Below are 71,574 nucleotides of genomic sequence, written 5' to 3' on the forward strand. Positions count from 1 at the left end.
GAATATAGCCCAAGAACCAGAAGAAGAGGAGGAGGAGGAAAAGGAGGGGGCTCTTTCCTTCCATACTGTTTCTTCAATGGAAAAGCCCCTTCTGTTTCCCTTAAGTGGCTCCTTTGATTTGGCATGCATTTTAATTACGTTCTTACAGGCCCTTGACCTGTATTTTGCTTTCCTTCCAATGTATTTGAATAGCTCGTGTTGATGGTGGGTTTTAGGCTGTGCTGCCGCTTTAATTCTGTGCTTTATGGTCTCTGGTTGCTTAATTAGTTTCCACAAGTTTTATGTTTATTGCTTTCCCGGTTTTTTTTTTAATCATTGCATTTATTTGTTTTTTGCAGAAACTGCTGCGAGTGATTTTTATCCAAAAGGCCGGTCTGTAAATATTTGAAACAGTTAAAGGGGATGGGGAATCAGTTTATCCAAAGCAATCCGGCGTCTCTGATGCAGCTTTTTTTGGTGCCCTTGATAAAACATTCTTTGAACATGCTTTCCAGATATTTTTTCCTTCAAGGCATTGCTGATTTGAAGAAACAGCCCATCTGTTCGAGATGTCATGCACTTCCTCAGCTCTTTCAATCTGAATTTAACAACATACATTCCACTTCACACTTGGATGTAGATGGGGAATAATTAGAAAACTCCCTAAAATGCCCACCCCCAGTCCTGGTTTTTCTAAGGCCCCTTCCGCACATGCAGAATAATGCACTTTCAATCCACTTTCACAACTGTTTGCAAGTGGATTTTGCTATTCCGCACAGTAGATTGGTTTTAATTGTATTCATGATGGGGTGCTGTGTGGTTTCCGGGCTGTATGGCAGTGTTCTAGTGTAACCCCCATGCTCAGAATGGGTTGACCCAGAAAGAGGTGGAGCAGGAGGCTGTAGAGCTCATGTAGTTTGGAGGAGACAAGGCTACCAGACTCGGACCTTGATTTGTATAAGCCCTTAACACCTTGTTAAGGTAACTGCAATGTTGTTGGGAACTAGTAGGAAGGTAGTTGTTTGTTTTCTATGTTGTAAATATTGGAGTTTATTGTTTCAGGGTTTTTTATGTCTGTAATGGGTGAGAGTTCTCCCGGAAACCTTCATCATGTTGAATCCTGTTCATTGGAGTCTTCAGGAGCCAGCCCACGTGCAAAGAAGAATTGGACTTGGCAGTATCAGTAGACTGTCAATATAAGGACTTGAAAATGCAACCTGAACAGGACCTTGAAGTGTGATGTTAAATTTTGATGTTATATGTTAAGAAAGTAAACCATTTTGTTTTTAAAATTTGTTGTTGCAAACTCATTCCAAGTTCTGCCCCACAGAACCCACAGATAGAGGTTACACTAGCAGAATTCTCTCCTGACGTTTCGGCTGCATCTGTGGCTGGCATCTTCAGAGGATCTGATAGTGTTTTTGATGCTTTAAATGTTATATTATTGATTGTATTGTATGGATTTTATTGTAAGCCGCCTTGAGTCCTCCAGAAAAAGGCAGGGTATAAATGTAATAAACAAACAAATAATAAAATCCAGCTGCAAAGTGCATTGAAAGTGCATTATTCTGCATGTGCAGAAGGAACCTAAGCTCCCAGTGAGCAGGTTGATTTCTCCTCCATTCCCCACTTTGCTTTATCCGGCCCAGTAAGCCATGTTCACATTTTACAGGAAACACATATATATCCTGCATGCAGGTGCATACATCTGCTTGTGAGAAAGAGGCGATGCATATTTACTTGACAACTGAAAGCTGTACCAAGATATATTTGGTGTTTATAGCATGTTGCAAGTGTTGAATGTAACATAAGAATTACACAATGAACATATATAAAAAAGTAAAATGTACACTCTCTATGTGGATTGTATGTGGCATAGTGGCTAAGAGCAGTGGCTAAGAGCAGGTGCACTCTGATCTGGAGGAACCGGGTTTGATTCCCAGCTCTGCCGCTTGAGCTGTGGAGGCTTATCTGGGGAATTCAGATTAGCCTGTGCACTCCCACACACGCCAGCTGGGTGACCTTGGGCTAGCCACAGCTCTACAGAGCTCTCTCAGCCCCACCCACCTCACAGGGTGTTTGTTGTGAGGGGGGAAGGGCAAGGAGATTGTCAGCCCCTCTGAATCTCCTACAGGAGAGAAGGGGGGGATATAAATCCAAACTCCTCCTGCTGCTGCTGCTGCTGCTGCTGCTGCTGCTGCTGCTGCTGCTGCTGCTGCTGCTGCTGCTGCTGCTGCTGCTGCTGCTGCTGCTGCTGCTGCTGCTGCTGCTCCTCCTCCTCCTCCTCCTCCTCCTCCTCCTCCTCCTCCTCCTCCTCCTCCTCCTCCTCCTCCTCCTCCTCCTCCTCCTCCTCTTCTTCTTCTTCTTCTTCTTCTTCTTCTTCTTCTTCTTCTTCTTCTTCTTCTTCTTCTTCTTCTTCTTCTTCTTCTTCTTCTTCTTCTTCTTCTTCTTCTTCTTCTTCTTCTTCTTCTTCTTCTTCTTCTTCTTCTTCTTCTTCTTCTTCTTCTTCTTCTTCTTCTTCTTCTTCTGATGTGTGGTCACCTCCAGGGAATGCCAGGAGAGCTGGAATTTCAACTGATCAGTACCCTTGGAGAAAAGGATACTCCTTGGAGAGAAAGACTGATTTGGAGAGTAGACTTTATGCCGTTAGATCCTGCCGAGGTCCCTTGCCTTTGCATAAGCTGTTACCTGCAGGCTCTGCCCTGAAAACTCTGGGAAGTTCCCAGCCTGGAAGTTCCCAGGAACCACATTCCTGGAGCATATTTAGTCCGTAAACATCATTTCCCTTTGCTTTTAAGTAATACATTGTTTTGCCGTCTTGGGGAGTCTTCCAAGCAAGGAGCGAGGCTGTTCTTCTCTGGGTGGCCCTATTGTGCTGCTTCACCATCTACACTATGGCCAGCTAGTTACTGTTTTTAAATTACAAATGGGAGGCCCTCAAAGACAGGAGTGGAGCATCTGATTTCCCCCTGTATCCACTTCCACCACTATTTTCTCTTTCTCTTTCCTGCAGAGGCGTAGCTCCAAGGGGACTGGGGGGGGAGAGACCCTGTGAAGGTGTGGTGGGGATGTTCCAGGGGTGTTCTGGGGGCAGGACGGGGGTGGGACGGGGGCAGAGGACGCACCAGTGTATCGGGCACTTTCCCCCCTTGCTACACCTCTACTTTCCTGAAGTCACCCATAGCCTCTTTCTTTTTCCTGCTTCCTTCTCTTTACCTCACCAGCCAACCTACCTTCACCTGCTTTCCTGTCTTCAGCTTTTTCTTCTTCTTTCCCCCAGGAACCTTACGCTGGGAAAAGTCTGGCCAAGTTGCACAGACAGCTCACAGGCCAAACCCAGCTATGCAGTGACTGCCACTGGGCTAAGTTGCCACAACTGACAATGCATGGAATCAGTAAGTAACACAACTCAGTAAGTAACACAACTCAGAGCTGGCAACCCTCAGGGAACATGGCAGGGGAGGGGTTGGGCCTCTTTCTAGGGCCATTTTGGCATCCAAAAGGGGGGTTGCTCCCCCCTTTACAGAAACTGGTTGATTCCAGCTGTGAAAGCCTTTGACAATACATTCAAGCTTTTTTTGTCTGCCATTTCTCACGGGTGGAGATTTTGTACCTATGCATGCCCACTTCCCTTGTTTGTTCTGAAAAACACTTCATTTAGATCTGTCAGTCAACACATTTGTCAGAAACAGAGAGAGGCTTTGGAAAGAATAATCTCCTACCTTCTCAGTCTCCTCCTCCTCCTCCTCTCCCTCCTCCCCTCAAAATATAGTAATAATTGGAACACTGACCCAGCAAGTCAATGTGCATGGAAGAAGGACTCATTCCAAGTAATTAGCAATCCATCATTTCCCTCCCCTCAATTTTATATTGACCTTGAGACAAATGCATCCCAGGTAGATCAACTTACTGTTAATCTTGAATAATGCCTAGACTGTCTCCATCAAGGTTGGCCTATGAGAAGATGAAGATGAATGCGGAGCTGCCTTATGCTGAAATGGCCCCTTGCCAAGATGGTTTCCTGGGAGTAAGCCCCATTGAGTAGACTTCAGTAGGACTCACACACATCAACACATGGAGCTGCCTTATATTTCGGGTTGATGTCTCTGGGATGGGAAATGCCTGGAGATATCATGGAGCCTGAGGAGGGTGGGGTTTGGGGAGGGAGGGACTTCAATGGAGCATAGCACCATAAAGTCCATCTTCCAAAGTGGTCATCTTCTCCACAGGTCTGTCGCCTGGAGCTAAGTTATAACTTTGTGAGATCTCTAGTCACCACCTCGAGGTTAAAAACGCTAGTCACACTGAATCTGACCATTGGCTCATCAAGGTCAGTACTGTCCACTCCACTTGGCAGCAAATCTTCAGGGTTTCAAGTAAGGATCTTTCACATCATCTACTGTCTGGTCCTTTTAACTGGAGATTCCAGGAAATTGAAACTGGGACTTTAATGCCAAGCAGATGTTGTTCACTAAACCACCACCCCTCCCTAAGGCTCTATTTAGGATTGCATTGCCATTCTGGCAAGCTCAGTATTGTCTGCTCTGATTGGCAGCAGCTCTCCATAGTCCTAGGTCCCGATCTTTTACATCACCTCCTACCTTATCATTTTAGCTTGGAATTAAACCTAGGACCTTCTACATGGAAAGCATATACTCAACCACTGAGTCACGGCCCCTCAGCATTTGAAAAAGTCTAGCCCAGTGGTTCTCAACCTTTCTAATGCCATGACCCTCATGTTGTGGTGACCCCCAACCCTAACATTTACCCAGTTTACAGATGGAGAATACTGATGCAGAGAGTCTTAGGTGACCCCTGTGAGAGAATTCAAAATTCTTATTAATTAGGTTGCAAACCTGACTGGATCGTGCTAAAATTATCGGACCTGAGCAAGTGGGATTCCGTAAGGCTAAATCAACCTTGGATCACTGCTTAGTACTTTCCCATTTGACAAATAAATATACTACTCCAAAGGCTTCCAAGTTATTTACTGCCTTTATTGACTTAAAAGGAGCCTTTGATTCTGTAACAAGAAATCTTTGGGGGGATAAGATGAGGCTATTGAATGTTGACCCCAGACTTCTGTTCCTGATAAGACAATTGTACGTCAATACTGCTTGTCAAATTAGATGCTCTAATGAAGGTCATTAAGCAGGGTTGCATATTGACCCCTACTTTATTTAATTTATTTTTGAATGATCTACCTCATGCTCTAGCGTTGGTGAATGGTCATAGACCTAAGCTACGTTCTACCCATGTTCCCTTACTCTTGCATGCAGATGATGCTGTGTTATTGTCTTTGTCCAGCATTGGCCTTAAATGCTTAATACACTGCTTTGCCAACTATTGTGAAGTGAATAGATTGGAAATTAGCTAAGTTAAATCTAAAATTCTCATCTTTGCCAAGAAGTGGAAGCCCATGTCTTGGCAGATTAAGGGCCACAAAATCGAACAGGTCAAATACTTTCGATACCTTGGTATTTGCTTTAAATATAATTTGTCATGGCTCTCACAGTGACAAGCAGTAATTACTTCTGCACATACTAACATTATAGCAATATATCACTTTTTCTATAGCAAGGGTAACCAATACATTCCCACTGCACTGAAGGTTTTTGAAGCAAGGATTGGTTCCCTGTTATTGTATGGCTCCCCCATCTGGATTTCGGCAATAAATAAATCACTTAATATATTATATTCCAGGTTTCTTTGGAAACGAATGGGTTCCCTAGATGTGTGCCTTACACTGTTCTGTACGTAGAGATGGGCGAAACTACTCTTGAAACTTTGGCATGGATGAAGGCTATAAAAGTTTGGCTTCATATACACTTTCAAGCAGGTTCTAATAGCTATATCTCCTCTGTTATCAGATCACTTTGTTTCAGAGTGGTATACTCTGGTTCTCAGCAGGATTAAAGCAACTGGCTTGCCTTTGGAATCCCTTCTCATGCTTACAAACGTGGAAGCCTGCAGGTTAGTCAAGAACAGACTCTTAGATCTTGACTTTCATAACTTGATCCTTGCAGCTAAGACAACTTGTTCCCCTACCACATTATTAATTCCATGTGAGCATGGAGTTATGGCAGCATACCTTCACATCTTGATTAACCCCACCCAGAGGAGAGCCTTGGCTACCGCACAATTTAATGTGTTACCATCAGCCCTTTTGGGTGGGAGATACAAAAATGTGGAATGTTCTAAAAGAGTTTGTTCTTGTGATTTGGTTACTGGTTACTGGTTACTGTCGAACCAGTACTTCTCAAACCAGTACTGTCAAATTGGTTGCTGTCAAAACACTGAATAGTTCTGATGCGCTTTTTTGTGAGAATGTTGCAAATTTCATTCTTGAGATCAGTAATTTCTAATCGTGTTTTTTTCTCACTTGTAATTTTCCTTTCTTGCAGACATCTGTTTTGTAATTTTTTTTGCTTTTGTATACCAATAAAGGCTGTTGTTGTTGTTGGTCTCATAGAGAAGTCTTTGGAGATAACAGAGACAAGGAGTACAGGAGAATCTGTTTTTGCTGCCTCTTGATCAGCCCTCCAATTTCCTGTGCTGTTGAAGCAAATCTTCCTTTTAGACTTTCTGGCACCCACAAGGTTGAAAGGTCTGTGGAAAAGTTAAATTAGTGGCACAGGATGTTAAGAGCTTGCATATCTAATCTGAAGGAACCGGGTTTGATTCCCCGCTCTGCCGCTTGAGCTGTGGAGGCCTATCTTGGGAATTCAGATTGGCCTATGCACTCCCACAAACGCCAGCTGGGTGACCTTGGGCTAGTCACAGCTTCTCGGAGCTCTCTCAGCCCCACCTACCTCACAGGGTGTTTGTTGTGAGGGGGGAAGGGCAAGGAGATTGTAAGCCCCTTTGAGTCTCCTGCAGGAGAGGGATATAAATCTAACTCCTCCTCCTCCTCCTCCTCCTCCTCCTCCTCCTCCTCCTCTTCTTCTTCTTCTTCTTCTTCTTCTTCTTCTTCTTCTTCTTCTTCTTCTTCTTCTTCTTCTTCTTCTTCTTCTTCTTCTTCTTCTTCTTCTTCTTCTTCTTCCTTTTTTAGGGGCACTGTTGAGGTGTGAGTGTGTGTGGGGGAGACTATCCTATGGGGGTGGGGAACTGGCTGTAATGGCAGCCTCAAAGCACAACCATGAAGACGGGGCAATATCTGGTGTGAAAATAAGGGCTTAGGCCTGCGAGCCCCTACTATCCTGCATCCAAAATAGGAGTGTTAATTCGGTAAAGCCGAATCACCTGAAAAACCTGAAAAAACCACACAGCCTTTGGGGAGGTTTTGTTAAACTGAAAAAAACAGCATATTCGGCAGAGCCCAATGGCCCTGGTGCTGAAAAATCTGTACATGATTTGGCTTTTTTAGTTCGAGTTCAACCCCACCCCCTTCCCCACCCTTGCTGCCGTTTCCCAGGTTCACTCAGTAAATTTTGGGTTCAGATTTTTTAAGAAAAAAAAATCAGTTAAAAAGCTGAGTAAGGCTGATAGGTATCAGCTTTATTCAGCTTTACTGAAAATTTCCAGAAACCTGAACCCAAAATTTACTGAGTGAAAAAAAAATGTGCTCACCCCTAATCCAGAGCTGAGAATGAATAAGATGAGCTAGACAGAGCCCTGAAACCAAATCTGGCCAGAGTTACCATCCTATACTAAAAAATTTTAGGCCAGCCAAGCCTAAGAAACATGGACTGTATATACAGTGATACAAGGCAATGAGCTAATTAGTATATGCAATTAGTTTGAGTATAAATTCAATAGATAATTCATAAACCGTTCATAAAGATTATTCATAAAGATATATTGTGCTTATATGACAAGTAATATTCAACTGGATATAAAGGTAAGAACAAAACATATAATGAGGGCACATAGGCAACTTAAGAAACGCAATGGGACTGTACTTAGTAATAAATTCTCAAAGGCATTGTATAGGATGTCATAAACATTGTCCATAAGGCACAAAACCTGCAACACTCCTATTGCGTTCCAATCAATTGAAAGAGTCAGTATCACCAATATTCAATGAGTAAAGAATATTATAACGAATTGTGGTAGTAGACAGCAGCTCCAGCAAGTGGATGAAGACACCACAGCGACAGCAGCCACATTCGCAGAACGCGTTGCGCGCTAGTCCACGTTTTCAACAGAAATTTCTTCAGTGCGTTCAGGTAAATCTAGTAGAAATAGAGATTGAATTATCTTATTGTGTGTTTAGCTAAGTCAAGCAGCATACAGCTTCAACATTCAGTTACCATCCTCCAGGTGCAATCTGGAGATCTCCTTGGAATTGCAACTGATCACCAGATTGCTAATTTTTTATTTGAAAGATTTATACCATTTTTCTTGCAAAAAAATGGCTGCTTTAGAAGATTGATCGGATGGTCTTAGACCCTATTGAGGTACCTTCCCTCTGTAAACCCTGCCCTCCCAGGCCTTATTCTCAAATCTCCAGTACCTCAGAAGCTGAAGCTGGCAACCCTAATTCTGCCCCATAATCACATATGATTTTGCCGTGTATCTTTCCTATGTTTTTAAGCCTCTCCATACAAAATGAGAAACGCCCTGCTTGTGGATAGCTAGCTCATCAAGGGAAGACCTCAACATTTTCCTAAAGTGCTAATTTTGTTAAAGTGAAAGCCGTTCTTCCTTACATCAGGGAGCATTCAGACATGCAAACCCACTGCCTTCATTCTCATACTGTACACTTCTGATAGACCCTTTTCTGTAGATTTGGTCAAGTTGGACTCTATTACTTCAGGATACAAAGATCACAAGATTCCCCTTAAAAATACTATCCTCCCACCGATTAGAAATCTAATACTGCAAGGATAATGCCAGATTACCACACCTGGCTGAATGTCAGTATCACTCCATCCTGAAGCTATCACACTTGCAACACAACAAGAATTTTCACTTCCAGCCAAAAGACCTACAATGAACTGCTGAAACAGCAGGCTGAGGTGACCGGCCTTGGGTTTCTCAACCAGTACCTTTGACACTCTGTTCTTTATCCTGCTATCTCCTCCCTGCTGAGGGAAAAGATAAGTAACGAGGCTGTAAGGGCAAAGTATCTCAAAGGATTGGCCTTGGTGCAGTGATAGCTTTCACTTCATATACAATTATATATCTTTGTCCCGCCCTTCACCCGAAGGTCTTAAGGCAGGGTACAACTAACAAAATAAGACCTAAAAAATGCCTAAAAGCAATTATAAACTGTACACAATAAAACCTTTTTTAAATGCCCAAAAGCTTATTAGAATTCCTAAAAGCCTATTAAAATTATTATCATGACATGAAATCAGGGTTGCCACCCTCCAGGTGGGGCTTGGAGATCTCCCAGAATTACAATAGACCCCCCCCCCCCCCCAGACTACAGAGATTAGTTCCCTGGAGAAAATGGCTGTTTGGAGGGGAACTCTTTGGAGCAGCAGCGGCGTGGGAGGTTAAGAGCTCGTGTATCTAAACTGGAGCAACCGGGTTTGATTCCCCCCTCTGCCGCCTAAGCTGTGGAAGCTTATCTAGGGAATTCAGATTAGCCTGTACACTCCCACATACGCCAGCTGGGTGACCTTGGGCTAGTTACAGCTTCTTGGAGCTCTCTCAGCCCCACCCACCTCACAGGGTGTTTGTTGTGAGGGGGGAAGGGCAAGGAGATTGTCAGCCCCTTTGAGTCTCCTGCAGGAGAGAAAGGGGGGATATAAATCCAAACTCTTCTTCTTCTTCTTTGGCATTGTACCTAATCTCACTGAGGCTCCAGTCCACAAATCTCCAGGAATTTCCTGATCTGGCTTTGACAACCTTAACTGAAATATACATCACCATGGGGATTTACAACAGTCAATGTCCTCCCATTTGTGCTGGATAACCCAACAGCCGCTTGGAAACTCCTCGGCGCTTGACTGTTCATTTGGTTGCTTCTTTTAGCAGGTTGCTTCAAACATTTAATTACATTTGTTTGATTTCCTATTTGAAAATTTATTTCAAATGTATTGGATTTAGGCCCAAACTTGGCATGCACTTGGAGGTCCATTTTCAGAGAGGTCCAGTGATTCTTTAAAACTTAATTTTCAGTATACTGGCTTTGGCTACTTCTACTTTAGGCCGCTCGCCTATGTTATCTATGTCAGAGAGAATAATAGGAAGAAGAGTTTGGATTTATACCCGGCTTTTCTCTCCTGAAAGGAGACTCAAGGCGGCTTACAGACTCCTTTCCCTTCCTCTCCCCACAACAGACACCTTGTGAGGTAGGTGGGGCTGAGAGAGTCCTGAGAGAACTGTGACTAGCCCAAGGTCACCCAGCAGGCTTCCTGCAGAGAAGCGGGGAAACCAATCCATCAGAGTATGATCAGAGATTCCAGCTGTTGTTTATTGCCATTTATTGTCATGGGGTTTCAAAGAAGTGATTAGACAAAAAAGGGGTCCCTGTACGTTTCCCATGCTCCAAATAGGGCTCTGGAGATCTCCCTGAATTACATCAGCACTCCGGACAACAGAGAGCATTTTATCCCCTGGATAAAATGACTACTTTGGAGGGCGGATTCTATGGCATCATACTTCAAATCCCATCCTCCTCATGTTCCACCCCACAAATCCCATCCTCCTCAGGTTCCACCCTCCAAATCCCCAGTACTTTCCCAATGCAGACCAGGCAATCCTACGTCCCTACCTTAAGTCAGTGATGGCGAACCTATGGCACAGGTGCCAGAGGTGGCACTCAGAGCCCTCTCTGTGGGCACGCGCAAACAGAGTGCCCCCTCCGCACATCTAGGCTGGCCTGGGCTGCTGGCCTTGATTATTAGCATTAAACCTAAGACCTAGTTTTGAGGAAGCAGTGTAGGTAACCCTGTTAAGCGCTGTTAAACTAAAGCGCAATCCTTTACCTGGAAGTAAGCTTAGTTGCTGGCAATGGGGCTTGCTTCTGAGTAAACCCTCCTAGGGTCGTGATTCACCCGTTGGAACAGTTGCACGGTTGCTTCAAAGCAAAGCCACCGACTACCACCAAGCTTACTCCTGAGTAATGCATGCCTTGGAGCCAACCGTTTTTTCTAAACAAAAACCTCAGTATTCAGGTTAAATTACCGTGTTGGCACTTTGCGATAAAGAAGTGGGTTTTGGGTTGCAATTTGGGCACTTGGTCTCGAAAAGGTTTGCCATCACTGCCTTAAGTCATATGTGTACAGTGATAAAGACAGGTGAACGAGAGGAACAGGTGAGTAATAAAACCTACAAATCGAGAAATATATGGTATATGGAATTGGAAAGAAAAGTGATATTGAAATGATATAGAACACCAAAACAACTAGCATATATTATTAAAGGACTCAGCCCTAAATGCTGGCATTGTGGAGATCAGGAGGCGTATTATAGCTATATGTGGACGGAATGTATAGAAGTGAAAAAACTTTGGACAGCTGTAATGTTATAGATCGAGAAACTGGTGAAGATTAATATTGGGATAAATAATGATTTAATGTTCATGGGTGTAATGGAGGATAGAAGGGTGGATAAAAAATATATAGCTATATGTATAAAATAATGATCAAAGCAGCACATGCAACAATAGCTTTAGGCTGGAAAGAAAAGAAAAAATGGACAATCCAGAAATGGTTGGAATACATCTGGGAACAAGTGACACTGGACATTTTTGACATAATAACAAAGAATCAACTGTGGCAAGATAAACAGAGTGAAATCTTGAAGATATGGACTATATACGAGGACGGGATGAAAGAAGCTGGAGTCAATGAGGAGAAATGGGAGAAAAGATTACAAAGAATGAACTTACTGCTGTTTGTTTGACAAAACTATGAAAAATATAGGGGGGAGGGGGGAAAAGGGGGGAAATGTATTGTTTGAAAACAAATGAAGAAAAGCATCAATATAAAATGTAATATTCAAATGAAACAATAAAAAATTATATTAAAAAAAAAACCTACAAATTTATTTATTTATTTATTTATTTTATTAAACTTATAGGCCGCCTATCCCCAAAGGGCTCAATCCGGAGCATAATTTGCAGCTATATCACTGAGCTACACTACAGCGGCAGGATTTGGGACCACGTTTCAGAAGCAAACTCTCTCACACTCTCCTTCTTTTGAAATAGGTGTCCCGAGGGCCTCATAACGCCTCCCACAGACCAATAAAACCATTAGGAACAGGCGTCTGCCACAGCAGGGAAAAAACACACCTTTGTCTGAAGAGCTGACTCTGTAGAGTGTTACTGCCTGCAACAGAGGACATCTGCTACTGCAAGCCAGCAGAAAAGTTCAGGGTGAGAAAAGAACAGAAGATCTTTCACTTTTAGCTACCTTGGCTAAATGTTCCCCTGTTCAGAGGTGGGATCCAGCAGGTTCTCACAGGTTCCCGAGAGTAGGTTGCTAATTATTTGTGTGTGCCGAGAGGGGGTTACTAATTGGTGATTTTGCCACGTGATTTTTGCCTTCGTTACGCCCCTCCTCTCAGCAGTCACGCGCAGAACTTGAAGCAGTCTAGCAGGAGGTGCCCCGGCGTGCGTGGCAGCCTGCGCCTGCGTGCATTCGTTTCCTGCCCAAGGACCGGGGCAGTGGCTGCGTCCTTGCCACAGCCCCGCCCAGGAATGCCCTGCCCTCGGAATCCCCGGCCACGCCCCCAGCCCCATTGGCGCTACGCCACAGTTTGAATCCCACCACCATGGGAACCTGTTACTAAAATTTTTGGATCCCACCACTGCCCCTGTTCCTTCAGTTTCTCTCACTATTTAGGGCAACATTTGTGCATTTGCAAAGGAACCGTTTCAGAGAATCGTTTGTTGACCAGTAACAAGGCAGGAAGGGCTCTGTGAACCAATGTCACGCAGTAACCAGAGTGCTAGGAGAGCGAAGGTCAAAAATGCCAGCTCCATTATTATACACCAGTACAACTGTCGAGAATGGACAACAAAAAACATGACAAATGTAGGAAATGTAGGAAAAAGAAAGGTTCTTATATACATATGTGGTGGAGTTGCAAATGTATAAAAAAATATTGGAAGAAAATAGTAACACAAATGCAAAGGATATTAAAAACAAAAATACAATTAAAACCAGAAATATTTTTGTTGGGAATGACTAAGGATAAAAAAATATTAAGGAATGATGTTCTTTTCCTTTATATGTTAACCGTGGCTAGAATTGAAATTGCAAAGTGTTGGAAAAAGAAAGAAACTCCATATGTAAGAAAATAGGAAGAAAAGATGCAAGAAATAATGGATTTGGATTTATTAACCTGGAGATTAAAAGACAATGAAGAAAAGTTTGAGGAAATTTGGAAGCCGTTCAAACAATATTATAAGTTATAACATATATATTTGATTTAGATATTAGAATGTTAATTGCTATAGGACGGGAGTAACTATAACTCCTGGGAAAAAGGTTTCCCGCAAAGAGATTCCATGTTTTATATTTAAAGGAGAACGGAAAGAAATAAGTAGAAAATACTAAAATGCAATCAAAGGCCTTCTGTATATTATTTATTCAATTGAGGAGAAATATAGAAATATTAAAAAAATAAAAAATAAACATGGAAGGAGGGAAATAGGTTTAGATCTATAGAAATTATGTAATTATTTTTCTTTTGGAATAGGAATCAACTTTGAAGAAATTATGTTTGGTAACGTTTGTTGAACTGTGTGAAATTTATATGTTGTTTTTAAAATTGTAAATTGAAACTCTTAATAAACTATTAAAAATAAAAAAAAATGCCAGCTCCAGGGGAGAAAAGGAAGGATCAAATTATGCTCTGAACCCCTCGAGGGAAGTGCGGGAGATATGGACCCCCTGTCCGTTTCAAAATCTATTATCTTTGCACCACCAGCTACCCACGCTGGTTTCCAATCTCCGTTCCCTTGAAGATGGCCTTGTGTGGCCACAGATAAATCCAAAGTCATCTGGGACAAAGAAATCCAGCCCCCGAATTGCTGACATTCATCAAAGGATGACCCCTTAGCCAGAGCTTCCAGAAAAAGGACAATGAGCCGGGGCTATTAGAATATAAATGATGGGTGGCCCAATGAGAGCTTCTAATTAAGATCACTCTTCTTCATGACGACATATCGCAGAAAGCACTTAATCACGGGCTTGTCCTCCTGTAAGCAAATGTAGGCAGATCTTGATACTGCTATCTGCGCCGAACAGCCTTTCACATGGGATGCCGCCTATTAAAATCCAATTAGAACCCGCCCCCCCTTCCATTTGTAATCTTTGATAAATGCTTTTGATTAGTTATACTGATTACTAAATTAATCTGTGTCACCAGGTGGGGGAGGGAGGGAGGGAATCCTTGTTATGATCTGAAGACTAGAGGATCCATCTGTATGTTATTTTAGAAATCAATTGGGACAGAGACTGGTCGACCGTTGGAGAGATGGAGAGGACCAAACAGCTGAGCAAAGCTCCGGAGATATGATCACCTGGAGGTTTTTTTAAATTATTATTATTATTATTATTTAATTTTGTTTGATATCACAGCTGCCAGTTCTTTAGCTGGTTGCTGGCTTTTCGTTACAATCCAAGCCTCACCCAGAGGCCTAGGAAGTTGTAATGTATCGGCATAGTATTCGTGTGGATCCCAGCAGGGCTGCCTTCTGAATATGACAGATGTTAATTTTGTCAATTGGAAGATATTTCAAGCGCTGCCCCAGTATTTTCAGAATGGCGCCCAGGGTGCCGATTACCATCGAGATGACTATGACTGGTCTGTGCCATAGTTGCCAAATCTCGTTTTTCAATTCATGGAATTTAGCGACCTTCTCACGTTCTTGTTCAAAGACCCTGCTGTAACCAGGTATTGCTATATCAATGATGGTCACTTTCTTGTCTTCGATCACTGTGATGTCCGGTATATTATGTGCCAACACTTTGCCCATTTGGATTTGAAAGTACACAAGATCTTGACCTTCTCATTTTCCATTACATTCTCTGGACAATGTTCCCACCAGGTTTTAGCTGTCCTAATGTTGTAATTTTTGCATAAATTACCATGGATCATTTTGGCCACTGAGTTGTGCCTCTGTTTGTACTCAGTCTGGGCAATCTTTTTGCAGCAGCTGAGGACACGATCTACAGTTTTGTCCGCTTCCTTGCACAGTCTGTGCTTTGCATCATCTGAGGATTTTTCGATTCTGGCTTTGATCTTATTTGTTCTAATGACCTGCTCTTGAGCAGCTAAGATCAGTGATTCACTTTCCTTTTTCAGAGCTCCACTGGTTAACCACAGCCAGGTGTTTTCAATGTCCACCTTGTCCTTGATCTTCTCCAGAAATTCAATTATACTCCCATCCCTGACCGGAGCCGGGTTTAGCTCCAGACCATGTGTTATCCCACCTCGCAGCATCTTTTCTGATTGATTCCTTTGATAGTTAGTGCTGAGGCTGGACAGGAGACTATTTTAATACTTGAGAGAAAATATCTATATGCATCCTGGGCAAAACTCTAGACTCAGCATGGTATGGAGATCTAGATGGATACCAAATGTTCATTCCTTCTGTTTTCATACAACAACCATCATTTAGTTCCAAGCCTCACCTGGTCAAACCAATAGACAGCCATTTTAATAGGTTTGGGATTACCTGCCTGCCTGCCTGCCTATTTATCACCATCAAGTCACAGTTGATGTATGGCAGTGATGGTGAACCTTTTTGAGACCGAGTGCCCAAATTGCAACCCAAACCCCACTTATTTATCGCAAAGTGCCAACCCGGCAATTTAACCTGAATGCTGAGGTTTTAGCATTCCGGTTGGCTCCTTCTTTCTCTTCCTCTGCCACACCCATTTGAGCAGGGGCCAACCTGCTCTAGCCTCCAGCAAGTCCTGCGTGCACCACTCTGTGCCTCTCTAGCATCTCTGCCTCCTCTCTGCCCCCCCACCCCAGGCAGCAGCCACCCAGAGCACAGGCACCAGGCCCACCAGCCGAGTCCTCCCTGCTCACCGCGGTGTGTACACATTGTGCTCAGTGGCCCAGGCCAGCCTTGATGTGTGTGTGTGTGTGGGGGGTGATTTTCCACTCCCCGCATGATGAACTCTGTGTGCGCGTGCCCACAGAGAGGGCTCTGAGTGCCGCCTCTGGCACCCGTGCCATAGGTTCGCCATCACTAACGTATGGCAACCCATTCGGGTTTTCAAGGCAAGAGACATTCATAGGTGGTTTGCCATTGCCTGCCTCCACCTAGTAATCCTTGTATTCGATCGTGGTCTCCCATGATCCAAATAGTACCTGGGAAATATGTACCTGGGAAATAGTACCTGGATCCAAATATGTACCTGGGAAAAATTCAGTGCAATTCAGTGCAAAAAAGCAGAAAGTGCTACGCAAACAAAAACTTACGGGTTCAGTACACGCGTGGTCTCCCATGATCCAAATAGTAGCCAGGGCTGACCCTGCGTAGCCTCTGAGATTGAACAAGGCTAGCCTGTGCTATCCAGGTCAGTGTGGGATTAATTATAGATGATACAGAATGGGTATTTTTATTTTAATCTAGATTTTGCAGCTATAAAGTTTAGGATGATTTCCTTATTTAGTTTATTTTCTCTCCAGCCATCCCAGAACCCAAGGAGGATAACGGCAGAGGAAAGTTCTGTTAAGTCACAGCTTAAGTCATGGTGATACCACAGGGTTTTTAAGGCAGGAGACAAACAGAGGTGGTTTGTCAATGCTTGCCTCTGCACGAGAACTGTGGACTGGACTTCCTTGGATTAACCAAAACTCTAGGCCCTTTTCTGATTGATTCCTTTGATAGTTGAATTAACCAAAGTTAACCCTGCTTAGTTTCTGATGAGATTGGGCTAGCCTGGGCCATCTAGATCAGGGTAAAAACAATTTAATAGAGCCAACATTAAAAACAACACGTTAACAGGGAAAATTATAGCAGACACCCTAGCTTGAAAGGGATTCTCCCTTTGGGCTCAGGCGTCCCCTTAAAACTCTTTGGGAAAACTCTGTTTTTCAGTCTCACCAGCAAACTGGGAAGATAGGAACCCCCCCCCCCCTTTTCTGGGAGGCTGCACTAGTTACAGTTTTGGCAGAGGGCTTGATTCTCTGCATTCCATTGCCAGTTTGGGGCATTTATTTGTGCGAGCCATATGGATATCATGTATAATGCTGGTTTATTGATGCAGAAATAGCATTGAAAAATATATACCTGGGAAAAATTCAGTGCAAGAAAGCAGAAAGTGCTACGCAAACAAAAACTTACAGGTTCAGTACACGCAAGAGAGGTGCAAAATAGAAACGGGGATTTTGCTAACAAAACAGGAGAGACGAGGAATTTGAGATCATCCCAAATAAAATGTTACTTTTATGGCATTTGGCTTCTTTCATGCTGCCAAACACAGAACGTGCTTGCCTAGTCTGGAAACTGTTTAGAATGGACACTATGTAATATGAATAAGCAATGCAAAAAAGCTGATATTGTAACCTCACAAGCATTTTGGATCTACCGTGTTTCCCCAAAAATAAGACAGTGTCTTATATTAATTTTTGCTCCCAAAGATGCGCTATGTCTTATTTTCAGGGGATGTCTTATATTTCTGTATTCTGTTCGTCAGGCATGCTTCCAAACAAAAACTTTACTACGTCTTACTTTTGGGGGATGCCTTATATTTCGCACTTCAGCAAAACCTCTACTACGTCTTATTTTCCGGGGATGTCTTATATTCGGGGAAACAGGGTAATTTTTAATCCAGCCAATATTGTTTCCGCTTGGCCAAAGTTGTATCCCAGAATTCCTCACGAAGCCATATTCAGCCCAAGCCCTGACAGGCAAGCTGACACATACACAGGACGAGGTAACAAAGAATAAAGGGTCCTTGTGACTTGCAGAAAGGATAGCTCTTCCCTGAAGAAATATATCAAGAACCCATATGGGTCCCCCACAAGCGTCCCTGAGAATACCGGGTGTGTGCCTTAAGGAGAATGATTTATTTTGTTCAGAGATCCATACTTTCAACCCTAAAGATCCTAATGTACCTGTTTCTACTGCATTGTATTTCTATTTTTGTATGCTTATATTCTGTAAGAAAATGACAATATGAAGCTTGTGATATTACTTGCCTGTTAGCCTTTATGAAGACAGTTTGTAGTTTGTTAAACTGAAGTAGATTTTCTGTTTCTCTGAATACTGGTAAGCTATTCTGTCTCCCGCACACCCCAATGCTGCTATAAGGCACACCTATAAGGAGCAGCAGTGGCATAGGAGGTTAAGAGCTCGTGTATCTAATCTGGAGGAACCAGGTTTGATTCTCCGCTCTGCCGCCTGAGCTGTGGAGGCTTATCTGGGGAATTCAGATTAGCCTGTACACTCCCACACATGCCAGCTGGGTGACCTTGGGCTAGTCACAGCTTCTCGGAGCTCTCTCAGCCCCACCCACCTCACAGGGTGTTTGTTGTGAGGGGGGAAGGGCAAGGAGATTGTCAGCCCCTTTGAGTCTCCTGCAGGAGAGAAAGGGGGGATATAAATCCAAACTCCTCCTCCTCCTCGTCATCCAATTGGGGTGGGGAGGGGAGCACTGCAGTGGCCAGAGGCAGCATGGGAAAAGGGCAACACTGCACCAACTCCTGTGCTTTGGGTGGCACAGAAGGGAGGGAAATTTAAAATCCCTCCCCCTGCCCAAATTGTCCCATTGTTGTTAGTGGCTTATGCTGCACTTTTGTGTAGCATATGTCCAAAGGGCTGGGGGCTGCCCCAAGAATGCTCCAGCTCACCGCCCCCCCTCCCATGCCAGCATCCAACTGGACACCAGCATTGCTCAGCAGTAGTCCTGACTTCGTCACCATGGATGGAAGGGGCAGCCCACCACCAACCTCTGTCCCCTCTGCTAGTGGGGGTACACTCCCACACACGCCAGCTGGGTGACCTTGGGCTAGTCACAATTCTTCAGAGCTCACTCAGCCCCATTTACCTCACAGGGTGTTTGTTGTGAGGGGGGAAGCGAAAGGAGTTTGTAAGCCCCTTTGAGTCTCCTTACAGGAGAGAAAAGGGGGGAATATAAATCCAATTCTTCTTCATCATCATCTTAATAAAATATAATAATAAAAGATAAAAGATCATACAAATGTCTTATTTAGTTTCTCATAGCTGAAAAGAGAAAAAAATGCACTCACATCCCCAAAATTATTTTTGTATTGCCAAGAGTTAGAGGCAGAGGGATTTCTCTGTCATGATAAACCTTAGAGAGCTTTGTGGCCGACCAGCATTTCATAGGCAAAGCCCTGAAAGACTGCAAAGATTCCACTTAGCACCCATTAGTAGCCAGGCTGTGGCATTTTCAACCAATTGCAGTTTCCAAATTGCCTTTAAGGGCATACCCATGTGAAGTGCCTTGTGGTAACCCTAGCATGGATCCATGGGGCCAGGACAGCTGAAACTAGATAGGGGCCACCTTGCAAGTTAAATTGTTCTTTCAGCCCTGCCAGTTCCTACCATCACAGGCCCTGCATGGTGTAGTCACAGAACATTTATGCACTTGTAGTGTCTTTCACATTGAGCATTAATTCCCCATTGGGTTGGATTCTCAGATAGGCACATCTTTTCCACTGTCCGGAACTCCCCGTGTCTCAGATCAGAGAATCTCCATCGTTCCTGAAATCTCTGAAAGTGCGACTTTTCCTCTCCCTGCGAAGGAAGGGAATCAACATGTGTTTCGTTTTTTGGGGGTTTTCTTGCTGCTCTGGGCTTTTCCCACCCACCCACACAGCAGCAGTTCCTCCTGCTCTTCTGAGCACCGTTTCAGAAGGATCAAAAGGGCTGTTTTGTTTTGTTGTTGCTTAAAAAAATCATTATTGTTTCAATAATAGACCCTTGAAATTGACCTAAAACTTACATGGTCTAGCAAATTAAAGCTAGATCAAAGATAGCACCCCCTTCCAAAAAGGCAGCAGGTGGCAGGAGGTTGCCCAGATAGAACAAGAAAGGGGTGTGTGCAAAATGGGGTCACTTGGCAGCAGGGGAATCCCGTTTAAACAAAACACCCACTGTGAAGCAAATAGCCATGAGGTAAGCACTGAATGCATAAATAGCCACAGATTCCACAGACTTTCTAAAATTTGCACTTGTACTCCAAACATAGCATTTTGGCACTGCGCTCTACAATAGTCCTTGCTATGACCCTGGGCAGACATTTCCGCTACGGAAAGGACTCTATATTGAAGTGGCGGCTTTGAAGTTGCTGCTCAGTTTTCTCCTTCCCTGAAATGTCAAGGAGATCCAAAACTGCTTTGCATTGAAAGAACAAACCTTGCCTGATGCCCTCATCATAAGACATCAGACAAGAATATCACCTAAGAGCAGAGACAGGAATGCCGCCAATTCTCATTAAGATCATGGAAACCACTTTGGAAGTTGATAACTAGAACTATAATTTCTTGTTATGCTACCAAACCACACACATCAAGACACACATTTTCCTGAGGGAGGGCTGCCAGACCAATGGCTGCCTGCCTCCGTGCCAGTACATCACTTCTAGGTACAATCTGGATGTGACAATGGGTAGCTCTAGGAATTGCTAGAAGCTCTATGGTTTTGCTGGGCTGGACCTGGAAGTGACATGTCCTTGATGACAACACTCCCCACGTCCCCCACACCGACCCTTCAGCTGGCAATGTATTTGGATGTTTGCCGATCAGTCAAAATACTGATTGCAGTCTCCTTGGGCTGGGACATTTTATCCTTTAGAACATAAAAATCTGCTTCATACTGAGCCAGATAAGCTTTCTAGGTACTCTGATAGACAGGGGCTCTCTCAATATTTGCTAGATGCTACCCAACGTCCTTTAACTGGAGCGATCAAAATCTCCTGCTATTTTTGATCATCAATCTTCAGGACCTAAACAAGACTTTTAAATACAGGACATTTTGGAGTACATTCATTCACAGTGTTGCCATAAGTTGGAAGCAACTTGGCCACGTTTAACACACACACTCAAAACCTTTGATTAACCAGTGCGTTTGTAATGTTTCCATTATCACTGGACGCCATTTTGGATTTCAAGTGTCTGTCCGCACACAATCAGGAGAGCTCCCAGCTAGCTGTTAGAGAAAGAGATGCCAGCAGTCAGGGCAGACAGAAACCTTTAGAAATGGTAGTGATAAAGCGACACGGCTCTTTCATGTTGTGTCTTACCTTGTTGAGATAGTGGACTTCCCAGTTCTGGTTTTGAGCAAACTGATTGCACGAGCATGCTGGCTCAAGCACCAGATGTGGCAACTTCACAAGCTGAAGAAATGTTTGTGAAGTCAACATGAAGATGTGTTAAATTGCAATAAGGAACTTTGGCAAGGCAAGAAGCGCATCAATTGGGGAGAGACGGTTGCCCAAAATTGCTATTTTGGTTTGTTTTCTCTCCTGTTTTCAGCCAGGAGTGCTCCTGGCACAGACCTCTGACTTATGCTACCCACAAGGGAATCTGATGTTGTGGCACACCCATTTCTTTTAATAGAAAGGGATAAGGGTGGTGCAAATCTGTTTGGCCCAATAGAGGACTTTCGAATGACCGGAGTTCTGGATTTAGGCCCCTTCTGCACATACAGAATAATGCACTTTCAATCCCCTTTCAATGTACTTTGAAGCTGGATTTTACTGTGCAGAATAGCAAACAATTGTGAAAGTGGATTGAAAGTGGATTATTCTGCGTGTGTGGAAGGGGCCTTTGTTGCCTCTACGCATCACCCTCAGGAACGCCTCCAGCTGTCCTGGCATCCACATTTAGACCAGCACAGCTCTGGTCCTATTCCTTGGCTCCATTCACAGCTAAAAGGGAGACTGCCACCAAGAAATCAGGAAGAGGCTGCGAAGGGAAGCCAAGAAAAAGCCATAAAAGATTTGTAAGGGAAAGTATGTTGGTGACCAACCTCAAGATAATTCATATCATAGTCCTCCCCATTACAATGTATGGGTAGGATAGTTGGGCAATAAGGAAAGCTGAAAAGAAGAACGTCCATTCCGTTGAAATGTGATGCTGAAGGAAAGTTTCATGAATACTGAGGATCACCAAAAAAGGCAAATAAGTGGGTTTTAGATCAAATCATGCCCAAACTCTCCCTAAAGCTAAAATGACTAAAGGGAAGCTACCATAATTTCAGGGGCATAACGAGGCAGCCCTGGGCAAACTGTAGCCCTGGGCAAAACCTAAGTTGGATGCCCCCCCCCCAATGGGCGGCCACTCCACCACGACCAATTTTTTTTTGCACCGGGACATTGGTGCCTACAGGGGCTGTTTTTAGACATATCAGCACCAAAATTTTAGCATATCATCAGGAGACTGTCCTTATGCTACTCCCCAAGTTTGGTGAGCTTTGGTTCAAGGAGTCCAAAGTTATGGACTCCCAAAGGGGGTGCCCCATCCCCCATTGTTTCCAATGGGAGCTAATAGGAGACGGGGGCTACAGTTTTGAGGATCCATAACTTTGGCCCCCCTGAACCAAACTACACCAAACCTGGGGGGTATCATCAGGGAAGTCTCCTGATGAGACCCTGAAAGTTTTGAGACTATGCCTTCAGAAATGTCCCCCCCACCCCAAGCCTGCAACCCCCATGGACAGCAATACAGAAAACTCAATGCAGAACAAAGATTCTTGGGCAAAAATCTGGGATGTTCCTGCAGGGGGCGCATTTTTGGATGTATCGGCACCACAATTTCAGGGTATCATCTGGAAACTGTCCTGATGGGACCCCCCCCCCAAGTTTGGTGCAGTTTGGTTTAGGGGGTCCAAAGTTATGGACCCTCAAAGGGGGTGCCCCATCTTTGCTAAGGAGATGGGGGCTACCCTTTTGAGGGTCCATAACTTTGGACCCCCTGAACCAAACTGCACCAAACTTTGGGGGTGCCATCATGACAGTCTCCAGATGATACCCTGAAATTTTGGTGTTGATACGTCCAAGAATGCCCTCCCTGCAAGAACATCCCGAAATTTGCCCAAGAATCTTTGTCTGCATTGAGTTTTCTGCATTGCTGTCAATGGGGGTTGCAGGCTGGGGGGGGCACATTTTTGAAGGCACAGTCTCAAAACTTTCAGGGTCTCATAAGGAGGCTGCCCTAATGATTCCCCCCAAGTTTGGTGCAGTTTGGTTCGGGGGGGGGGCAAAGTTATGGACCCTCAAAACTGTAGCCCCCATCTCCTATTAGCTCCCATTGGAAACAATGGGGGATAGGGGCACCCCTTTTGGGAGTCCATAACTTTGGACTCCCTGAGCCAAACCTCACCAAACTTGGGGGGTAGCATAAGGACAGTCTCCTGATGATATGCTGAAATTTTGGTGCTGCTAGCCTAAAAACTACGCCCCCTGAAGGCCAACAATGGAAAACCACTAAAAATATCCAAAAACGAACCCAGCATTTTGATGCCCCCCACAAGGTCATGCCCTGGGCAGATGCCCACCTTGCCCAATGGGCATTACGCCAGTGCATAATTTGTTCACACTATGACAAGATGAGACTCAATAGAGAAGACAATGATGTTAGGAAAAGTTTAAAGAAGCAGGGAAAGAGGAAGTCCCAACATGGAGTGACTCAAATCAAAGAAGCCACTGTCCTCCGTTTGCAAAACCCAAATAAGACAGGTTCTGGTGGGTTTTCCGAGCTGTGTGGCCATGGTCTGGTGGATCTTGTTCCTAACATTTCGCCTGCATCTGTGGCTGGCATCTTCAGAGGTGTATCACGGAGAAATGTCTGTTTCACACTGTTTCTAAGTGAGAAGGGAAAGTTTAGTGTGGTATATTGTCCATGTCCCAGGGTGGGGAACCAATCATTAAGTGTTTGGGTGGGACTTGCTATGCAAATGTGTGGTTGAGTGCATTGTATTGCGGGTGGGGTTATCAGTCCATTTTTTAAGTACTGGGAGCCAGGAAAGACACTGTCGGCTTAACCGTCCTGATAAATCTGCAGTTGCAGAACATGTGTTAAACAAAACTGGACATCATATTTTATTTGAGATCACTGAAATTCTGGACAATTCAGAAGCTTACTATGTCAAACTGCACAGGGAGGCCACTGAAATTCACAAACACCTGGACAACTTCAATAAGAAAGAAGAGACGTTAAAATTAGCAAAACCTGGCTCCCAGTACTTTAAAAATGGACTGATAGCCCCACCCACAATGCAATGCACTCAACCACACCTTTGCATAACAAGTTCCACCCAAACACTTAATGATTGGTTCCACACCCTGGACATGGACAATATACCACACTAAACTTTCCCTTTTCACTTAGACAGTGTGAAACAGACTTTTCTCTGTGATACACCTCTGAAGATGCCAGCCACAGATGCAGGCGAAACGTTAGGAACAAAATCCACCAGACTACGGCCACACAGCCCGGAAAACCCACCGGAACCAGTTGAATCCGGCCGTGAAAGCCTTCGACAATACACCAAATAAGACAGATAACAACAGGACATTTGGGAAATCATTCACAGAGTCGTCTCAAGCAATTTGATGGCCTTTAACACGCACTCATCCACTGTAGTGAGTCAGTTTAGAAGAGTGTAAATCAATTTAGGATTGCACTATGTTTGCACAGTAAAATAATTTTAGGCTTGAGAAGAAAGAATTGCATATACGTCAACTCGCTGCCCCCCACAACTGGAATAAACACGTTGCCACACAGCTTCCTAATTTCTAGGAATTTTAACTCTCTCATTCATTTGCTAAATTGCCACAACAAACAGTTTGGTCCTTACCATAGAGGCGCAAGGTTTACACTTGCAATGTGCTTGTGTAACCCCCATGCTCAGAATGGGTTGACACAGTAAGGGGTGGAGACTCAAAGCAGCAGAAGGCTGCAGAGCTAGTTTGGAGGAGACAAGGCTACCAGACTCGGACCTTGGTTGTATAAGCCCTTAACACCTTGTTAAGGTAAACTGCAATATTGTTGGGAACTACTGGGAAGGTAGTTGTTTATTTTTGCTATGTTGTAAATGTTGGAGTTTATTGTTTCAGGGCTTCTTTTTGTGGCTTGTAATGGGTGAGAGTTCTCCTGGAAACCTTCATCATGTTGAATCCTGTTCATCAAGCCCTTGGAGTCTTCAGGAGCCAATCCACTTTCAAAGAAGAATTGGACTTAGCAATATCAGAAGACTGTAACTAGAAGGACTTGAAACGAAACCGGAACAGGACCTTGAAGTGTGATGTTAAATGTTGATGTTTGATGTTATATGTTAAGAAAGTAAACCATTTTGTTTTTAAAATTTGTTGTTGCAAACTCATTCCAGGTTCTGCCCCACAGAACCCACAAGCTGAGGTTACACTTGCTTTAAGCATGGGCAGTGGTTTCTAAAGCACAAATTTAACTTCATTCCTATTAGTATTCCCACTGTGGGCAATGACTCCATGTTCAGGAATAAAGTAAGTAAAGTTTGGGGGATCAAATCCCTGGGGATCCGTTTATTTAACTCCGGGGCTGCACAGAACTGAGGCTGCCTTCACTATTTCCCATTAAAACCAGGAGGACTTTTCGCTGCTGCTGAGACTTCAGAAATTAGACTCTGGAGGGCAACTATCTCACCAATTGCTTGTCTATTTTCATTTATACTAGATCAGTTTCTAACTACTGAGCAGGCAGTGTGCATTTGTACTTCTAGAAGAAAGCAGAGACAGGACGGAAGATCTTTAATTGTTTGGAAGAAAAGTCTCGGCGTGAATGTCGCTGGTTGCATTTGCATTCAGCCAAGCTTGCATATTAGATGCAGAATGGGGTACCCTGGGACTCTCTACTGACAGTCTATCACATTTATAGTCTTTGGATTTGGGAGCTGGCGAGGAAGCAACTGTTTTGGGCCTAGAAGAGCCTCATGGTACACAGCGGTAAGCTCCAATTCTGCTCATGCCATGAGTTCAATCCCGACGTAAGTCGGTTTCAGTTAGCTGTGTCATGCCCCTAATTCTCTCACTATTTTCTATGTTTAGGTCTCAGTTATACCCTTAGGTAGAATGGGCTTAATTGTTTTTGTATAGAATTCCTTGGGAGGCAACTTTAGTTAGACCAGGGGTCAGCAACCTGTCACACCCAAAGAGCCACTTGGACCCGTTTTCCACTGAAAAGAAAACACATGGAGCTGCAAATACTTTTTGACATTTAAAATGAAGATAATACTGTATATATTGGGTTTTTTTTTACCTTTACGCTACTCTAGAGGGACATAATAGCACCACTCTATTCTGCATTGATCAGACCCCACCTGAAATACTGTGTCCAGGAGCAGCAGTGGCGTAGGAGGTTAAGAGCTCGTGTATCTAATCTGGAGGAACCGGGTTTGATTCCCCGCTCTGCAGCCTGAGCTGTGGAGGCTTATCTGGGGAATTCAGATTAGCCTGGGCACTCCCACACACGCCAGCTGGGTGACCTTGGGCTAGTCACAGCTTCTTGGAGCTCTCTCAGCCCCACCCACCTCACAGGGTGTTTGTTGTGAGGGGGGAAGGGCAAAGAGATTGTAAGCCCCTTTGAGTCTCCTGCAGGAGAGAAAGGGGGGATATAAATCCAAATTCTTCTTCTTCTCTAGTATCTGAGCATACAGGAATTTACCTTGGCAATACTTCTAACCAGCTTATGCCGGTTCTCCTGAAAAGCAAGAAGTCCAAAGAACTTCTCACATACAGCAACCATTAATTGCTCTTCTTCTTCTTCTTCTTCTTCTTCTTCTTCTTCTTCTTCTTCTTCTTCTTCTTCTTCTTCTTCTTCTTCTTCTTCTTCTTCTTCTTCTTCTTCTTCTTCTTCTTCTTCTTCTTCTTCTTCTTCTTCTTCTTCTTCTTCTTCTTCTTCTTCTTCTTCTTCTTCTTTTTTTTTTTCTTGGCACCACAGTTCAAGAAGGATATTGACAAGCTGGAACAGGTCCAGAGGAGGTCGACCAAAATGGTAAAAGGTCTGGATTCCATGCCCTTTGAGAAGCAGCTTAGGGAGCTGGGTACATTCAGTCTGGAGAAGAGAAGGTTAAGGGGTGACAGGATATCCATGTTCAAATATCTGAAGAGATGTCATGTTGAATAGAGAGCTTGCTTGTTTTCTGCTGCTCCAGAGGCTAGGACCAGGAGTTATGTGTTCAAAGAAAAGAGATTCCACCTAAATATTAGGAAGAACTTCTTGAAGGTAAAGGCTGTTCGACAGTGAAAGGCATTGCCTCCGAGGGTGGTGGAATCTCTTTCTTTGGAGGTTTTTAAACAGAGGCTATTCCCTCATTGGTCAAGGGTTCGTTGTTGGGACATTTGATTCCTTAGTGCTTTATTGTTTAGGATACGATGAGCTACAAGCTGGATGGATCCACACAGTTCACACTCCAGTTCATTGTGTGTGATTAGCCCAGAGTGGCCTAGTCACAATCTCATTGATGTAAGGAAAACATATAATATATTGTAGATACATATCTAATGTATAAATTATAATATCAAAGGCCTCTACATCCACACAGCCCTGTGTCTACCCCTGATTTTTATCTGTATGCCCTTGTGGGTGTGCGTCTGATGTTTGCAGTCCCATTTTTCTACTTCCTACATAAAATGTCAGGTTCGTCTGTTGAACTCCGCCACCTGCGTTTTCCCCGAAAAGCTACCAGGCATCAGAAGCAAAATTAACTCTGCACAGTCTCAGAGATCACCGTTCCGTTTCCTTTTTTTACAAATTCCCTTTATAAAGTAAATACATGTTGCCATGGTTACATTTTTTAAAAGCAGGTAAATAAATAAATACAAAGCTGCCTTGGAATGGGACCCCAAGCGGCCTGAGGTCAAGATTTTGTCCCGCTGCAGCTGCAGTTGCCATGTCTTGCTTCTCGGTCTCTTCGTAACCCCCTGGTTGGGAACTGAATGTGGGACAAGCAAAAAGCATTCACTCTCCAAAATGCAGAGCTCCCCCGGCCCCTGCCACTTTTTTGAGCACACACGTGCCTTTTAAATTCTGATTCAACCACAACCACAAAATACCTGCCACAGGAGGAGGAACCCACCAAAAATATCAGACAGCAAGATTATGTGTAACTCTAATAGTAACTCTTCAACATTTCAGGCAGAGGCGCCATTTAACATAATGCCATTCAATCTGCACAGCCAATCAGAAGCCTTGTTGGCGGACACCATGAAAGGTGTTGGCAGGCACCTGGTGAACCTGGCTTTTGCTATCCCCTTCATTCAGAAATAATCCCTCCTCCCGTTTTCCCAAAGAATGTGAGAAAGAACTGCTTCTTTGTGAGAAAGAACTGCCTTTGTGAGAAAGAAAGAATGTGAGAAAGAACTGCTCAGAACTGCTGAGGCATCCCAAGGTCTGCGACAGAGATAAAGTCCCCTGGCCTACTGACCTCACAGCGCAACAAAAACATCCTGTTTCCCATGGGAAGAGAAGGTGTCAGGGGTAAGCCTAGTTATCTATAAAGTGTGTGAAGCTATAAAGAAGAGATAAAAGAAAGAATGCCCCTTTACAGTAGTGATAACATATAGCAGGCTGGTTACATAAATCATGTACTGATTACGCATCTCAATCAATCAGATAACAATCACCGCCAATATATTTTGTGGGGTGTTGTGTGGTTTCTGGGCTGTATGGCTGTGTTCTAGCAGCATTTTCTCCTGATGTTTTGCCTGCATCTGTAGCTGGCATCTTCAGAGGATCCCCTGAAGATGCCAGCCACAGATGCAGGTGAAACATCAGGAAAAAATGCTGCTAGAACACAGCCATACAGCCTGGAAACCACACAACACCCCAGTGATTCTGGCCGTGAAAGCCTTCGACAATATTTTGTAACAACTACACGGAGCTAGGACTGCATCTCAATCAACTAGGTACAATCCTGGACACACGATGCTCACCGGCGGCACGTTGGGGACCCTGTCCCGCTGAGTTATAGGGCTGCCTATTGATTCCTTCTAAAAGAGCCAGTGTGGTATAGTGGTTAAGAATAGTGGACTCCACTCTGGTGAACTGGTTTGTTTCCCCCCTCCTCCACATGAAGCCTGCTGGGCAAAGGTGGGATCCAGCAGGTTCTCACCAGTTCCCGAGAGTGGGTTACTAATTATTTGTGTGTGCCGAGGTGGGGGGTGGGGGGGGGGGGTTACTAACTGGGTCTGCTTTTCTGTTAGAAATTCCATTAGGTCCAAAAATCATAAAAGTCCTGTTGTTTCCTATGTGGCTGGTTAGCGAAGGTAGAAAACGGGATAATTCTCCCCGTTGGGCTGTTTTTAAAACATGTTTTAGAAATATGGTAAAGTTCCTTGTTTAAGGAAAGTATCCTTCTTTTGATTTCTAGAAACAAAATTAAGTATTTGAAAGTATTAAGTATTTGACAGGCAGTCAATTAGAGGAGAAGTAGTTGTTTCTGTTGGCAGTAGATGATAGGACTTGCTATAATGAATTTAAATTATGGACAGAAATATATCAGATGGAAATTAGGAATTTTTTTTTACAGTAAGAGTTTTTTACAGTAACAGAGAAATTATTAATGCCCCGCCCCCAGAATGCCTGACCACGCCCCATAGTGCCCCGTCCAGCCACATTGATGCTACGCCACAGTTTGAATCCCAGCACTTTGGGAACCTGTTACTAAAATTTTTGGATCCCGCCACTGCTGCTGGGCGACCTTGGGCCAGTCCCAGCTCTCTCGGGACTTTCTCAGCCCCTCCTGCCTGTTGTGGGGAGGGGAAGGGAAAGATCCACCAGATCCACAACATCCACCAGACCACGGCCACGCAGCCCGGAAAACCCTCCAGAGCCAACCGGAAGGGAAAGAGTTTGCAAACCACTTCGGGACTCCTTAAAGGTAGAGAAAAGCAGTGTATAAAAACCAACCCCTTTCCTTCTGCCAAAAGCACTCTGCCTATGCCCCGGGGGGGGGGGGGGGCACTTTCAAAAGCAGGAGTGGCTCAGCCAGTCCAATCCGTGGGATTCCCACGCTGCCTTCTCTCACGCAGGCGCAACCTCAAAACCAGAGGCCTCTGCGGGTTGCGAGAAAGCCAACCCGAGAAAGTGGAGCAAAAGCAAACTCTCCGTGTCGCAAGAGGCTGGGGGGTGTAACAAGCTGGACGGCAGCCAAGCGGGAGGGCAGGACTAAAGCCGGGGCTGGCCGGGGCGCTGCGAGAGAGAGAGTGGGAGAGAAGCTGTTTGCAGAACCAAAAGAGGTGGGGCGCAGGGGGAGGGCAGAGGCTCAGTTGCTGTGGGCCGAGCCAGGAAGCTTAAAGAGAGAGGAGGGGGAAAGAGAGCCGAGCCTGGGAACATTTTCATCTCCCACCCCGCGTGCACGGAGCAGCAAAAGCAGCGAGCAAAAGGTGTGTTGGCTTTCATGCCTTGCAGGAGCACGAGATGGGCACGTGCAAAATTGCACGCTCGGGGGACCCTTGCATGCATCTTTTGCATGGTCCGTGCAAACGGCACGGGGGAGAAGGGTTAGGGCCCGAGTCGCGCTGCGATGGGAACGGGGTTACCCAGGAGATTGAGAGAGAAGGCTTTGCGGGGAAAACCTGTTGCGCATCGACCGGTTGAACGTGCTGGACCGCTTCCCGTGTTCCCCCCCTCCCCTCCCCTCCCCTCCCCTCCCCGCGCCGCTGAAGACTGGAGAAAAAGTTATTGGAGGCGGGTTGCGCAGCCATTAAGCAAAGTTGGGATAGGTTGCAGAGGGGTACCAAGCTGGAACTGTAATCTTAAAAGACACCAAGGAGTAAAGTTGAGTGCTGTGGGAGTTACTCATGAGAAGGCCCATTCAGACTTGTACTGCAGTGCTAATGAACGCCGCTGTAGTTCTTACCCGGGTAAAAACACGTGCCTGCTTGTAGCAATGGAGCTTTTCAGGGTGTCCCCCCCCCCCCCCGCTTTCTGGGTTTTGTTTTTTTGGAGGGGAGGAGCGGAAAGGTGTTTGGAATATGCTGCTACAGGAGGTGGTGATGTCCACTAACCTGGATAGCTTTAAAAAGGGCTTGGACAGATTTATGGAGGAGAAGTCGATCTATGGCTACCAATCTTGATCTGAGATTGCAAATGCCTTAAGAGACCAGGTGCTCAGCAGTAGCAGCAGGCCATTGCTTTCACCTCTTGCACGTGAGCTCCCAAAGGCACCTGGTGGGCCACTGCGAGTAGCAGAGTGCTGGACTAGATGGACTCTGGTCTGATCCAGCAGGCTAGTTCTTATGTTCTTATGATCCTTTGCGACTACATGAAGCCTCGTGAAGTGGTACAGCCCTAACTCAGGTTTACCGTTTATGCAGGACTGCAGCAGGAGCTAAGTTGCAGCGGGCAGTGGGTGGAAGTCATTGGAATGACAGACTGTAAAAGTTTCACACTGGATACTAACCCTGATCTGGGAGGGGGGATTAACTCTTCCAGAGCAATTTCCCAATTTAAAGCCCCCCTCCCCCACTTGCATTTTGCCCCATTGCAAACTCTGAGCTGCCTATGCTTTTTCTATGGTCAAATAATAGTGCATGGGTGGCTGCGGGGAAGGGGTTAAAGTCCAGTTCCCCTGTGCTGTGTCCTAGTATGATTTCCTCTTCTCTGTGCATCTCCCGTTAGCCCTTTTGGAAACGGCCTGTCACAGATCTGCCTCATTTCCTGTCAAATCTGAAACCGGAGCAGTCCTTGTGTGGTATTCCCAAGCACCGCTTGTCAGTTTCAGCCCCAAAACACCGGCCTACTTTGCAGGGTTGTTGTTCAGGCTTTCTGAGCAAATGCAAGCAAGCTGCTTTGGGCACAAAATAAAAGCACAGCCTCGTACTTGCGGGTTACTAGATCTCGGTGGCTGGTTCAGGACAATTGTGTCGAGTAAAATTAATACTGGGTCAGACCTGGCTGTTGGAAAGGGGAAAAACAACAACAGAGTTCTGCTTGTTTAGAGTATAGAAGGCCTGGAACTGTCCAGCCATTTTGAATGGGGCTGAGCCTGGTGGGGCATTTACCTTTCCTGTTTTGCAAGGTGCGTTTGGCTGCTCCATTTTGTCGTTTGCTTTGAAATAAAAGTGGTTTGGGGGGGCGGGGGCGGGGGCGGGGAGGAAGCTGGGTTACCGCCAAATCTGAAACTGAGCTGTTTCTTCTCTTTAAACTTTCTGTAGGCCAGCATAGCAGTGTTTCAATGCAAATACATCGAATTTACCTGTGATTGATAAAAAATGTAATTCACGCCTCTGCATGGAGGCGAGTGATGGACTTACTAAGTGCCTGGCACTGCTCTTTCCAACTCAAATCCCCTCGAACAATGAATGAAGCTAATTTGTGCATGAGTTTGCTTTGGGAACAGGGGAAGGCAAGACAGAGAAACTCCACTTTGACTCCAGTAGGACTGAGAGAATTGCATTTATTTCTGTGAGCCTGCTTCAAATCCAGCAGATAATTCATCTTCTTCTCTCTCCCTCCCCCATACCTGGCTCCTTCTGGACGGGCACTCCCTAGTAGTTGCATGTTCAGGCTGACAGGTAATTTCGTAGGGAGGTGGGTTCTGTGAGCCAATAAACTGGTGCCAATAAACAAAACCCTCACAAGTTGTTGCAATTGAGGATAGCTGAGAAATTCAGAGCATGGGAAGAGTTTGGCTAGATCAGGCCAAATATTCATTGAGTTTATTGTTATTTTTCCCTGGCCTATACCTTAGCCAGAGACTTTTCAGCTTTGACCCCAGCCTGGTGGAATGCTTTATCTAATGAGACCAGGCCTACAGTTGAGGATACCATCAGGGCATATCCATTTTAGCCAGCCTCCCTTTCCCTTTCTTCCCCTTCCCCTCCCACTTTTTCTTCCCCTTCCCTTTTTCTTTTCTTTCCCCTTTCCCTTCCCCTTTTTCTCCCCCTTTCCATTCTCCCCTGTCTTCCCCATTTTCTTTCCTTTCCCCTTCCCTTTTTCTTCCCCTTCCCTTTTTCTTTCCTTTCCCTTTTATTGTCCCCTTCCCCTTTTTCTTTCCCCTTCCCCTTTTTCTTCCCCTTTCCCCTTCCCCTTTTTCTTTCCCTTTATCTTCCCCTTTATCTTCCCTTTTTTCTTTTCTTTCCCCTTTTTCTTCCCCTTCCCTTTTTCTTTCCTTTCCCTTTTTCTTTCCTTTACCTTTTATTGTCCCCTTCCCCTTTTTCTTTCCCCTTCCCCTTTTTCTTCCCCTTTCCCCTTCCCCTTTTTCTTTCCCTTTATCTTCCCCTTTATCTTCCCTTTTTTCTTTCCTTTCCCCTTCCCCTTTTTCTTCCCCTTCCCTTTTTCTTTCCTTTCCCTTTTATTGTCCCCTTCCCCTTTTCTTTCTCCTTCCCCTTTTTCTTCCCCTTCCCCTTTTTCTTTCCCTTTTTCTTCCCTTTTTCTTTCCTTTCCCCTTCCCCTTTTTCTTTCCCTTTTCCCCTCTCCCCTCTCCCTTTTTCTTTCCCCTTCCCCTTCCCCTTCCCCTTGTTCTTTTTCTTTTAATTTAGTTGATTTGAAGAACAAATTATTTCTCCTGAACTGACTAGCCTGTTCTTTGCTGTGGTTGTTTTTGGACACCGTGAACGATTACATTTGTATTGCATTTTATATATTGTAAATTCATGTCGGAAACGGCTCTGAGACAGTCGCAACAGGGAGAGCGGTATAAAAATTAAATAAATAAATAAAAGGAAGAGCTACAAGTTGGCCGGGGGTGGGTGGAGACCTCCTGCTATTACAATTGAACTCCAGGCAACAGAGATCAGTACTCCTGGAGAAAATGGCCACGTTGGGATGTGGTTTCTGTGACTTCATACCCCACTGAAGCCCCGCCTTTATCCAAGCCCTTCCTTCCCCAGGCTACCCCACCCCCAAATCTCCAGGAATTTCCCAGTCTGGAAATGGCAAACCTATGCGGAGGGCAGAGCCCCTTTCGGCTTTCTCCCTGCCCTATCAGCTGGGGCACAAAAGGATGCTTCCTCAGAACACAGTGGAGTGTGCTAGAGCAGTGGTGGCGAACCTATGGCACGGGTGCCAGAGGTGGCACTCAGAGCCCTTTCTGTGGGCACGCGCAAACAGAGTCTCCCCCCCCCCCCCCACACATTTAGGCTGGCCTGGGCCGCTGGGCTGGATTATTAGCATTAAACCTAAGACCTAGTTTTGGGGAAGCAGTGTAGGTAACCCTAAATAAGTGCTGTTAAACCCCACTGATTTTCATGCAAAGAACTAAGGCGCGATCCTTTACCTGGGAGTAAGCTTGGTTGCTGGCAATGGGGCTTGCTTCTGAGTAAAACCTCCTAGGGTCGTGATTCACCCGTTGGAAGAGTTGCACGGTTGCTTCAAAGCAGAGCCACCAACTACCGCAAAGCTTATTCCCAAGTAACGCACGCCTCAAGAGCCAACCGTTTTTTTCTAAACGAAAACCTCAGTATTCAGGTTAAATTGCCAATGTTGGCACTTTGCGATAAATAAGTGGGTTTTGGGTTGCAATTTGGGCACTCGGTCTGGAAAAGGTTCGCCATCACTGTGCTAGAGTATATCCTTGGCATACCAAAAGTGCCTGGTTCTGTCCCCAGCCTTTTGTGTTGGAAAATCTTACATAGTAGGATTTGAGCCTTTGGAAAGTCCTCACCAATTAGAGCAGAGGACCCTGACCCGAGCCTGCTTCAAAATATAAATAACATGAAACAGAAGGTGGAGAAGTTCCGTCCACTTTGCTGAAACAGGAGCCGATTGCGGCGTGGCTCACAAATTGTTATTATCGGCAGTCAGAATGCAGCTGAAGGAAAAGCTCCAAAACGTTCATGTTGCCCAATGATCTGGCCTGATAGAAAAGCAGGTTTGTGGTTTATCTATTCATTGAGTCACTGGGCTTTTGTACACGTGGGGCCTCCTTCTTGTTGAGCGTGCCTACCTTCTGTGATTTGGTGTAATCCCTTTTGAAAGCCAGCTGAGCCAATAGACGCCTGATAGTGATCTAGCGATGGGTACAACGGCAGATGCAGGGTTGGCTGGGCCCAACACAGAGGAGGTATATCTATAGACTTTTGGATGACCTGGGCAGAAAATTCCAAATGGGGACCATGCTTTGTAAAACACACTCTCCATTTACTACTTTGCGTAGCCCAGTCTGGCCCAATTCAGAAGCTAAAGAGAGTGGACCTTGGTTAGTACTTTGATGGGAGACCACCAAGGAAATCTAGGGTTTTTTCTCTCTTTCTCACAATACTAGAACCAGGGGGCATTCATTGAAAGTGCTGGGGGGAAGAATTAGGACTAATAAAAGGAAACACTTCTTCATGCAACGTGTGATTGGTGTTTGGAATATGCTGCCGCAGGAGGTGGTGATGGCCACTAACCTGGATAGCTTTAAAAGGGGCTTGGACAGATTTATGGAGGAGAAGTTGATCTATGGCTACCAATCTTGATCCTCCTTGATCTCAGATTGCAAATGCCTTAGCAGACCAGGTGCTTGGGAGCAGCAGCAGAAGGCCATTGCTTTCACCTCCTGCATGTGAGCTCCCAAAGGCACCTGGTGGGCCACTGCGAGTAGCAGAGAGCTGGACTAGATGGACTCTGGTCTGATCCAGCTGGCTTGTTCTTATGTTCTTATGTTCTTAGCGTTGCTACGCAGAGGCAGGCAGTCACAAATCACCTTTGAACATCTCTTGCCTTTAAAGCCCCATGAAAGGTCACCATCAGCTGAATGTGTCTTGATGGCACTTTTTACCTCCAGTGACACCCTAAACCAGTGATGGCGAACCTTTTAGAGACCAGGGGCGGAGCAAGGGGAAGCTGCATCCGGAACACGCATGCGCCCTGTGCCCCTGCCATGCCACCGTCCTGCCCTGGAATGCCCCCGGAATGCCCTTGCTATAGCCCTATGGGCGTGCGCCCAGTGCGTTGCGCACTCCTCGCCCCCTTGGCGCTATGCCATACCGAGTGCGCAAACTGGGACGACAGTGCGCGTGCCCACAAAGAGGGCTCCGAGTGCCATAGGTTTGCCACCGCTTCCCTAAACCGATCATCTGAGATAGCTGCTTGACTCTGCCTCATAGCAATGCCAGCTCTGCCTGCGTATCGCATTAGAATCCCGAAAGACACGTGAAATGAGGCAGCCCCAAATCTCCCCTCCATCCTGTTCCATTTTGCCCCTTCCCCCCTTTTGAAAGAAATAAAAGAAGATGGAAGATGTTACATGAGAAAGGATTTGTAGCAATCTGAGAAACGATGGTTCTTTCCGCACAAGTAACCTAAAATGTTTGCAAAACGTTTTCAACCCCCCACCCCACCCCTTTTGTTTACGCTCAACCCCTTGAAATGTTTCATGGTCACTGTGAAGGATTTTCTCATTTTTGTGCTATTGTAGAATCTATTCCAGTGATGGCAAACCTTTTTGAGACCGAGTGCCCAAATTGCAACCCAAAACCCACTTATTTATCGCAAAGTGCCAACACGGCAATTTAACCTGAATACTGAGGTTTTAGTTGAGAAAAAATGGTTGGCTCCGAGGCGCACGTTACTCAGGAGTAAGCTTGGTGAAGCAACTGTGCAATGCTTCAAATGGGTGAATCACGACCCTAGGAGGGTTTACTCAGGAGCAAGCCCCATTGTCAGCAACGAACTTACTCCCAGGTAAAGGATCGTGCCCAGGCTAGCCTAGATGTGAGTATGGGGGGTGATTTTCCGCCCCCCCACATGATGAACTCTGTGCACATGTGCCCACAGAAAGGGTTCTGAGTGCCACCTCTGGCACCCGTGCCATAGGTTTACCATCACTGATCTATGCTGTTTGCCACTGTAGAATCTATCCTTTGAAGACTTGATAACTGGATTCTCTGTTGTTGTGCATAATTCATACTTCAAAGATTTAACATTTTTTTAAAAAAAACAACTAATGAAAAGAAAGAGGCTGGGGGAACGGAGTAAACTCAGAAATGCGATAAAATGGCACTGAAGGGAATGTTCAGGGACAGCACGGAGGTGTGGAAAACACAGTAGGAAAGATAAAACGTTTTAAATATGCCCACACAGCAAGGGAAGAAGTTTTGAAAACGTTTCACGCAAAATAATAGTTGTAAAAGGCATTTCAGATAAAATGTTTCCAGGCTGGAAATAAAACGTTTTCAGAACCTAAGGGGGGGGGGGATGAAAAGTTTTATTTCCTGCCTCAAAACGTTTTTAAAAGTTTGTGCAGGAAGGATCAATGTTACTGACAAAATCAACGTTGTATATGTAACTATCCACACATGGGCCATGGGAAGAAGGTTATGTCTGCCTTCTTTTTTTTTTTCCATAATACTTTTTATTAATTTCCTTCTTTAAAAAACACATTGAACATAAAACATACACGAAACCATTGAAACACATAAGACATCAACAAATATTAACATGTAACAAATGACCCACATTTACAGTTACCCAAACATAATCTATCCTACCCCAACTACCCATAACAATAACACATAATTCAATACATCTAAATCAAATCAGTTACTTCACTATTCTTTGGTAATTTAATTAAATTTCTTTTCTTATCTAGGCCCTTTCAATATCCCATAATCATGATTTTATCCCTTTTATTGTGATGTAACTGCCCAATACTTACTGCTTTGGACTTCCCCTGTTAAGTGACTGAATCCATATTTATTTTTCCCTTAATAATTGCCTTCTGATAACCCTTCCCAGAAAGCTAACCCCAGGCTGTACTGTGGGAAAATGATGTGGCCGCATCTCTTTATGTGTGCAGTTCCTCATTCTCCTTCCAGAATAGTGAAGTGGTTACAGTATCAGACTAGGATCTGGGAAACCCAGGTTTGAATCCTTAGTGTGCTGTGAAAGTTGTCTGTGTGACCTTGCCCCGATGCCACACACCCTCCTCATAACCTACGATACAAAGTAGTTATGAAGAGAGGGGACAGTGTTATATGCAGAGGTGGGATCCAGCAGGTTCTCACAGGTTCCCGAGAGTAGGTTACTAATTATTTGTGTGTGCTGAGAGGGGGTTACTAATTGGTGATTTTGCCACGTGATTTTTGCCTTAGTTACGCCCCTCCTCTCAGCAGTCGCGCGCAGAACTTGAAGCAGTCTAGCAGGAGGGTGCCCTGGTGCATACGCATGGCAGCCTGCGCCTCGCGTGCAGTAATTAGTTTCCCGTCAAGGGACCGGGCCGGCTGCCATAGTCCTTGCCCGGCGAGCCTCCTCGGCTTCCAGGAGGAATGCCCGGCCACGCCCCCGTCGTGCCCCGCACAGCCCCATTGGCGCTACGCCACAGTTTGAATCCCACCACCATGGGAACCTGTTACTAACATTTTTGGATCCCACCACTGGTTATATGCCCCTTTGGGTACCTAGAAGTGGTTTAATTGAAGTAAATAAAATAATTTCACTTGGAGATGGAAGCCTGCTTTGAATACCAGTTAACTGGATTGGAGCAATTAATGGTTACTGTATGTGAGAAGTTCTTTGGATTTCTTGCTTTTCAGGAGAACTGGCAGCCAGTTAGAAGTATTGCCAAGGTAAATTCCTGTATGCTCAGATACTAAGTATAGTAAGCAAGGACATGGCTTGACCACGGAAACAGCTTAATTTTTTTAATCCCTTATTATTGTGCAGTGTTTGTTCACATTCTTTATTTTCCTAATTCTCTCAAGTATTGTGAGTGGGCCTTTGACCCATTAGATTTTTGCTACATGGAACTGTCCAGAGTGGAGCGATCTTGTAACCCCAGTGCCAACACCTACGCAAAGGTTCCCAACATATCTTCTCAAGCTTCTCATTTTCTCCTTTAAAATATAGTGTAATTTTTTTAAAGTTTGGTCTTGAAGATAAATTCCACTTTTTACTTCAATGGGATAGTCTAAAATGGATAGTGCAAACCATAAGGACCATCAGAAGAAGAGGAGGAGGAGTTGGATTTATATCCCCTCCCCCTGCTCTCTCCTGAAGGAGACTCAAAGCGGCTTACAAACTCCTTTCCCTTCCCCCTTCACTGCAAACACCCTGTGAGGTAGGTGGGGCTGAGAGAGTTTCGAAGAACTGTGACTAGCCCAAGGTCATCCAGCTGGCATGTGTTGGAGTGCACAAGCTAATCTGGTTCACCAGATAAGCCTCCACAGTTCAAGTGGCAGAGTGGGGAATCAAACCCGGTTGTCCAGATTAAAGTGCACCTGCTCTTAACCACTGCACCACCCTAACTCTGAGAAATTGCAGTTGAGAAATTCTCACCTCTGAATTCAACTGCCATGAGCTTTCTGTGCCTCCTATTGCTTGCTCAGTTTTTGTCAGGTGGAGCGAGCACTTATGGGGTTGAATAGGTCTGGCACACCTTTCTCTTTTCTGTTGCTTTCAACATTCTGGGGGCAGTCGGCACGCACAATTGTCACCATGCCATGTTGGGGTGGGGAGTAGTTCTTTGTTTTAATTTACAAATCCCGGGGGGTCACCCTATGTCGGCCATGACTAGACCGCACTTTCTGCTAACCAACATTTGCCCTCTAAAGTTTGTTATTACAAAGAGTCATGATGCAGTGTGAGAGTGTCTAGAAATGTTTGGTTATTCTCTCCTCAAGAAGTTCTGCAAGTCACATTGAAACCTTTTTGGCTTCCCTTGAGCATGACTCAGATGTTTTGCCTGAGGAAGCAGCTCTAAGTAGTTTCTCTCCAAGTTTTGTTTTGAGACAACTTTGGAATACGCAGCACTTTCCTGGGAAGATTTTCTGCTCTGGAGGCCATTTCCTTTGAAACAACTGATAATTTTCCTGATGAAGAGCCTCTGAACATGGTTTGATGTTCAGTTTGGATGAAATCTCGGTTACAGATCTGTATTTCTCAGGATCATTGCTGGTCTAGTCTAGTGCACTAGTCTATGATTCAGGGATGATTGTGATTATTACATTATCAGGGCATGCTCAGGCATTACATCAGTAACAAACAAATACCTCAAAGGTAAACAAAATTGCAGAGTTCACACAATAGATTTGGTCACAGGTTGCTGTCGTTCCGTGGTTAATTTTTACACCATTCTCATAAACAGGGAATGAAGAAACCACACGGCATAGGGATGGTGGGATAATTGTGGTTGCCAGCTCTGGTTGGGAAACTTGTGGGGGGTTCAGGGATGGAGCCTGGAGAAGACAGCATTTGGGGAGAGGAACTTCAACAGGTTGTAATGGATCATGCTGGCAGGGGATGATGGGAACTGTAGTCCATAACATCTGGAGGGCTGCGAGTTTGACACCTGTGCCGTAGAGTCTACACATCTAAAACTGTCGTTTTCTCCAGGGGAACCGACCTCTGTAGTCTGGAGACAAGCACTTCTAAGAGATCCTTGTGGGTCACAGAATCATGGAAGAGACCCTAAGGGCCACCAAGTCCATCAAAGCATGTAGGAAGAAGACTGAGCTCTTCCTGACCAAGGATGCCCACAGTTATTTCCCTCTTGAGTTCACCATCAGGATGCTACTGGGCCACTTAGGAGTCTGTTCATACTGAAGAGGAAAACCCCGGCTGATTACCCACTGGTGCTGGGTTGTGCAGTGGGTCCGGAAGCGCGTCAGGGCAAGAAATCTTGTCCGGACGCACTTCCTTTTTGCAGTGCACCAGGAGAGGAGGCAAACAAATCTTGTCTGGATGTGTTTCCTCTTGCCCCGCGTGTGCTTCTCGCTTTCCGCGGGGAAAGTGAGAGCACTTCTGGCGACTTTATGGGGTGAGGGCAGGGAACAGCCAGCAGTGGGTAATCGACCACATTGAATCATGTTTCTGTCTTGCCAGCAATTTCTGAGACATGGGGTCCTCTTACATTTATTTATTTACTTACTTACTTACTTCATTTATGTTGGAATGAATGCCTGCTTTTCTTCCCGGTGGGGATCCAGAGCAACTTACATCCTCTCCTCCTCCATAGTCCCCTCATAACATTGCAGCCTAGAGCTCTGCATTACAGCAGCGAGCCACCCTTCAATAGTGTCAGTCTCACAAATGTGACAGTGTGGAGTTCGCTTTCTCTCAATCAGAGATGGGATCCAGCAGGTTCTCACAGGTTCCCGAGAATAGGTTACTAATGATTTGTGTGTGCCGAGAGGGGGTTACTAATTGGTGATTTTGCCACGTGATTTTTGCCTTAGTTACACCTGTGCACAGAACTTGAAGCAGTCTAGCAGGAGGTGCACCGGCGTGCGTGGCAGCCTGCACCTGCATGCATTCGTTTCCCGCCCAAGGACCGGCACAGCGGCTACGTCCTTGCCACAGCCCTGCCCAGGAATGCCCCTCCCCTGGAATGCCCGGCCTTGCCCCCATCGTGCCCCGCCCAGTCCCATTGGCGCTACGCCACAGTTTGAATCCCACCACCATGGGAACCTGTTACTAAAATTTTTGGATCCCACCACTGCTCTCAATGTATAGAATGGTAGCTAACCTCAAATTACTGCTGTTTTATTATCCGTGTAGGACCTTCAATGTTCGTGGCAACGTAAAGAGGCAAAGGTACAGGTCTGTGACTGAAGGAACTTAATGAGTAGAAACTTTGTGATTTAAAGGAGGCAGCAAAAGTGAGGGAAGAAAAGTGGAGGTCGGGATAAAGAGAGGAAGTATAGGTTTTTTTCTAATCCCATGGGCTGAGGCTTTGCTTCATGAGGGAAGGAGGAATGCCAGAGTATCCTGGTTGTGCCAGACTTTGAGTTATGGGAGAGAGCTGAAAAATACTTGTCTGCTCCAGACATAAGAGGAGTACAGTGAGAACCACTTAGCAGGCATAAAGTTGGCTGAGCAAGACCCAGTTTCAAATCCCTGCTCCTTCTGAAACTTTCCGAGTGACCTTCGCCCAGTTATTTTCTCCCCAGCGTGGTGTAGTGGTTAAGAGCAGCGGACTCTAACCTGGAGATCCAGATTTGATCCCCCACTTCTCCACACGAGCAGCAGACTCTTATCTGGTGAACTGGGTTTGTTTCCCTGCTCCTCCACATGAAGCCTGCTGGGTGACCTTGGGCAGGTCACAGTTCTCTCAGAACTCTCTTAGCCCTCAACCTCACAATGTTGTGGGGAGAAAGAAGAATTCGTAAGCTGCTTTGAGACACCTCACAGCAGAGAAAAGCTGGATATAAATCCAAACTCTTCCTGTTCTCTTCTCTTCATCTACCATGAGCAGCAGTGGCGTAGGAGGTTAAGAGCTCGTGTATCTAATCTGGAGGAACCGGGTTTGATTCTCCGCTCTGCCGCCTGAGCTGTGGAGGCTTCTCTGGGGAATTCAGATTAGCCTGTACACTCCCACACACGCCAGCTGGGTGACCTTGGGCTAGTCACAGCTTCTCGGAGCTCTCTCAGCCCCACCTACCTCACAGGGTGTTTGTTGTGAGGGGGGGAAGGGCAAGGAGATTGTAAGCCCCTTTGAGTCTCCTGCAGGAGAGAAAGGGGGATATAAATCCAAACTCTTCTTCTTCTTCTTCTTCTTCTTATCTGTGAGACTAAAATACAGGAAGAGAGAGCCATGTATATCTCCCTGAGCTTCTTAAAGGAAGGCCTTATTTCAAAGTGAAAGAAATAATCAAGTAAACGGGATGCTTGCCTGTGCTTTCGTCTGTCCATGCAAGTGCTGTTGTCATCCCCATTAATGTTTTGTAACATTTAATTTCTATTCCAGGTCTTTAAAAAAGAAGTCATGACGCTAACGGATCTTAAGGAATTCATTGATATGGAGTTGATTTTGGTTCATGCCAAATATATGGTCTTGCTCATGGTAAAAATGATGCTGATGAGTCTCCTGACAGCGTTCTATCGAATGAGGAATAAGGTAAGAAGTGTCCCTGTCCAGCGCGTTTAGTGGGATTTGAGGATGGCAGGAGTGGAACTTCCTATCTGATAGGAATGACATTTTTAATGAAATTGATTGTCGTGAGTCTGTGGACACTGAGGACTCTGCTGCAAAGCCTGAAGACACTGTGGAGGCAGAGTTGGCTCCTCGTGAGGAAATGCAGACAGAAGAGCCAGCTCCAAGCCCTCCCCTTCTAGCTGAGGCAGAGTCTGATGCCGTTTAGCTGTGAGAGCCATCAGAAATCTCAGAGGAGCCGAGTATTAAGCCAACTGCATGAAGGAGGCAGAGGCTACAGTTACAGGGTAAAAGGAGAAGTGCTCGCATTGCTGCTGGGTATGGCAGAAGGCTGGGAAATGGAGGCATCTGCATCTGAGGAGGACTGAATCCTGGCGCTCCTCCTGTAGAACTCCTCCTACAAATTGTGCCTTGGGCTTGGCTCTGCCTGGGTGCAACAAGAGTACTTCTTGGTAAGCTCTTATGTGCCTGGTCTTCTTCTGACCTCTGGCGCTCAGCCCACTTGCCTGATCTGCCTGTGCCTTGACTTTGGACTGCCTTGACCACACCTGTGCCAGCTGCCTGCCCATACTCTGAACTGGCTTCAACTACGTATTTGCCCACTGTCTGCTCTGACTCTGGATTGGTTGACCACGCCTCACATTCTTCCTGCCTTGACTCTGGCTCACCTGTCCACCCTCTAGCTCAGAGGTGTCCAAATCTGGCACCCCAGATGTTCATGGACTTCAATTCCCATCAGTCCCTGCCAGCATGGGCAATTGGCCAGGCTGGCAGGGGCTGATGGGAATTGTAGTCCATGAACATCTGGGGCACCAGAGTTGGACACTCCTGAGCTAGCTTCTGCCTGCCTGCTGCACATTGATTGTGCTTTGGGATACAATAAATAAATGAGGCAGGATGGATTTAAAGAGGGAACATGCAAAGTGCCTTTCAGTTCAGCAGTGTTCTCTGAGAGAGACTGGGGAGTCATGCTAACCCATGATAACCTTATGGCAGCCGGTGTTAGAGGAGGGAGTCAACACGTTCATGTGGTCTTACTCCTGGCAGGGTCTGCATTCAGAGGTCAGGCTGTACCAGGGTTTTGCTGTCATAACAACGTATCCCTGGAGAGGTAAACCAAATGTAAAGCAAGGCAGAGGAATGGATCCCCCCCCCCCCCGTTGAGTATATAGTATATCTACGCCAGAGGTCTCCACCCTTTTTGATCCTGAGGGTACATGTGGAATTCTGAATAGCAGGTGCAGCAACAAAATGGCGGAGCCTGCCACAGCATAACTTCAGTGCAGACCCTTGTGCTGTGGTGATAGTTACTAATAAAACAAAATGTTTTTAAAAATCTACAGAGCCAATAAGAAAAGGAAGAAGAGTTTGGATTTAGATCCCCCCTTTCTCTCCTGTAAGGAGACTCAAAGGGGCTTACAATCTCCTTTCCCTTCCTGCCTCCCCCCCCCCCCCAAACAAACACCTTCTGAGATGGGTGGGGCTGAGACTAGCTGTGACTAGCCCAAAGAGCTGTGACTAGCCCAAGGTCACCCAGCTGGCATGTATTGGAGTGCACAGGCTAATCAAGTTTCCCAGATAAGCCTCCACAGCTCAAGTGGCAGAGCGGGGAATCAAACACAGCTCTCAGATTAGAGCGCACCTGCTCTTAACCACTACGCCACTGCTGCTTCTAGTAAGAGGACAAAAGCAATCCCCCCTTCCCATTAAAAACTTGGTGGGCGGCAGAAAATGGTGTCCACATGCAAAACGTTGCAGAACTCCTACTCTGTGTGTTTCAACTCATGCGTTGCCTCCCCTGTGAATCATGTATATTTGAATACTGTGGTGTGTGTTTACACATGCCTTGTGATTATGAAGTTTCATTGAATAAGCCATCTCTTGTGACAAAGAGATGGAATCTCATAAGTGGGTTGGCTTCCCTGTTTTGTATGGAGTTTATTTCTCTCAACACCAAGCGCCCACATATTAGCTCATACGTACCTCTCAAGACTTATTCCTCAATATTCATAACTCTGATGCCATTAATTGCACATACCTGTGAGAGCTTACAGTCAAGTAAACCTCTAAACCTTGGATAACTGCTGGAGCACAGGAGCAGCAGTGGCGTAGGAGGTTAAGAGCTCGTGTATCTAATCTGGAGGAACCGGGTTGGATTCCCAGCTCTGCCGCCTGAGCTGTGGAGGCTTCTCTGGGGAATTCAGATTAGCCTGTACACTCCCACACATGCCAGCTGGGTGACCTTGGGCTAGTCACAGCTTCTCGGAGCTCTCTCAGCCCCACCCACCTCACAGGGTGTTTGTTGTGAGGGGGGAAGGGCAAGGAGATTGTAAGCCCCTTTGAGTCTCCTGCAGGAGAGAAAGGGGGGATATAAATCCAAACTCTTCTTCTTTTTCTCTTCTGGGGTGAATGCACCATCATTGGCACATGCCATGGGATCTGGGGGTATTCTTTGCCAGAGGAATGACATTCTTTGGTCCAGTCGTGACTTGGAGTCAAACCTGAATTCTTCAGGATAATGGGCACATACGGACGGAAAAAAGGAAAACGGGTTCGTTTATTATGACTGCAGCCTGTTTTAAATATGCTGTGCAGAATGCACCTTTGTGGTTTGGTACATTGGTCCCCAATGTGTATGCAGATAGTCTCTGGGTAGGGTGGACAGTTTTTAAGATCAGCACTAGACCTGCTTTTAATGTGAGCATCAATGCCTGTCATTTTTTCTCTGTGTGCCCTTCTCTCAAATAGGCATTTACTAACCCTGAAGATACCTCATCGTTTGGGAAAGGAGAGCAAGCGAAAAAGTATTTGCGGACTGATTCAGATGTGGAGCGCGTGCGCAGGTAATCCAGGAGACGATCAAAGTTGGGCTTGGTTGACCAGAAACCTAATAGCATATTGGCTGAAGGCATTCAGGGAACTACACATACCTGTCTGCTACCAAGTGAGAGTGATTAAGATCAAGAATGTCAGACTAGTATCTGAGACACCTGGGTCTGAATTTCATTGCGTGACCTTAGTGCCAACCATAAAAGAAGAAGAGTTGGGATTTATATTCCCCCTTTCTCTCCTGTAAGGAGACTCAAAGGGGTTTACAATCTCCTTTCCCTCTCACCCCCCACAAACACCTTGTGAGGTGGGTGGGGCTGAGAGAGCTCCGAAGAACTGTGACTAGCCCAAGGTCACCCAGCTGGTGTGTGTTGGAGTGTACAAGCTAATCTGGTTCACCAGATAATCCTCCACAGTTCAAGCGGCAGAGCAGTTCTCCAGAGTAGAGTGCACCTGCTCTTAACCACTTCACCACGCTGGTTCTACACCATGCCATACTCAGTGTAACCTACCCCATAGGGCTGTTGTGAGGCTAAAATGGAGTAGAGGCGAATGAGCTTTGGGGCTCCATCAGGGAGACAGGCAGAGTACAAATGAAATACATAAATATATTCTGTTCAGTTTGAAACTCTGCGACTCTGACAGAGATAACCTTTCTGCATATATCCAACCATCATTGCACAAATGTAGTATAGGTGGAAAATATAGTTAGCAGGTGTACTGGGAGTAGGTTGGATGCGTTTAACACTGTGTTTCTCCAGGTAACGATGGACAAACTGTGTTTCAAGAAGTTCACTCTTAGAGGAGCCCTGACCTGTTTGGTCCAGGCTAGTCTGATCTTGTCAGATCTCAGAAATTAAGCAATTTCTGGTTAAGACATGAATGGGAAACCATTGAGAAAGGCCAAGGAGCAGGCAATGGCGAACATCTCTGTTGATCTCTTGCCTTGAAAACCTGCCTGTGACTTGTCAGCACTGTCCACTGCCGCTCAGAGAGGAACCTTGTCAAGCTTCCACAAAACCCTGAGGTTTCCTGGAACACACACTTTGAAAACCACTGCTTTGCTGCACGATCTAATGTGTCTGCATGCCTTTCTTGTGCAAAGGTGAAGGAGCAGCAGTGGAGTAGTGGTTAAGAGCAGGTGCACTGTAATCTGGAGAACTGGGTTTGATTCCCCACTCTGCTGCTTGAGCTCTGGGGGGCTTATCTGGTGAACTAGATTAGCTTGTGCACTCCAACACTTGCCAGCTGGGTAATCTTGGGCTAGTCACAGTTCTTCTGAGCTCTCTCAGCCCCACCTACCTCACAGCGTGTCTGTTGTGAGGGGGGAAGGGAAAGGAGTTTGTAAGCCCCTTTGAGACTCCTATAGGAGAGAAAGGGGGGATATAAATCCAACTCTTCTTCTAAAGATAGTCTGGTGCAAGAACTGGGTCGTTACTGGGGGGCATCACACCACGATGTTTACTAGGCAGACTTTGTTTATAGGTGGTTCACCCTTGCCTACCCCATCTATACTTTACCCCAGTCACCTGCACTTTATCCTGACAGAGGAATGAAAGGCTGAGGCCCCTTCCGCACATGCAGAATAATACATTTTTAATCCTCTTTCAATGCACTTTGAAGCTGGACTTTACTGTGCGGAATAGCAAAACCCACTTGCAAACCATTGTGAAAGTGGATTGAATGCGTATGTGGAAAGGGCCTGAGTAAACCTTGAGCCGGCTACCTGAAACTGAATTCCCTTGGGATTGAACTCTCGTCATGAGCAGAGCTTGGACTCCCCCACATACAAGCATATATAAAGGAATGAAGCAGAGGAAAGAATCAGTGCTCAGAGACTGGGGTTAGTCAGCTTCGTGGGGGTTATTTGCCCCTCATAGCTACACATGCTGTGAATGAATTATTGGCATTGCCAGTTTTGTTGAACTAGCTTGCCTTTAAGAGAATATTTAAGGGTATTGATGTGTAGGAATTAGGAGCAACAGTTTGATGAAATTCCGTTGTAGCTGGTCACTGCGCAGTGAAGATAGGTCTTTGGGGGTTGCTTTAATGGGGAGCAGTGATAGCAAACAAACCATAGCAAACAGACCATAACACCGTGAAATTTCTTTGCTTCCTCCCCAGAATTCACCTCAATGACCTGGAGAACATCGTTCCATTTGCGATCATTGGGTTTTTCTACTGCGTCAGTGGCGTTCCCTACTCCACAGCGCTGCTGCACTACCGGCTCTTTTTTGGAGCGAGGGTCTTTCACACCATTGCCTATTTCATACCTCTTCCCCAACCCTGTAGAGGATTGTCTTGGTTAGTCGGTTACTTAGTGACCTTCTCGATGGCGTACAGGCTGTTGACGGTCAGCTTGTCTCTGTGATGGAAAAGGGCATTGCGATTGCCCTAAACAGCATAGTTTTTTGAAAATCCCTGCTTTCCACGAACGATTTCCATATTGCTGCTTCTGCTGCGGAGTCCCTGAATGTCTGTCATAAACCCTAGCAGCTGCCTCTGGGCACGTTTAAGTACACGCCCCATTCAGCGAGGAGTAAATCAGGCGTTTCACACCTCACTGTTGACCCATTCTGACACGGGTGTGACGTAGAACACACCCTGTGTTTCCCTCCCAGACAGAGATCATGGCCGGAATCACTGGGGTGCTGTGTGGTTTCCGGGCTGTATGGCCGTGTTCTAGCAGCATTCTCTCCTGACGTTTCACGTGCATCTGTGGCTGGCATCTTCAGAGGATCTGATAGTAGGAATGGAAAGCAAGTGGAGTATATATACTGTGAGGTCAAAAGGTGAGGCCCTCTGAATAGAGTAGCCTGGTATGTGACTCACAAAGAAGTCTCCCAGGCTACAGACTTCTTTGTGACTCACTTACCAGGCTACTCTATTCAGAGGGCCTTAGCTTTTGACCTCACAGTATATATACTCCACTTGCTTTCCATTCCTACTATCAGATTCTCTGAAGATGCCAGCCACAGATGCAGGCGGAACGTGCTAGAACACGGCCATACAGCCCGGAAACCACACAGCACCCCAGAGATCAGTCTTGTCTGTCAGCCTTGTCTGCTAGTATAACTCTTTTCGTTTAGAAACATCCAGTCAGCTTATAAGAACCCCAGTTATCCCTGGATTGTAATTTGAAGCCATTGCCTGGCCTTACTTTCCAAGTGCTCCCCTTTCGTGATAGAAAGGGGAGTGTGTCCTGTCTCCACTGCGTTTTGGTTATCATAGTTCCCCCACCACACTTGCTTTCACTGTTGCCCTTTATTTTTGTTGTTTGCAGTTGTTGCATTCACTTCTGGAAGGTCTTGCAAACATGATCTACGAACGTGATCTACGTTTCAAGATTTTGCTAACCTCGGTGGGCCCTTTTGTTATGCCCAGGATATTGCTTTAATCCCTTTTATGACCACTGATCTGGCTAACCTTTTTGGGTCCAGCTTTCCTGCTTACATGATGGCTAACTGAATTTGCACCGGATAGAATACCAGGTGCTGAGACTGAACAAAAGGACAACCCCGTTTGTGCCTGCTTACATGCTTCCATCTTGCGGGACAAAAGGCTGTGGCGTCACAAGGCAGTCCTTTGGCTTTTGAGCTAGTTTACTGCGCACCTTGTTTTTCTGAATTCTGGTTTGTGAATGAAGATGGTCTTATTCTCAAATTCTTTGTCAAGGCTTCCAGCTCATGGCACACTGAACGTGCGATACCAGAGCTGGTGAACATTCAAAAGTCTGTTTCTTTAAGGTGTGATTATGTAAATCTGCACCGTGAAAGTTGACAACCAACGGTTACCCTTCAATTGTAAAAGGAATTCATCCCACCAATTCAGGTTTTGCAAGTTTTTCTTCCGTTCCACATGCTATGGGCACCCTTTTTACATTCCTAAAAACATTATCCATGGAAAGTCAGATCTGCATTGTTGCTGGTTCCATTTTATGCTTGTAGATCTGGTTGATACAATCCACTTTCTCACTTCTGTTAAAGACAAAAAAAATACATCTTTCCCTACTTTTTCCCCTTCATGTTTTTCTTCACCTGAAAATGATTGGAATGAATGTTTCGTACATGTTTAAAGATTTTTAATGTATAACAACTCTCTATTGACGGCAGGAACGTATGGTAATTTTCTACAAATGCTATTTCTGGATGTCTCTTTTTTGATGCATAAATCAATAAAGACAACGGCGAAAAAAGCAGAAAAAATGTATTTGAATTTTTAGGCTATTTCCCCCTCCCCCTTAGCTTTTCTAACTGCAGTCAGCAAATAGAATGTCACAATGAATCAGAGATTTGAATCATGGAGTCCTTTGAAGAATATTTACCTTAATAATAAGATATAGCAAGCAACACAAGCCTGGTTGTAAAAGAGACTTTGATGCAAATAAGTGTTTGTTACCAAGTGTTGGAATAAATTCGGGGAGCAAAATATCTCTCCGCCTCATATACCTTTGTCACTTTTTTTGGTTAAAGAACCAAGATAATGCTCTGAATTTCTTCAGCAGTGCAGTTTTATTATTTATAAAATAATTGGTTTTTTTCTGACCCTTTGTTGTTCAAAAGCTCAGACTTGGCACGGGCCCAATAACTATTCCCAGAGAGGGATGAGCAGATGGTCTGAATTCTTGGATTTGCGAATGGGTGCAGTTGGAGGAGCGGAAGGGGAGGTTTGCTAGATCAGACCAGAGATCCATCTAGCCCAGCTTCCTATTTCATGTAGTGGCCAATCAGTTGCCCTAGAAAGCCAAAAAGCATAGAGGCTAAGACCATCCCCTGCTACCTGCCCATCACTGGTATGCAGGGGTTTACTTCCTCTTCCTTTAGTTAGGGTTGCCATCCTCCAGGTGAGGCCAGGAGATTTCTCAGTATTATGGTTGATCTCCAGCCTACAGAGATAAGTGGCTTCCTTGTAGGGTGGAACTCTAAGGCACTGTACCCTACAGAGGTCTCTCCCCTCCCCAAATCCCACCCTCTCCTGGTTCCACCCCCAAAATGTCTGGGAATTTCCCAACCTGGAGCAGACAACCTTACTCCAGTCAGCGTGATGAACAGCCTTCAATAGACCTATCCTCTAGTAGAAATTTCTGTAACTATCTTTTAATGCCATCCATACTTTGGAGTAGAAAAAGGAATCATTCCAGGGATCATCAGATACTTTGCTCCTCCTGAAGAACGTAGAGCAGCATATTTATTTCAAAGATTTCTGTGCTGCCTTTCCAACTCGGTCCCCAAGGCATCAAGCATTAAATAAACAAACAAAAACAATTAAGTAAAACAATTTAAACACATAGGGGAAAGGGCTATTAAGAATTAGTGTTTGGGAATGCCAAAACGAGGAGATTCACCTGCTGGGGAGGGGGGGGGGGAGAAAGACAAATATCACTGGAAAGGGAGTTCCAGTGTTTTCGTCCCATGACTGAGAAGGTCCTTTTTCAGGTTGCCGCCCCTCTAGCCTCAGATGAAGAAGAAGAACAGTCTGGATTTATAACCCACCTTTCTTTCCTGTAAGGAGATTCAAGGCAACTTACAAACGCCTTCTCTTTCACTCCCCACAACAGGTATCCTGTGAGGCAGTGCTGGGATTGTGCAAGTGTCTGTCACAACTCAGTCGTAAAAGGGTTAACTGATTGTATGCAAACAAGTTGCTGAAGTCACTGTTGATGACCTGATCTATTGATTAGCTATTGGTCAGTCAGCCATTGCTTAAATCAGTGATTCCCAAGCAGGGTTCCGTGGTACCCTGGGGTGCCATGAGCACATCCCAGGGCACTATGACAATGCTACCACCTGCCCTCCCACACCAGAATCAAATGGATTTTGAAGAGGGGGGGGGGTGGGGTTGGAAGCCTCATGGGCTCCCTTTAAACAACATTGAAAAACAGCATTGTTTTATTTGCTTGAATTCAGCATGGATTGGGGGGGCCCGGGGGGGGGGTAGATTTAAAGGGACTTCTCCCTTTATATCCCCCCCAATCCATGCCGAATTTAGGCAAACAAACAACGCGGCTGTCAGCGCTGCTTTCCCTCCCCCCACCTACAGGCCAAAAATGGGGGAAAAAACCCTAATAATGCAAAAAAAAAAAAAAAAAAAAAAAAAAAAAAAAAAAAAAATCAACGAGACCTCTTAGGGTACCCTTGAGATATGAAAGAGCGTAGAAGGTCAAAGGGGTACCACAATGTCGAAAAAGGTTAGGGGAAACACTGAAAGCTTAAATGTTAGTGGAGCACGCATATCTGAAGTTAAGGTAAAGTTAACACGGTTTCTTTGTTTGAGCAGACCACGACGTAAGCTTCAAATTCACCTACGGAAAGCAATTGAGACAGCAGATAGGTAGCAAGATGTAACCAAACATACAGTAATGTAGATGTGTAACAGGAAAGAAAGGATGTCTTATTTTATCTCCATGTAACCCTCCCTTATAGTTAGTAAACTCATTTATAAAAAGCAGCTGAGACTCTGTCTCTTCTGATCTACTCTGCTAATATATATACACCAAACACTCTGCCCCCACGATTGCCCACGTGCAACTTGGGGCAGTGCAGGAACGCCGACACAGAGCTGGGCAGCGTGGGTGGGCATCCCAGGGCCCTGCCGCAGCCGAGGGCCAGTGGATTTCCCCCTCTGCTGGTTTAACGGCCCCACCAGCATAAGCCCTTGCCGCCTCCAGAGAGGGATTTGCCCCCTCCAGATTGGGCTGCCCATGAGAACATAAGAACATAAGAAAGAGCCTGCTGGATCAGACCAGAGTCCATCTAGTCCAGCACTCTGCTACTCGCAGTGGCCCACCAGGTGCCTTTGGGAGCTCATGTGCAGGCTGTGAAAGCAATGGCCTTCTGGTGCTGCTGCTCCCAAACACCATGGAAAGTTAAGCGTTTCAGGGCTGCTCCTAGATGGCCCAGATTTGCCTGATCTCATCAGATCTCAGAAGCTAAACACGGTTGGCCCTGGCTAGCATTTGGTTGAGAATGCTGCTTAATTGCTTTCAACATTGTAATGTGTGTCTTTTAATCTGTAGTTCAAAGCTTACAACTTGTGTCCTTGCAACCTGGCTGCTACACTGTTTGGCACCTCAAGTCCAAGAAAATATAGAAGCGTTCTGAATAAGTCTGGGGTCTGCCGTTGTCACTGTACTCATCCCGTAGCTGCACCTGTGTTTAGACAAAAGCGTGTAAGACTCTTCTGGGTTCCTGTCTATCAGCTATCCATCTCCGTCGCAGTATTTCTATTGACATTTATTGCCTGCCCTTTACCGCAGTCTTAGGGTGGGGTTGCAAGAGAACATGCAATATTAAAATCATGACAGGGAGCCAGCGTGGTGTAGAGGTTAAGAGGAGGCGGATTCTAATCTGGAGAGCCAGGTTTGATTCCCTTCTCCTCCACCTGGGTGGCAGAGGCTTATCTGGTGGACCAGATGTGTTTCCGTACTACATTCCTGCTGGGTGACTTTGGGCTAGTTACAGTTCTCTCAGAACTCTTTCAGTCTCACCTACCTCACAGGGTGTTTGTTGTGGGGGAGAGGAAGGGAAAGGAGCTTGTAAGCCACCTTGAGCCCCTTACAGGAGAGAAAGATAGGGTATAAATCCAAACTTTTCTTTTTCTAAATCTAAATGCACAGTAAAAAAAACAATTAAACTTCATTCTAAAAACACAATAAAACCCCTTTCCAAAAACCCAGACACAATCTAAAATCTCCCATACTCACCCCATGCATCCACAAAAAGGAGGGGCATACAAATGTTTAGGGGGGGGCCCTTCTAGCGGCAGGGTGTGTGTGTCAGCCAAATACTTGGGTGAAGAGGACTGTCTTTCAAGCACTGAAACCCCAAGAAGAAGAAGAAGAGTTTGGATTTTTATCCCCCCTTTCTCTCCTGCAGGAGACTCAAAGGGGCTGACAATCTCCTTGCCCTTCCCCCCTCACAACAAACACCCTGTGAGGTGGGTGGGGCTGAGAGAGCTCCGAGAAGCTGTGACTAGCCCAAGGTCACCCAGCTGGCGTGTGTGGGAGTGCCCAGGCTAATCTGAATTCCCCAGATAAGCCTCCACAGCTCAGGCGGCAGAGCTGGGAATCAAACCCGGTTCCTCCAGATTAGATACATGAGCTCTTAACCTCCTGCGCCATTGCGCAGATGAACCTCTGGAGGGATGGAATTCCACAGTGTAACGGCCACTGTGGAGGAGGTCTTCCGAGCTGCTCCCCCCCCCCCCCCCGCCCACCTTACCTCCGGCAGGGGTGGGACAGCCAGGTGGGCCTCCTCCTCCGATTTCAGCATCCAGACAAGGATATATGGGTAGATGCACTCTCTCAGGTACCCAGGACTGAAGCCATAAAGGGCTTTATAGGTTAGCATCAGCACTTTGAACTGAGTCCAGTAGTGCATCGGAAGCCACTCAGAATAGGAGTGTGATACTGGTGCTAGTCAGCAGATGAGCTGCTGTATTCTGCACCAGTTCGAGCTTCCGGACTGTCCTCAATGGCAGCCCCCCATATAGCGCATTACAATAATCCAATCTGGTGGTTATCACAGCATGGATAACTGTGGACGAGTCATCTCGGTCCAGGAAAAAGCATTGAGGAATTCCACAAGAGAGCTCCCAGCAGGGGCAGGTCTGCACTTAAATCCTACCCTTGGCAAGCTGCAAAACTGGGCTGGCACTCCACTCCCACCCCCCACCCCCGGCCAGGCCGGGCCGGGCCGGGCCAGGCTTCCTCAACACCGCCCACCTTGCTGGGGACTGGACTGGCTACTGGAGGGGGGTTCTGCCAGCCAGTCTTGGCATGGCTCACATGTCTATTTCTCCACCTCCTACTCTCAGCCTGCACCAGAATAATCATAATCATAATCATAATCATAATCATAATCATAATCATAATCATAATCATAATCATAATCATAATCATAATCATAATCATAATAGAGCAGCAGTGGCGTAGGAGGTTAAGAGCTCATGTATCTAATCTGGAGGAACCGGATTTGATTCCCAGCTCTGCCACCTGAGCTGTGGAGGCTTATCTGGGGAATTCAGATTAGCCTGTACACTCCCACACACGCCAGCTGGGTGACCTTGGGCTAGTCACAGCTTCTCGGAGCTCTCTCAGCCCCTCCCACCTCACAGGGTGTTTGTTGTGAGGGGGGAAGGGCCAGGAGATTGTCAGCCCCTTTGAGTCTCCTGCAGGAGAGAAAGGCGGGATATAAATCCAAACTCCTCCTCCTTCTCCTCCTCCTCCTCCTCCTCCTCCTGCTCTTCTTCTTCTTCTTCTTCTTCTTCTTCTTCTTCTTCTTCTTCTTCTGGGGGGGGTGGGGGGGGGGGGGGGTGGGGGGGGGGGGGGGTGGGGGGGGGGGGGGGTGGGGGGGGGGGGGGGTGGGGGGGGGGGGGGGTGGGGGGGGGGGGGGGTGGGGGGGGGGGGGGGTGGGGGGGGGGGGGGGTGGGGGGGGGGGGGGGTGGGGGGGGGGGGGGGTGGGGGGGGGGGGGGGTGGGGGGGGGGGGGGGTGGGGGGGGGGGGGGGTGGGGGGGGGGGGGGGTGGGGGGGGGGGGGGGTGGGGGGGGGGGGGGGTGGGGGGGGGGGGGGGTGGGGGGGGGGGGGGGTGGGGGGGGGGGGGGGTGGGGGGGGGGGGGGGTGGGGGGGGGGGGGGGTGGGGGGGGGGGGGGGTGGGGGGGGGGGGGGGTGGGGGGGGGGGGGGGTGGGGGGGGGGGGGGGTGGGGGGGGGGGGGGGTGGGGGGGGGGGGGGGTGGGGGGGGGGGGGGGTGGGGGGGGGGGGGGGTGGGGGGGGGGGGGGGTGGGGGGGGGGGGGGGTGGGGGGGGGGGGGGGTGGGGGGGGGGGGGGGTGGGGGGGGGGGGGGGTGGGGGGGGGGGGGGGTGGGGGGGGGGGGGGGTGGGGGGGGGGGGGGGTGGGGGGGGGGGGGGGTGGGGGGGGGGGGGGGTGGGGGGGGGGGGGGGTGGGGGGGGGGGGGGGTGGGGGGGGGGGGGGGTGGGGGGGGGGGGGGGTGGGGGGGGGGGGGGGTGGGGGGGGGGGGGGGTGGGGGGGGGGGGGGGTGGGGGGGGGGGGGGGTGGGGGGGGGGGGGGGTGGGGGGGGGGGGGGGTGGGGGGGGGGGGGGGTGGGGGGGGGGGGGGGTGGGGGGGGGGGGGGGTGGGGGGGGGGGGGGGTGGGGGGGGGGGGGGGTGGGGGGGGGGGGGGGTGGGGGGGGGGGGGGGTGGGGGGGGGGGGGGGTGGGGGGGGGGGGGGGTGGGGGGGGGGGGGGGTGGGGGGGGGGGGGGGTGGGGGGGGGGGGGGGTGGGGGGGGGGGGGGGTGGGGGGGGGGGGGGGTGGGGGGGGGGGGGGGTGGGGGGGGGGGGGGGTGGGGGGGGGGGGGGGTGGGGGGGGGGGGGGGTGGGGGGGGGGGGGGGTGGGGGGGGGGGGGGGTGGGGGGGGGGGGGGGTGGGGGGGGGGGGGGGTGGGGGGGGGGGGGGGTGGGGGGGGGGGGGGGTGGGGGGGGGGGGGGGTGGGGGGGGGGGGGGGTGGGGGGGGGGGGGGGTGGGGGGGGGGGGGGGTGGGGGGGGGGGGGGGTGGGGGGGGGGGGGGGTGGGGGGGGGGGGGGGTGGGGGGGGGGGGGGGTGGGGGGGGGGGGGGGTGGGGGGGGGGGGGGGTGGGGGGGGGGGGGGGTGGGGGGGGGGGGGGGTGGGGGGGGGGGGGGGTGGGGGGGGGGGGGGGTGGGGGGGGGGGGGGGTGGGGGGGGGGGGGGGTGGGGGGGGGGGGGGGTGGGGGGGGGGGGGGGTGGGGGGGGGGGGGGGTGGGGGGGGGGGGGGGTGGGGGGGGGGGGGGGTGGGGGGGGGGGGGGGTGGGGGGGGGGGGGGGTGGGGGGGGGGGGGGGTGGGGGGGGGGGGGGGTGGGGGGGGGGGGGGGTGGGGGGGGGGGGGGGTGGGGGGGGGGGGGGGTGGGGGGGGGGGGGGGTGGGGGGGGGGGGGGGTGGGGGGGGGGGGGGGTGGGGGGGGGGGGGGGTGGGGGGGGGGGGGGGTGGGGGGGGGGGGGGGTGGGGGGGGGGGGGGGTGGGGGGGGGGGGGGGTGGGGGGGGGGGGGGGTGGGGGGGGGGGGGGGTGGGGGGGGGGGGGGGTGGGGGGGGGGGGGGGTGGGGGGGGGGGGGGGTGGGGGGGGGGGGGGGTGGGGGGGGGGGGGGGTGGGGGGGGGGGGGGGTGGGGGGGGGGGGGGGTGGGGGGGGGGGGGGGTGGGGGGGGGGGGGGGTGGGGGGGGGGGGGGGTGGGGGGGGGGGGGGGTGGGGGGGGGGGGGGGTGGGGGGGGGGGGGGGTGGGGGGGGGGGGGGGTGGGGGGGGGGGGGGGTGGGGGGGGGGGGGGGTGGGGGGGGGGGGGGGTGGGGGGGGGGGGGGGTGGGGGGGGGGGGGGGTGGGGGGGGGGGGGGGTGGGGGGGGGGGGGGGTGGGGGGGGGGGGGGGTGGGGGGGGGGGGGGGTGGGGGGGGGGGGGGGTGGGGGGGGGGGGGGGTGGGGGGGGGGGGGGGTGGGGGGGGGGGGGGGTGGGGGGGGGGGGGGGTGGGGGGGGGGGGGGGTGGGGGGGGGGGGGGGTGGGGGGGGGGGGGGGTGGGGGGGGGGGGGGGTGGGGGGGGGGGGGGGTGGGGGGGGGGGGGGGTGGGGGGGGGGGGGGGTGGGGGGGGGGGGGGGTGGGGGGGGGGGGGGGTGGGGGGGGGGGGGGGTGGGGGGGGGGGGGGGTGGGGGGGGGGGGGGGTGGGGGGGGGGGGGGGTGGGGGGGGGGGGGGGTGGGGGGGGGGGGGGGTGGGGGGGGGGGGGGGTGGGGGGGGGGGGGGGTGGGGGGGGGGGGGGGTGGGGGGGGGGGGGGGTGGGGGGGGGGGGGGGTGGGGGGGGGGGGGGGTGGGGGGGGGGGGGGGTGGGGGGGGGGGGGGGTGGGGGGGGGGGGGGGTGGGGGGGGGGGGGGGTGGGGGGGGGGGGGGGTGGGGGGGGGGGGGGGTGGGGGGGGGGGGGGGTGGGGGGGGGGGGGGGTGGGGGGGGGGGGGGGTGGGGGGGGGGGGGGGTGGGGGGGGGGGGGGGTGGGGGGGGGGGGGGGTGGGGGGGGGGGGGGGTGGGGGGGGGGGGGGGTGGGGGGGGGGGGGGGTGGGGGGGGGGGGGGGTGGGGGGGGGGGGGGGTGGGGGGGGGGGGGGGTGGGGGGGGGGGGGGGTGGGGGGGGGGGGGGGTGGGGGGGGGGGGGGGTGGGGGGGGGGGGGGGTGGGGGGGGGGGGGGGTGGGGGGGGGGGGGGGTGGGGGGGGGGGGGGGTGGGGGGGGGGGGGGGTGGGGGGGGGGGGGGATCCTGATGTTTTGCCTGCATCTGTAGCTGGCATCTTCAGAGGATCCTCTGAAGATGCCAGCCACAGATGCAGGCGAAACGTCAGGAGAGAATGCTGCTAGAACACGGCCATACAGCCCGGAAACCACACAGCACCCAAGTGATTCCGGCCGTGAAAGCCTTCGACAATACATCAACAATATAGCTCCAGAAGGATGCTGGAGGTCAACAATATCAACAATATAGCTCCAGAAGGATACTGGAGGTCAACAATATCAACAATACATCTCCAGAAGGATACTGGCAATACATCTCCAGAAGGATACTGGAGGTCAACAATATCAACAATATAGCTCCAGAAGGATGCTGGAGGTCAACAATATCAACAATATAGCTCCAGAAGGATACTGGAGGTCAACAATATCAACAATATAGCTCCAGAATGATACTGGAGGTCAACAATATCAACAATACATCTCCAGAAGGATACTGGAGGTCAACAATATCAACAATACATCTCCAGAAGGATACTGGAGGTCAACAATACCACTGAAAGATCTGGAAGTACCAACAGGGCCAACTGACCTCTGTCCCTTTCCCTGAGTAGGTTGCCCATCAGGGCAACCAAGGCAGTCTCTGTTCCGAACCCCAGCCTGAGCCCCGACTGACATGAATCTAGAAAATCAGTTTCTTCCAAGTGTGCCTGCATCTGTGCTGCCCCCATCTGCTCCAGGACGTTCCCCTGAAACAGGATATTGACTACTGGACGATAGTTGTTGAGGTCTTCTGGGTTCAACAATGACCTCTTCAGGAAGGGGTGTACCACTGCCTCCTTCAAGACACAAGGCTCCTCCCCACTCTCCGAGACATTCTCTACTTTCTGGACCAGTCCAGCCAATCCTCCTGGGCTGGATTTAATTAGCCATCATGGGCAAGGATCCAAGGGAGGTGAATGTTGCATCTGTTTTATCTATAAAACCTTGTTTTATCTACAAATTTCTGCTTATGTGAAGCAACAACCTGTAGCCGTTTCATGACGGGATCTGGCCTTTATCTCACAAGATGAGACGAAATCTTTCCTCTGCTACAAAGGACAACAGCAAAAAGTGCAACTTTTCACCTGACTTAGCAGCCACCGCTTCATTCTTTCCTCACCATTTGTGTCCTATAGCAAACCATTTAGTGAACTCATTCTTATTTTATATTTGCTGGCTTTTATTATGATGCTGTTTGAAGATCAGATGAGGCTGTATTTTATTATTCATGGGTATGGTGGTACTTGAGACACACACCCCCCCCCCGCACACCCCCTGCCAAGCTTCTAACTACGCTACTTTCTTGCTTAAAAGGATGAATTTGAGTCACCACTAGATGTCCCTCTTCGGCTTTTAAAATTTGTGGACAACCCCCCCTTCGCTAGAAACCTTTCTCCGTTGGTGGTAGTTTCCTGCTTTGGCAAAGAAAGTGTTTTGCTAGTGAGAGAAAGAACACATCTAGGTTGTTGGAAAATGTAGTTCTTTGGAGAGATGCGTCTTTATGAGAGATTAGGAAATTCAAGGTGGGATACAGGTTATCCGTCATTTGCAGAGAGTCCAATATATATGATAGAACTATGGTGGCCTCTCCACATCCTGGATCAACTCTAGCAAAACAGATTTTGCAGGGGCTTACAGGAGCAGGTATGGCCAGGTAGCTCATTATACAATTTGTGGACTGCAGTTAAAGAAGTCTGAATAGCCCAGGCTAGCCAGAGCTTGCCAGAGCTTGGAAGCTAAGCAGGATTGGCAGTAGTCAATATTTGGATGGGAGACCACCCAGGAAGATCGGGGTAGCTATGTAGAGGAACGCAATGGCAAAAGCATCTTTGCTCGTCACTTGCTTTGAAAGCCCTTGAAAGGAGCAGCAGTGGCGTGGGAGGTTAAGAGCTCATGTATCTAATCCGGATGAACCGGGTTTGATTCCCAGCTCCGCCTGAGCTGTGGAGGCTTATCTGGGGAATTCAGATTAGCCTGTACACTCCCACACACGCCAGCTGGGTGACCTTGGGCTAGTCACAGCTTCTCGGAGCTCTCTCAGCCCCACCTACCTCACAGGGTGTTTGTTGTGAGGGGGGAAGGGCAAGGAGATTGTCAGCCCCTTTGAGTCTCCTGCAGGAGAGAAAGGGGGGATATAAATCCAAACTCTTCTTCTTCTTCTTCTTGCTATAAGCTGAAAAAAAGAAAAGAAAACCAGATTTTGGGGGGGGGGGGGTGATCAGTGCTAAGATGGATGACTCCCCCTACAAGACATATGTACTTTTAAAAAAACGCCATAGTAGAAGGATGATAGGATGTGTAACAAGTTGATCTGAGGGGTTTGTAGAAAAGAGACTCTAAGAACCTGTATTCTCTCCCTCCAGCATCCAGAAGAGGAGGAGTTTGGATTTATATGCCCACCCTTTCTCTCCTGTAAGGAGACTCGAAGGGGTTTACAAACTATTTTCCTCTCTCCACAACAGACACCTCTCACCAAACTTGGCTGGTATCATCAGGAGAGTCACCTGATGATAGCCTGAAATTTTGGTGTCTCTAGCCTAAAAACTGCGCCCCCAGCAGGCCAAAAACCGAAAAAACACTTTAAAAATACAAAAACCCACAAACGGGGGGGGGGGCGCTTCGGACATGCAATGGGGGGGTCTGAACCCGAGAACCCCCCCTTACCTACGTCCTTGCTTGTGAGATAGGTGGGGACTGAGAGAGCTCTGAGAGAACTGTGACTGGCCCAAGGTCACCCAGCAGGCTTCATGTGCAGGAGTGGGGAAAACAAATCCGGTACTCCAGATTAGAGTCCACTGATCATGTGGAGGAGTGGGGAATCAAACCGGTTTTCTAGCACCCTTAACCACTACACCAGGCTGGCTCTCCATAGGTTGAGCCACAGGTTGAGCAGACTAACTTGGCTTTTTTTGGTTTTCTGTTTTTTTCCCCCTGTTCACTTCAGGTTGTTTTTATTTATTTATTTATTTATTATTTATTTATTATTAAGTTTTGTATACCGCCCTACCCCCGAAGGGCTCTGGGGATAGGGCGGTATATGAAATCAAATAATAAATCAATCAATCAATCAATCAATCAATCAATCACATATATACAATAACCCTTAAATACATTAAAACAATTTAAAATGCAGCGATCAGTGACAAACAATGTCCGCAATAACCCTCATTAAAACCCTCCCAAAAGGGGGAAGAAAACGGGTCCCATAGATGGTAAGAGACCCAGAAAGATGAAGAAGAGGAAGGGGGGGGGGCACCTATCAGCGACTGGACACTCCAAAAGCCCGGCTGTGAAGGCCCTGGCCCGCATGGAGGCCAGCTGCATCATTGAGGGGCCAGGGACTACCAGCAGTAGGGACATATGGGGTAATGCAGTCCCGAAGGTATGAGGGTCCCAGGCCGCGTAAGGCCTTAAAGGTAAGCACCCATGCCTTGAAGATGATTCAGAACTCAACATTCTATCCCTTCTGAAGCATATTCAGTCCTCACCAGAATGTTGTTTCTCCACTCTGATTAATTGACAAAAGCATATCTGGGGAGGCCGCCCCCCCCCCCCCCCCAGTTGGTAGAGGACCCCGTTTGATTTGTGGGTGACCCTGTTGTGTGGCTCCTGTCATCTGCCTAGGAGTCAACCTAGGCCCCAATTTTCTCGCTATCCCTTGTGAATTGCTTCTTGCTAGCCGTGCCCTGCCTAAGGGCCAGACGGAGGGATGATAAATATAATAAAAGGTGCAGTGCTTCAGAAACTTTGCAATTGGGTCGAGTAGAGATGCAGTAGGAGGACAAACCGAATTTGTACTGCCGCCACAGGCAAGAATGATTTTATCGTATCTCCCTTCAGTCTTTTAAAAACTATTAGATGTCTCAAATCTTGCAAGCCACATAATTAGACTGGTTCCGTTCAATATGTGAAACTACCACTTTCTTGGCAATGCTGGGTATTTGGCCCCCAGAGCTCCTTCAACCTTTCTACTAATAGCACACATTACCTTGTGATCCCAGAACCCCTCGTATGTCTTTTCATTACTACTATATCTCATCTGTTCCTATTTCCTTTGAAGGTCTACCGCTAACTTTCTCCTGTGTGAAGTTCTTCCTAGCCAAATTGATCTTTCATTTCACTCACAGAAGCTTTGCTGCTTATCCACATTCCATCGCTGATGCCTTCTTTTTTAATCTTTGAACATTCTATGACATCACAGGGCAACAATGATTGGAGGAGGGTTCCTATATTTCCGAATGAATAAAAATCAGAAGCAAACATGGGAAGATGACCAGCTTTACAAAGTGAGGGACAAATGCAAGACGCCCTGTATAGTGAAAGCTACCCCGCTTATTTTATAGTTCACTCTTGCAAGCACGCGCCATGCTTGAAAATGCTAATGCTGTCTGCAGGTTTGCCATTGTGGACAGTGGAACGACGCAGCTTGGTTTAACCAAACCCTTTTTCTGTTCCCTCGGGGCTGCTTCACTTGTTACCTTTTACTCGACGTCTGCAGCAATAGAGCAGGCTAGTTAGTTCAAATCAATACGTGAGATTGAGTACTGCCACCCTGTGTCCACTCGGCCCTCACTGCCTGCATTAGATCCCCAAGGCGTCATGCTGGCGATATGAGAGCAGAAACGCTTTGCAGGTTTCTCCCTTATTTGGTGTACTTAAACACACACGAGCCATGTAGGCCTGAACTGGCTGACTTAGACCTTTTCATCTGCAGTAGACCAGAAGTAGTCACAGGACTCTGAGCCGCTTGGGAGGAGCGGAGATGAAAGAGGGAAAGGGTGGAGCGTCCCCTTCCAAAATATTGATGTTGCCCTTCTCTGACAATTAGGCTGCCAAGCAATGCAAGGCAGTGGTGGGATCCAAAGATTTTAGTAACAGGTACCCATGGTGGTGGGATTCAAACTGTGGCGTAGCGCCAATGGGGCTGGGGGCGTGGCCGGGGATTCCGAGGGCAGGGCATTCCTGGGCGGGGCTGTGGCAAGGACGCAGCCACTGCGCCGGTCCTTGGGCAGGAAACGAATGCACGCAGGTGCAGGCTGCCACGCACGCCGGTGCACCTCCTGCTAGACTGCTTCAAGTTCTGCGCGCTACTGCTGAGAGGAGGGGCGTAACTAAGGCAAAAATCACTTGGCAAAATCACCAATTAGTTACCCCCACTCGGCACACACAAATAATCAGTAACCTACTCTCGGGAACCTGTGAGAACCTGAAGGTGGAACCATGAGGAGGGAAAGTGCCACTTCTGGCTTTTTTTTAAAAAAAGGTAGTTCTAGGAACTGCTGGAAACTCTGTGGTAAAACCATAGAGTTTCAGGTGATTCTTAGAAGCTTCCTGTAAGAACTTCCAATTTTTTTTTGCTGCCACTTTGAGTGGCAACTGTAATGGGCAGCCAAAATACAGGGGAATTTATTTTTTTATTTTACTAAATTTGATACCCTGCCTTTTCTTGACTAACACCAGCCACAATAGCTAACCGTCCATCTGGCCAGCAAGGAACGAATCAGTTCAGTCTCGCTCTCCCTCCCTTCAGCTTGTTCTCCACAGGGACAACAAGACAGGAAAAAAATGAGTGTGTGAGCAGAGGAGACACGTATGTGAAGTTCTTTGCCTTTCCCCCATATGAAGTTGTTCACCTTTCCCCTGAAGATGATACACTCAGTTTTCTCAGGTTAAAAGAAATATGGGGTATAGCAATACTGACAACTGCTAACCAACTGATAAACCCTTCCTGTTGGCATGTTCCTTTTCGCAATTTGCCTTCTTTCTCATTCCACCCCAGGGCATGACACTTTGGCTCAAGAAAGAAGACAAACGTTGAGGCCTCAGGGACCTTATTTCACTGGGAGCCTCCAAATTGCTTCCTCCCCGCACAGAATTTGACTAATTCCAGCTGCTTCTGCGCAGAGGTTTCTCCTCCAATTTGTCCTTCCACTGTCCTTAATACACTGGGTCCCGAACCTATTTTGCTCCGATCTTTTGCAGAAGATGACAGTTCGTGCACATCATCACAGCTTCTGGGTGGAACGATGCTCTTGCAAAGGTCATAACAGCAGAATTTCCTGCTGCACCAGTAGAGGGCCTTTAAAAATGGCAACTGCTGTAATGCTATAGCAATTATGATTTTTTAAAAAGCTATCTGGTGGCACAGCAGAAAAAAAATGCTGGGGAAATGATGGTAGTGGGAAGAAAGCATATGAAAAACTTCCATGTGTAAGGTCTGTTTCCCATGAGCATGTCTTTTTCATTGATAAAACCAAAACAGACAATCCTTGCTACACGGAAGTAGCCAGTCTCTGACGGTAGGACAAGAGTTTTAAATGCTCTACAGTAATACAAGAAGAAGAAGAAGAAGAGTTTGGATTTATATCCCTCCCTTTCTCTCCTGCAGGAGGCTCAAATGGGCTTACAATCTCCTTGCCCTTCCCCCCTCCAACAAACACCCTGTGAGGTGGGTGGGGCTGAGAGAGCTCCGAGAAGCTGTGACTAGCCCAAGGTCACCCAGCTGGTGTGTGTGGGAGTGTACAGGCTAATCTGAATTCCCCAGATAAGCCTCCACAGCTCAGGCGGCAGAGCTGGGAATCAAACCCGGTTCCTCCAGATTAGATACACGAGCTCTTAACCTCCTACGCCACTGCTGCTCTACATTCTACATTCTAAACAGAACTTAATTTATTCCAGGCATTATCTGTGGGCCCACTGTTTGTTTATTTTAATCAATCTGTACCCCACCCTTTCCCTGCGAACCAAGCTCAGAGCAGCTGACAACATAGAAATGTTAAAAGTGAAAATAAAAGTCTGCTTTTCTCCCCAGTAAGAACCCAAAATGGTTTATATCATTTCCCTCTTTTCCATGTTATCCTAACAACAACTCTGGACACTTCCGCACGTGCAGAATAATGCACTTTCAATCCACTTTCAATGCACTTTGCATCTGGATGTTACTGTGCGAAATAGCAAAATCCACTTGCAAACAATTGTGAAAGCAGATTGAAAGTGCATTACTCTGCATGTGCGGAAGTGCCCTGAGTGAAGTAAATTAGGCTGAGAGTATGTGACTGGCCCGTTGCAGCCAGCATGATGTAGTTGTTAAGAGTGGCGGACACTAATCTAGTGAACCAGGTTTGATGTCCTACCGCTCTACATGAATGGTGGACTCTAAGGCCCCTTCCGCACAGGCAAAATAATGCATTTTCAAACCACTTTCACAACTGTTTGCAAGTGGATTTTGCTATTCCGCACAGCTTCAAGGAGCACTGAAAGCAGTTTGAAAGTGCATTATTCTGCATGTGCGGAATGAGCCTAAGCTAGTGAACTGGGTTTGTTTCCCTGCTCCTAAACGTTATGTTGGTGACCTGCTGGTGACCTTGGGCCAGTCACAGTTCTCTCATGACTCTCTCAGCCCCAACTATCTCACAAGATGTTTGTCGTAGGGAGAGGAAGGGATGTAATTATAAGCCACTTTGAAACTCCTTATGGCTGAGAAAAGAGGGGTATAAATCCAAACTCTTGTTCTCTTCCACATGAAGCCTACTGGCTGACTTTGGGCCAGTCGCAGTTCTCTCTGAACTCTCTCAGCCCCACCTGCCTCACAAGGTGTCTAGGAGCAGCAGTGGCATTGTGGCTAAGAGCAGTGGCTAAGAGCAGGTGCACTCTAATCTGGAGGAACCAGGTTTGATTCCCAGCTCTGCCATTTGAGTTGTGGAGGCTTATCTGGGGAATTCAGATTAGCCTGTACGCTCCCACACACGCCAGCTGGGTGACCTTGGGCTAGTCACAGCTTCTCGGAGCTCTCTCAGCCCCACCCACCTCACAGGGTGTTTGTTGTGAGGGAGGAAGGGCTGGAGATTGTAAGCCCCTGAGTCTCCTCTAGGAGAGAAAGGGGGGATATAAATCCAAACTCTTCTTCTTCTTCTTCTTCTATTGTGGGGAGGGGAAAAGAAGGTGATTGTAAGCAGCTTTGAGACATCTTAAAGGCAATATAAAACCAACTCTTCTTCTGTATATATTACATGATTACAACTAAGGCCGTTTCCGCATGGGCCAAAAAAGCTGGTACAAGGATGGTAAAAACAGCGTTATAGGTGGAGACTTCGCATGACCGTTGCTGCAGAAACAACGCTGCAGCAATGCTCCAGCGGGCCCACAATGGTTTATTCGAAAATCGCTCACTGAGCGTGTCCTTTCAACAATGGCGCTCCACAGTCAGCGTCATGCGAAGTGCCCACCAGGAATCGGTGCCGCAAAGTCCGCCCCCACAATGGCGGCCCAAACTGGCCAATCCTGGCTCTGAACGCCTGTGACGTCTACCCTGGGGAAAAAAGAATGCCATTTGCAAAGCACAGCCATGCGAAGCACTAGGGTTTAACCGATGTGCTACCTGTCTATGGAGTGCCTGCCCATACGAATGCTCCATTGCTGCAGCATTGCCTATAACTCTGACGGCACAACGCTGTTATTGGCTGTGCAGAAACGACCTAAGTCTGCCTTCAGTTGTTCACCACTTCTTTATTTGCCTCTTGCGGTAGGCAAGGATGTGCTGATTGTGATGGGCATCAAATCAAGTGTCTCCTTTAATTAAACTTTACTGGTTGGGTGATGGAACAGATGGGAATTGGAGAAAGAATCCCTGAATCTTCAGATATTTTCAATGCAGCCTCAGGGACCGCTGGAAAATTCACCGTCTCTGGGTCACAGTCGAAGAACATCCTGATGTAAGCAACAGAAAGTCCATTGCCAAGTGCGCAGCACAGTCGAGTGATGGAATTGTTAATGATGCTGCCCCTTTTAAAGTAATGTTTCTCATTTGGACATATCTCCCTATTTGTATTTCATCTCCTTTCCTGGCTACTTCATCTATGTCCACCCCGGTTATGCTGCAACCCCAGGGACTTAGTTTTAATCATTCCCTGCTCCTGCCTGAATTTTCTTGGTATGCATTTAGTATTACTTTGTTTTCAGACAGGAATATATGGAAAAGGTATTTTTAATTCCTGTTGTGAGGTTTCGGTACTTGTTTCCTCTTCTATTTGAAAGAAGGCACTCAAAACCTCCTCTGTGTTTATCACAGGAGAAGAGAAACAGTTTTCCAAAGAGAGCCGCATTAACTGTTTTTGTAGGTTTTCTAAACTTTATTTTGTGAATTGTTTCCTTCCACCGCCACTACCCCAGAGGTGGGATCCAGCAGGTTCTCACAGGTTCCCGAGAGTGGGCTACTAATTATTTGTGTGTGCCGAGAGGGGGTTACTAATTGGTGATTTTGCCACGTGATTTTTGCCTTAGTTACGCCCCTCCTCTCAGCAGTAGCGCGCAGAACTTGAAGCAGTCTAGCAAGAGGTGCACCGGCGTGCATGGCAGCCTGAGCCTGCGTGCATTCGTTTCCCGCCCAATGGGGACTCGGCATGCGAGCAGCTGCGTCCTTGCCACAGCCCCGCCCAGGAGTGCCCCGCACCCGGAATGCCCGGCCACGCCCCCGTCGTGCCCCGCCCAGCCCCATTGGCGCTACGCCACAGTTTGAATCCCACCACCATGGGAACCTGTTACTAAAATTTTTGGATCCCACCACTGCACTACCCCCTTCAAATAATGAAAAAGGAGCAATGCTTGGATTAGAGTTTACTTTTACTGCATACCTGCTTCAGATTCTAGGGCAGTGGTGGCGAACCTTTGGCACTCCAGATGTTATGGACTACAATTCCCATCAGCCCCTGCCAGCATGGCCAATTGGCCATGCTGGCAGGGACTGATGGGAATTGTAGTCCATAACATCTGGAGTGCCAAAGGTTCGCCACCATGGTTCTAGGGTATAAGAGACAAGAATATGGACAGTTTTCTGAAAGACTGAAAACTCTTTGCAAACTACTTATTGAAAACATACACAAACAGAGAAACCACGGCAGGGTTCAAGACTTAAATGAAAACAGCGTATTGGATTAAGACAACTTTATAAGAAGGATTAAAAGTGAAAAAAATGTAGACATTAATTATAAGCACGGAGTTAGAATGATGTGAGGTAGCTGGAAGTCACCATATATGTGTAGGTGTAAATGTAGGTGTTTTTCCCTCTTTTCGTTTAGTATTACCATTATAGGGGAGAAGGGGGGGGACTAGATTGGGATTTTTTCTTTACCTTTTCAGGTATGTGTTATTTAGATGTGTAAAATAAATACAAATTCTCAGTAGTAAAGATTTATGGAACAGGTGGAGAAGTACAGTTTAAGTCGTGCTTAAACAGGAAGTAGTGCAAAATTATTTCCAACTTAAAAAAAAAACACCTTCTCAACACTATGGTCAATTACCCACCGGCGCCCTGGCGCACAGTGGGACCAGAAGCACATGGGGCAAGAAATCTTGTCCTGACGTACTTCCTCTCTGCAGCACACTGAGAAAGGAAGCTTGTCAGGGCAAGATTTCTTGTCCCAATGCACTTCCTCTTTGTGGTACACCAAGGAGGCTTTCCCCACTACAGAAGGGAGCTAAGGTCGACTCGGTTCCCTTCAGTGGAGGGCGATTCCAGGATGTTCCCACAGCAACTGAGTTGGCCCCTGGAACCGAGCTAAGTGGGTGGGATCATCTTGGTGCCTGTTTCACTCCTTGATCGTGATTGGCGCTTGTGTTACGGCGGGAAACAGGAGCGTTCTTTTTTTTTTACAGTTTTTACAGTTTACAGTTTACAGTTACATGCGCTTTCTGCCCATCACGACTCTCCCGTTCTGCACATGCCACAAAAGCAGCTCGTGATTGGTTGAATGGATGAGGTGTCATTTCGATGCTTCCCCACTTTGAAGTGGTATCGACCTTGTTCCAGCAGAAAAGTGTAGTTCATAACAGCGACAAGGATGTCGCAGTTCTGACTGGGGGGGGGGGGGGACCTGAGACAAAACAATGTTGAGCTCGGTGGCAGTGGGGATTCACTGAGGTGAACCTAGGTAGAAACCAGTTCAACTCTGTCAGTAGGGAAAGCCCCCAAGAGAGGAGGCATGTTGGGGGAAGAGTTCTTGTCCCAGAGTGCTTCCTCTTGCCTCGTGCATGCTTCTCACTTTCCGCAGGGAAAGTGAGAGCACTTCTGGTGCAACTTTTCGTGCCAGAGAAGGACCAGGGTGAGGAACAGTCTGCAGTGGATAATCATCCTATACCTTCCCAGTCCTGAACTGGAAGACCCAGACTAGCCATATCACATCAGCTCTCAGCTCTCAGAAGCTAAGCAGGGGAAGTGCTTGGTTTTCCTTAGATAGGAGACCGTCAAGGAAGACATGCCATGGTGCATCTCTTTGTGCATCTCTTGTTTTGAAACCCCTACAGAGTTATCATCTTCGGTTGTGACTTGATGGCATTTTTCACCTCCACCCTCCCACCCCCACTATACCTTCCCAGTTACAGATTCTGGTAGAATGTGGAAGATGTAATAAAAATAAGGTACACATTATTAAAATTTGGCCAGTTGGTATCCAACATTATTTATTCCTTTGTTCTCACAGTGACTCAAGGCAGGTCACGCACAGTGAGTCAGTACAGTCGACAAAATGGGACATTCAATAACCAAGGCATTAGGATTTTAGGAGTCCAGATCCACCAGAAAGAACTGAAGCACAGCAGCATAAGTATTAACATGACACATTAAGCAGTGCAGAAATTACCCCACAAGCTCCTACTTATACTAAGCTATACCCAGCAGTCTAGACCACAGTCCACAATAATTTATCCAAGCAGGTTTGTAAATCATTTTGTACAGCACAGCCCTATTTAATGGGATCCAAAAAATTTAGTAACAGGTTCCCATGGTGGTGGGATTCAAACTGTGGTGTAGCGCCAATGGGGCTGGACAGGGCACGATGGGGGAGTGGCCGGGCATTCCGGGGGAGGGGCATTCCTGGGCGGGGCTGTGGCAAGGATGCAGCCACTGCGCCGGTCCTTGGGCGGGAAACGAATGCACGCAGGCACAGGCTGCCACGCATGCCGGTGCACCTCCTGCTAGACTGCTTCAAGTTCTGCACGCTACTGCTGAGAGGAGGGGCGCAACTAAGGCAAAAATCATGTGGCAAAATCACCAATTAGTAACCCCCTCTCAGCACACACAAGTAATTAGTAACCTACTCTCGGGAACCTCTGCCCTATTACCTGTCTCCAAAAGGTCCTTTGAATAATTCAGCTTAGTGTAATTGCCCATGCAGGTTCTGGAAAGAATTCCTGAATTTGTAATGTCTGCTGATATCCTGCCTTTCCTCTAATAAGCTCAAAGTGCCACACGTGGTTACCATTCCCATTTTGTCCTCATGAGGTAGATTAGACTGAAGGAGAGTGACTGGCCCATTTTTACCTCATGGTTGAGCGGGGACTGGGACTTAAATTTCCTACATCCTAGTCTGACAACAAACCACTATACCTCCCTGACTGTGTAGCTTCAAGTCTGTGAGTCAGATTTCAAAAATATTCAAAAGCATTTAAATTTACTTCCCAATTTAGCTTTAAGCGTCATCTGAATAATAAAAAAAAGATGATGTGGTTTGATGCATCTGATGCACTATTAACTTTTGAGGCGATGCCAATAATTCACCATCAGGTGGAAATTTCTTTATCATTTACTATTTAAAATATTTGTATCTTGCCTTTCTTCGTGGCTGAAGGTGGTGTGCAATAACAGTAAAAATATTTTCAGTTTAAACCAAAAATAAAATAGGATCCATAAACCTTTTAAATTGGGGCAGGTGCGTGTTTGGTTACTTCATACTTCCATCCATTGGTTTGTTCTCTTCTGTTTTTGTGCCACCAGCTTTTGTAGGCTTTGATTGTTTTTAATTGAACCTTATAGCTATCTTGAGAATATTTTAGTGAGGGAGCTGAGTAGAGATATTTTAAACCCATAAATAAAAGTGAGCATTGATTCAATTGGTCCCAATAAGGGTGTTCTGCTACTGCAGTATAGAAGGATGTATCCTTCTATACATGTGAAAAGTATTTTTTTTGTACAATCCATTTAAAAATTTATTCTTCTGTACCATCCTCGGGACTTAAATATTTTGATATTTAGCAGACAAGGGGAAAAAACATGTTGCTTTTAACACAGAAGGAGAATATCACTTAAAGCAGCTATGCTGGTTTTGTTTATCGATGATGAAATGTACAGTGTAGGAAATAAAATGAAGATCCATTTTAAACACAGAATTCACTGCCTTGACATGGGCAGATCTGGTGGCTATACCTTTGATCATACTAAAAGTTTTTTCCCCCATTTATTAAATTTGTTATTTTTTGGCACAGCCTTCTAATGGTTTTTTTCCCCTTTTTTAAAAAAGAGAAAAAATGTGGTTTGTATATTTGCTGCCTCTTAGCATAAAGGAACTGCTGTTCAAGGGTTTTGGTGGCTGGTTTAATCCCAAGATAATTCCAACACGCTCTTTCTCAGCTTAATTTAACTACAGTATTCTCTTCCGTGCTGCTTCCTCTTCCCCTTTGGTTTTTAATTGTTTTCAGAGTGCTCGGCTTCCTTTGGGGAATCACTCAGCGAACTAAACTTCAAAGAACTGTAAGCATAAAACAATTTGGAAATATGCTAATTGGAGCCCTCTCCCCTCCCCCTCCCCAACATACCTTTCTATGCTGTTTTACAAAGGGCCGTTTTGGACCAGATCTCAAGAGCAGCGGAGTTGTGAACTATATTTGGTCTTCTACAGTGCCAATAGTGAGCCAGAGTGGTGTAGTGGTCAAGAGCAGCAAAGTCTAATCTCTTTTTTTCCCCTTTGGGGATTTTGTATTTATTTTACACATTTAAATAACACAGACATAGAAAGGTAAAGAAAAAAA

The 71,574-nt window shown here is 47.6% G+C and overlaps 1 protein-coding gene across 1 annotated transcript; it reads left to right on the plus strand.

Annotated features, from left to right (window-relative positions):
• Positions 1-30,124: 30,124 nt before the first annotated feature.
• On the plus strand, positions 30,125-48,108 carry MGST1 (microsomal glutathione S-transferase 1). Its single transcript, XM_048502393.1, has 4 exons — positions 30,125-30,233; positions 42,461-42,610; positions 45,395-45,489; positions 47,600-48,108. Exons 2-4 carry the CDS (start codon positions 42,479-42,481, stop codon positions 47,844-47,846), a joined length of 474 nt encoding a protein of 157 aa, XP_048358350.1. The 5' UTR covers positions 30,125-30,233; positions 42,461-42,478; the 3' UTR covers positions 47,847-48,108.
• Positions 48,109-71,574: the final 23,466 nt, after the last annotated feature.

Source organism: Sphaerodactylus townsendi, linkage group LG06 (assembly GCF_021028975.2).
Source record: "Sphaerodactylus townsendi isolate TG3544 linkage group LG06, MPM_Stown_v2.3, whole genome shotgun sequence".
NCBI lineage: Eukaryota > Metazoa > Chordata > Lepidosauria > Squamata > Sphaerodactylidae > Sphaerodactylus > Sphaerodactylus townsendi.

Coding starts and splice junctions, on each gene's coding strand:
- MGST1 (XM_048502393.1), top strand. CDS start 42,479: ATGACGCTAACGGATCTTAAGGAATTCATTGATATGGAGTTGATTTTG. Junction 42,611..45,394: donor TCTATCGAATGAGGAATAAG/GTAAGAAGTGTC, acceptor TCTCTCAAATAG/GCATTTACTAACCCTGAAGA. Junction 45,490..47,599: donor GATGTGGAGCGCGTGCGCAG/GTAATCCAGGAG, acceptor CTTCCTCCCCAG/AATTCACCTCAATGACCTGG.